Consider the following 72089-nt stretch of genomic DNA (forward strand, 5'->3'; position numbering starts at 1 on the left):
ATTATCCACCCACTCATTTGATTAACCAAATTACCTACAAGAAAGATGGGTATTATAAAACTATCCAAAAAACAATATACTCTCTCACCTACTACGGCCCTGTTTGTTTAGAGCGGACTTTGGTGGGGTGGGAGAATTGGGGTGAAAAAAATGCTTATGTGGCACTTCAAAATCGTACCCTAATCTTGTTTAGTTATCCTGGGGTTGTGAATTTACAAAAACTCAGGGAACATCATTAAATGTTTTGTATGTTGATGTGACTCTTTAAAATCCCATCCGTAGCGTAGTCAAAGTCCCACCAAATTGGTGGAACTTTGGTTATCATTCATGCAAAAAACAATTTTACCTTAACATATCCATCCCAACAAAACCCCACCAACATGTTGGTCTCATCTTCCCAACAATCCCAACCCATCATGGACCTTTGTCTGTTTCGTTTTCTAGCTAGATCCATTTCCCCAAGTTCCTCTAATAGAGGGGGGCAAAAATGACCACCCTACCCCTGCCCTGCTGGGGTACACCCCCCTCTAATAGAGGAACTTGGAGAAATGGAGCGGATAAAAATATCCCTCCCTTCAAATACCTTAACAAACAAGCCCGTACATATTTTTATGTTTTTAGTTCATTTTCCTTTACCTCTCCTCTCTCATCACCACCTACACTCTGGCCACCGCCTTTGGACATTGTTGCGTTGGACACTTCCTCTGTGAAGAATACAGTGCAATGTTATCCAATTACTCCCTCAAATGATTGCTGCAACAGCTTCGGGCCACAAGTACCATCTACAATGTTCTTGTTGTGGCTATGGCGAAATCTTGGCCAGGAAGGAGGAGACACAGTAGAGGTTTGTGTTGGTATAGATAATCACTAATGGGTTTCCACATACTTGGTACATCGCCCCAAAAAATCGTTATAGACTGCTTCGAGTGGAAGAACATGGCCTGTGCTCGCTTGTTCTTCGATCGAATTACCAAATTAGGTGATCTAGAATGCAATGTTCAAAGGGTACGCAGAAAACGAATTCTACAGAGGTTTTGGGCCCTCAAATGAAGAGTAGGACCAACGCTTTCATGTTCCCTTTAGTTCTCAAATCTTACAGGAAGATTTATGTCTTATGAGAAGGTAAGTAATTGCATAGCCTTTAATCTAATCTAGGTTTCAGGGGAACTCATCTACTCGGATGGAGGAGCAGCTGAGCAATTGAAGCTGCTCATCAAGTGTTCCGTGAAATTACTCCTCTCTCTCAAAGTTGTTGTTCGATTAAACCGCCCTCATGGCGATATTGAAAGCAATGTTACATTCAGAGATAAGTCCGTAGATATGAACCTTATAGTCCACGCGCTATGTAGACATGTAGCCATGGCCTGGAGGCTACCATCAATTTCTTGTGCACGGTAGTAGTTTACAAAGATTGCTAACGAGCCACTAGAAAAGAGTGTCATAGATGGTAAAGTTGGTAGAGGAGTGAGCAAAGGTTCCTCCGTAGAAGAAGATTATAACCAGGACAACCTCTGTGCTGAGGGATCGTTTGAGCTCCAAATGGCCGACTGAGGTTCATCGATTGGGGCGAGACAGTAACCCAGCTGACGAGATTGGTGGCTCTATCAACTACGACGTCAAAAGAGAAAACTCCATCAAATGGGGAGGCGTTGGCAGGGACTTTTACTGTTTTGAAACTCGGAGGAGAGGGCCTTCCGGTTGACAAGGAGATTGTAAGCCAACTTGGAGATGAGATCCAACGAAACCAACATCTGTGGGACAGAGGGTTGCAGAGAAACCACCGTTTGTGGGACTGAGGGTTGTAGAGAACCACTTTGTGGGACAAAGAGTGAAGTTAAAGAACCAGAAGGGGACCATTCTGGGATGAAGGTGCTAGAGGAATAGAAAGGGACGATTATGTACACTATCTTGGAGTGGAAAACAAATAACAGGTAGAGGGAAATGAGCCAAAAAATGTCAAGAAAAGGTTAGTGGGCGAGGGAGGGGCTTTCTTTTTAGCTAATTTAGTTAAGGAAAAAATCATTGCTTGGTCGTGCGCCCCTACGTCCAGACACAGGGTGGCGAAATGTCCACCCCACCCCATGTTGGATGTTGGGCACGTGCTCCCATTGGCCTCTCCGATGGTGCAGGGGTCATGTGACCAAGCAACGTTCTCTCTCCCGTTAGTTAATCAAAAGTTTGTGTGAGTAATTTCGTAAATCAAAATCCAATTTTAAATAATCTCATAATTTTCCCAACACAATATGTGCCCTGGCCACACCTTCGTAACTCCAAATATCCGGATTCATTATGGTCCCTCCTGTGATACTCCAATCCCCACCCCTCCACCAAATGGATAGGCTATCCATAAAAGGGTCATAGAAAGTAGGAAAATGCAAAGAAGTGGAACGTCAAAGAAAATGGCGTCACAATACTTATCAAAAATATTTATTCAATCAGAAAAGGCTAGGCACGCCGCTAGGATGCCCAACATATGTCATCATCTCTTTCCCTTTTGGAAAAGACCCCTTACCCTCCTATGTCCAGCCTTTTGATTGGTGTATGCAACTAGCTTAGTTTACTGAAAGCTAGTGGCATGCCCAACCCTCTCCCTTGTTCAAACTTGGTTTTTGTTAATCTTCTTTGCTTAACCCTAAATCAAAATGTGTTTGATTTTGTAGTCGGAAATTGGGGAAAATCAAAGAATCGAGTGTGTTTTCACTAGACTTGTATGAAATTGGGTAAAAGCGAACCTTCCTTGGTTAATTTGCAGGTAAATTCTTAATCATTGGTTAATCTTTCCTCCAAATACCTTTGTAGTTCTTATACACTGAATGTCATTACCTAGAGTTTGATACTGGAAAAATGGGCTTTGAAATATGGTTTCTTGTTAGGTTTATGAGTTCAGCATTTTTAACCCTCTTCCTGATGCCTTACAATTCCAGCCAAATAACCAACTTCAATGACTGAACACCCTGCTACAAGAAGGAACCAATTTTACTTTAATAATTGTGACAAATCTCTCCATACCTAGTACCTGCCCCTCTTTTAGAACCATTAGAATTTATGCAAACATTATACATAGCAGAATGGGGAGAAAATTTTCTTTGAATTATTCTCCAATTTCTTTTAGACCAAACATCATAAATAGTATAGCAGAAGATAATTTCATCACTTGGGCTGCAATTGAGTTCCCTTTAATGGTGTCAAGATCACATTCAATTTCTTCATTTGGGCTACAACCCTTTACTTTGTTTCCTATATTCCTCTACTTATATAAATGGTTGTTGAAGTACTCCATGTTATCCACTGGCCATAGCCACTAGACTATAGTAGTACTATATATTCTTAACAGAAGTACTCCAACTTATTTACCTTAATTCCAACCGTTTTATTCTATTTTTATTGATTATATCCTTCATTTATTTGTTCTCTTTAGCATATTTTCAAAGGACGCGTATTAAATGCTTTGGTTTATATCTTCAATTCTATATGTTTATCTATAAGAACTTTGTTGTGGAAGAAGAATATGTTGTCAAACTCCGTTGAACTGAAATTTGACATCCAAGCCCGAGACCTTAAAAAGGCCATACCCAGTGCACAAGGCTCCCGCGTTTAGCAGGGTCTAGGAGGCCTTAGAGTACACAAATCCATAAAATTTTGCCCCCTTTGATATCGAGTCAAAGTTTCTCCCGTGCTACAACATACACATACAAACACATATATTTTAGATTTTTTATGAATGTACTTGGCCCCATGGCAAGCTTCAATTAAATATAATGGAAAAGGAAACTTTACTAATGCACTACTACAAACTTGATTGTTTTACAAGACACCATGAGTACAACATAAAAGTTCATAGAAAATATGGGTGTGATCAAGATGTTTCTTATGTGATTAGCAAGGTTATGGAATTCAATTAGGTTATTATGCAAGTGATCAATCCACAATCGGACCTAGTTTTGTGATGTAATCTACATTTTAATATGTTATATTATTGGTCAACATGTAATGTATAAAATAGTGATCAATTCCTTGTTTTTTTTTTTTTTTGGGGGGGGGGGGGGGGAGGTGGTTAAATAGTGAAAAAAAATGTCACTTCACAAGATATTAATAAGAATGTAAAGTGGACACAAGCACATATTGACCAATTTGTCTCGATAATGGTGAGTGGAATTAGAAAATGCAATAAAACTACCAACACGTTTAACAAACCAAGATGGAGAAACATGACAATCGAATTCAAAGAGAAGTGCTCAAAGAAGAGTTATATTTTGAGACTCTACCTCTTCCCCTTTATTTAATGTGTTTGGAAAAGTATCTCTAGTATTCCACCAATTCTTATAAACATGATTTGTTATTGGATTGGAGAGGGACTCTAATATCTTGATAGACTTCTTGTTTCCAACCATTCCTCACTTCTATGCCCTAACATGTCTAATACACCACAAAATTGAACTACTGTTGAGAATCCACTTATTGATGTGAGGTGTTCGAACCATTGTTCGAGCAAGCAGAAATGGCAACGGAATCGGTCTCCATGGATTCTGATTCTGATTTATTGTACAAATAAGCCAATCAAAGCATTCAGAATCGGAATCAGGATTGAAGATTACAATCTGATTCGACCGGTATCAGTTATCCGAGTCCTCAACCATGGTTTGAACATCCATCAATACTTCCCTAGGAAATTATAATATCAACTTATCGTCTACACTTGGGAAGATTGTCTTCGGAACATCTTGCTGATGAGGACTCAGTATCTTCCCCATCAACCAAAGCCATCCTCACCCATGTGCAGTGTGTGGTAACAAAGAAGAAACATATATCACATTTAATTTTGTTAATTAACTTTAATCACATACTTCAGAAAAATATTCCCAAATTTGATCCTCAAAAATTTTTAAACCGAGAAATTGTGAAATATAGCTATGGCATCCACCTATTTTCACTCTATTTGGAGAGGGAGGAATAAATTGGTTTTTGAAGAACCAGATCTAAACGTATTTTGCAACAAAGTTTTAGTCCTCAGCCGAGATTAGAACTTCAGAAGAGTTTTTCCCAAAGGAGGAATCAAGCAATTGTTACAATGTAACAAAGGATCATATCATCCACACAGCTTAAGAAACCCCAACATTCTCTATTCCCTTTGATGGAGCTCATGATCCAACATCAAAAAGTTGACATAAAAGAAATTTACAAAAAAAAAAAAAAAAAAAAAATTTCTCTACAAGGATGGATAATACATGATTTTAATTGTAACTTTCTGGGAGGACGGTAGTTCACTTCAGGCAAAACACTATCCCTGGAAATCACTGCCATCAGAGTCGGCAAGAACAAGCGGGCCAGAAAAAATTAAACTAACTGAAAATCCAAATATAGCCAAAGCAGTTGCCAGATCTTCTATATCAAACTGAGTTCATGGCGATTAAAAATCTTCCGCTCCTAGTGTAATCTATGAATTATCCAAATCCAGCAATAGATGATGGTTTGATGGTAGGAATAAAAGCTTGTCAGCCCATTGTTAGGCATCCTGATGTTTAAAGAAACAAAAAGTCAAAAAATAAGGTGGTTTATGCACCAGCATGGTTGGGAATTGGGACATCAATCATGTTGAGTCAAGTTCTGAAGTCTTCTCTGCTTTTGATCCTTCTCATACATTTGATATTTGTACTGTTTGATATTCTGATTTGATATATTACATGTTTCCATAAAAAAATTAAAATAATTGAAAATAGAAGGAAACAATAAATGCTTTTACAATAAAAATAAATAAAAGAAAAGGAAACGAAAAATTGCACACAATACGTATGCATATAATAATATTTAAAAATTTTATTCTACAAAAAATTTACCCCAAGTTCAATCTGAAATCAGAACATAATGTTGGTACCTAATTAGGAGAAGATAAAATAAAATACATCCAATTATGGCTCTGAATAATCGCACTAAATTCAAGACCACAGGAGGTAGGTTTCAGAACAGTCAAATGTGGATTGAAGAGAACAATTGTTTTCAAAATATAGTCCAACTGCACTGCAGTTTGAACCACTGATCTCAGTAAACATAGATCTCCCAAGAGTTATATCACCTTCCGCCAATCCCGCTCACTCCCACCCCCCCCCCCCCCACCCCCAATCCAGACAAAAAACTATTGAGCAAGTGACCAGTAAAACTTGCCACGTTCTCAAGATAAGATCATATAAAAGAATACAATGAGGTCTCAACACATTCTACCTGGATCTCCTTGGATCAGTCAACGTACAAAAGGAACCAGCCACCTCATTTCTGAGCCATTTCCATTTGACAAGTAGTATATCTTCTTCCATTTCTCTTCTGAAAATGCTTCACGCCGTATCAATCTTTGCCTGCAAAAGAAGAAGTCAGCATGTGGACCTATGATCCTCAGAATAACAGTTTGGGGCTGACACCACAGCTGACTAGAAACAGCATGCATCCCACAGGTCATCAGATGTGTGTGTGTGTAAAAGCCCAGAATTTCATTAGACATTTCTCTAGGAAGCCATGCTTGATGCATTCTAGTTATATTTAATCAACCGCTTGGAAGAAACTCCAATTGATTAAAAAGGGGCAAAATCTGTTCGTTAAATATCCTCTGTGATTTATAAAATCTAGCAAGATGAGATTCACCCCTACAGCTAAGTGTATGGTAACCATGGAGGGTAAGCCTGTAATTTCAATGATTTCTCCTTCAACCTCAAGTCAAGACTCAAGAGCCACTTATTTCATCTTCCTCCCTCCTCTCTCCAATGGACTCCTTATTCTTCTTGGATCTTCTCCGACTGGCCTAGCAGTAGTGGCAGTGGCGACAGAGCATGGTTCAAGAAGTTGCCGGTTTCGATCAAAACCGACTGAAATACTTCAGTTTCGACCTGAACCGGCACGAATTGGGATGAATTCTGCAGGCATTCATAATTTCGACTGAAACTTCCAAGTTCCAATCACAATTTCAGTCCGAGTCAGTCATGCCATTTCGTTTCGCCAAAACGTCACAACCGTGTGTTATATTGTCAAGTCAATTGAAACATCACTGTTTGAATGTTTCGATTTACTAATATTGCATTTCAGTTTATGAACCAGAAAGCAAGGGCTGACTGGTTTTCAACCTAAAATCTGAAAATCGACACTCCAATGGATTTCTTTCAAATTTGTGACTTAGGACTTTGAATCAACACTAAAAAGCAATTCAAAACTTCCACAAACTTCTACTTAGATTATTCAACCATAAAAAGATGTTGGATTGAAGGAAAAATGAGCAAAAACAGGTAAGTTTTGAAAACCTTGAATTTTCAGCTCAAATCTTTGTTTTTACTTCTGTTTTTTTGCTATGGTTGAGTAGATTTAGGTAAAACTAACTAAATCGTTCATCAAGCAAAAATTTGTGCATAGATTCTTGAAATTTCTCAGAAAATCAAAAACCTTTTCTCCATGGGATTTTATATATATATTTTTTCTTGCCAAAAAAAAAAAAAGGATATTGAGTTGGAAAAATTATATGTTTGTTACAAAGAGCAGTATCTATGAACAGATATGGTTGCAGTATTTTTCTGTATTTTTTTTATTTTTGCTTACTTCTAGGAATTTAAAGGACTGGAAAATTTTGAAAAAAAAAAAATGAAGGATTTCCTCGTGCAAAACTGCAAATTAGATCAATGTAGTTTTATAATTGCCTGTAATGAATGAAATGCATCATATATTTGAGAAGGGAGAATGTTCCCTGTGCCGCAGCGCAGCCTGTGCAGGGGGGCAGGGTGGTCATTGCGCCCACCCCCATGTGCCTGGGCGCAGGCTGTGCTGCAGCACAGAGAACAGCGCCCCATTTTGAGAATGATGCTTTTTTGTTTTTATAGGCAAAAGATTTCATGCATGGACGTGCATGTGCACGACCTGCATTAAATGCAGTCAGATTGACATAAATGTCAATCCAAAATGACATAAAAGCCCCTGCACCCCTAATTTAATGGAGTTGATGGGCGAATCTCCCATGTCAATACCTTCCCCTTTTTAATATTATTTCAATTTTTAGTTTTTGAAAAAATAAATTATGAAAATAATTGGGAAAAAAAAAAGAATCATTGATGCAAATTGATTCAATATAGTTTGAGAAATACAAGTAATGAATGAAATGCAATATGGAACTTGATTATTTTTATATATATATATATATATATTTTTTTTTTTCCCAAATTTTTTAAAAAAAATGGGATAATAGATGCAAATTGGTTCAATGTAGTTTGACAAATACCTATAATGAATGAAATGCATCATATGCTTGAATCAACCTGAAATTTTTTAGTGTTTATACATGATACATGTTATATATTGCTTATTTATAGCGTTTTTTGCACCAAAAGTGTATTTCCATGTGTATCTTTAGCCTATCTTCCGTCTCTCCGATACGATATCCAATACCGATACTTAGAACCTTGGCTGGAGGAGCGGCTGGTCCTAGTGGTAGTGGTTCTAGACCTGGAGCAACTGCAGGAGAGGCTAAACCTAGTGGTGCTGGAAAGGGTAAGAAGAAACAGAAGCAGCTGGAGTTGCCATTTAGGAGGTCATAGAGTGCGAGGGCAGCCGCACCACCCCCTTCATCCCAGGGGACAGTGGTGATGATAATCCTATTGAGAAGCTTGAGCAGGAACATGCAGTTTACAGACCGAAGAGTAGACAGCGAAAGCTGAAGCAGGTATGGGGTTAGTAGAAAGGTTTGGAGGGGAGATGCAGTTTCAAACTGGTTCTTTTACCACAGCATCCCAACATATGCCATTCAAGGGCCCTACTATCAAAACATGTTAGACACTGGGGGAAAGGCTAGGGAAGGAGTGAGGACTCCACTGCTTATGAGTTGATGAATGTGTATCTGCCAACAAAAGGAGTTAGAGGAGTATATTGAGACCCTCAAGGGTCTATGGTCAGATTATGGGGTCACTGTGATGTGTGATGGTTGGACTAGACCTACTAGACAGTCCATCATCAACTTCATGGTGTATTGTGATGGGAGGACTGTGTTCCTCAAGTGAGTTGATACATCCAAAGAAAAGAAGGATGCAAAAATATATTTATAGAGAACGTTGTCCAAGTGGTGATGGACAACGGTAGTAATTTCAAGGAGGAGGGGGAGAAAGTAATGAACCACAGTAGAATATCACTTTTTTTGGGACCCTTGTGCAGCCCACTACATTTTGACCTTATGCTGAAGGACATGGGGAAGAAGGAATTGGTACAAAATGTGGTCGAGAGAGCAAGACAAGTGATCACATTTGGGTACAACCATGGATATGCCCTACAGCTACTAAGGACCAACTGTGGTGGGGATTTGATCAGGCAAGGCATCATGATATTCGCCACCAACTATATTGCCCTGAAGAGCTTTAAGGCAAGGAAGGTAGGACTCAAATCTATGTTTGCCTCAGCTGAATGGTTTGGTTGGAGGGAGGCAGGTTCCCAGGGGATAGAGCTGCTGCACAGTCAACCATATCTAGTGAGCTATTCTGGTACGACCTGAAGAAGGTCGTCACATTGCTTGAGCATGTGGTAAAAGTGTTGATGGTCGACTCTAAGAAGAAACCTACCCTACCATACTTGTACGCGGCAGTGGAGATGATGAAGGACCACATGGCAGCGGCAATACCACGTGGTGGTAAGAGGCTAGGAGCTACGTCCAGAATGTGCAGATCGTTGGGAGAGGCAACTGATGCATCCATTGAATAAAACTAATAAGTTTGTAATTTACAGATTATTATGTTATTTTCAGTATACTATCTAAATCCGAAGTACCAATACAAGCACAGACTAGGGATGAATCAAGAGTTGATAGATGCAATGGAGGACGTGGTGGCCAAGTTGGAGCCGGACGCAGATATCCAGTCAACCTGCCTTAGTGAGGTATACTTGTAGTTTCTTAAGTTATTACAATCAAGACAATTAGTCCCATTAACACATTTGTGTTGACGTATCAATGCTTGTAATGGAAATAGATGAAGACCTTTAGGGATGCACTAGGGCCTTTCGGCCGTGCTGCCACACAGGCCGGTCAGGAAAAGACTGCTCCTGGTAGGTCTATTAACTTAGTTTCTTTGTTCAATTCACAAAGCACTTACACTTACCAAAATTACTCTAATGCAGGTGAATGGTGGGTGCTATATGGGAGAGATGCACCTAACCTGAAGATGATAGCAATTAAGGTGCTCTCCCAAACATGTTCCGCCTCTGGATGCAAGCGCAACTGGAGTATATTTTCACTCATCCACTCGAAGAGGTGGAACCGATTGGGTTATAAACGTCTTGAGCAGCTGTTGTATGTGCATTACAACATGAGATTGAAAATGTAGCACATATGCATTGGGATAGACAATGACAAAGACCCAATCGAACTAAGCCACATCTTCCAACTAGAGTCAGATGAGGAGGATCCCCTGTACGAGTGGGTTAGGGATCGCAGTGACCCAGTGATGGATTAGGCCGGTGGTAGGCCCAACCCTGAGATTGCCAGTCAGATGGGGAGCTGATGTTAGCAAGCTCATGTCTTCTCGAGAGGGTCAATTCCGCACAGAAACACCCTGACCTTGAGTCCTAGCCTAACAGGAATGATGAGGATGTTGTCTGGTCGCATTCCAGTGGCTGCACTTGCACACTGTCACCCTCTGCTACTAAAGTTGATGGTGATGGAGATAGAAAGGCTAGCCTTCGAGAGAAGTCTGACCAGGTAGAGGAGCCAGAGCCTTTACTTATTCGATTTACAGGGGAGACTCAGTTTGATCATGCTACCCAGGATGCCGACCATGGTGCATGTGCCCTCTCACGTGCAGGTTATACTAGAGGCCCACGCCGTAGGTTTAGACCAGATAAGGAGCATGAAAACGTTGACATGGAGTCATGGAGATCATGGAAACAAATATCGGTTTCGCAGGTAATCAAGACGAGTTGGCTGGGGAGTATAAAATACAAGGTTTCTACCAAGTTTCAGTTGAAACTTGGTTGAACCAGGTCTTTATGATACCAAGTTTTGATGAAATCTTGCTTATTTCGCGTTAAGTTTCGACCGAGAGCAGCAGGTTTTGGTGGTTTCAACACAGGAAGGGTGATTTTGGTCCAAAATTTCGCATTTCTTCGTGCAACTTCGACGTTTTGTCCATCTACAAGCTGTATCAAGCTTCCTAGAAGAGTGTTTGAACCTTCCATCTACAAACTGTATCAAGCTTCCTAGAAGAGTGTTTGAACCTTCAATCTCAAAGTTAATAGTGTTCTCTTTCTAAACATCAAATTTGTTGTACAATACATGGGAATACATGGTAGAATTTTTTTCAAACCATATATTAATAACTACTCCCCCCCCCCCCCCTAAGGTATTTGAACCCAGCTGTAACCTATTATAGTTTCAACCCACTTCTCCTGCAAATACACGTAAGCCATGCATGGTTTACGTAACAAACTATATGGGGAAGCAATCGGTTACCAAGTATTCCTAGTTACAAAAGGTAAGTTGAGCAAAGTTGCTCTAAAGAAAGAAGTTAGAAGAGAGAGATCCCTTGGGAATAAGAAGAAAAAGACCACAGTTTTCAAGCTTCTATGTTGTCACGGCATTTTCCAAGCTAATGGAGTTCCATTTCTGACATAATATAATCAACACGACTGGTGCCAAAGCAAAATACCAGACAAAATATATCGTCAAGTTTAGTTAAGAAACTGCAAACAGATTATTCATCCCTACAACACCATGATGAGAAAGATATTAAAATAAATTAATTTATGTAAAACCAAAAAGTCATACCTAAGATAGTAATGGCAGACAGTTGCAGCTTCATCCAAGCTGTATCGAGGAAAGTTGACACGAGCATCTAGCGGAACATCTGGTAGGTCTTTACGTAGCTTTCCCACTGCAGTCGAATGAGAGAAAGCCCCCACCATCATATCATTATGCATCATCGTTCTAAAAGCATTCACCTACGAAAAAAAAAAAATTTTAAAAATCTGAGCCCATGATTTAATGTTGGGGTTCAACTCTTTTTTTTTGGGGGGGGGGGGTGGGTGGGATGGGGAAGCAGGGAGGTAAGGGGATATGGTTTGGAGAGGGTTGCAGTTCAAAGTTTTTTGCTCAAGGTTTGATTCATATATTATTGGGGAAAAAGAAAGGGTTCCCAGGCTAATCCACAGTAGCTCATCCAAATTCCTATGGTGAATTCACTGCTATCAATTTGTAAGAATCAACTGAAAGGCGGATACCAAAGAAATAGGTTATGTCAGCAATTGGGTGGCAGGATTTAATGTTGGCTTTGGAAGGGGGTAAGAATAGGATTCATAGAAGACGTAGATGATGGAGCAAGTGTTTCAAGAAAATAGCCCTAAAGGTTATGATTTGTGATGGACCTCAAAAGGAGGGTTTCAGGGCCTGATTAGGTGACTGGCTACTAAAAGAACAGATTTCTCTAGGATCACGAAGTGACTAATAGAATAAAGAATGGGTTTCTATTACTTCTTGATTATATCTCACAAGCTTCTTGGCTGTTTCTTGGATCATTTGCGTTTTGAGTTGAGGATAATTTCTTTGGGTCAATAGAATAAAGAAAATGGTTCAGCAGATGACATTTAGAAAATGTAATGGCAAACGTGAAAGTGTGAAACCGTAGTCCTAATTAGGGTTTTGGGCTCAAATTGCTAATAACTCAGAGAGGACAGACTAGGGTTCAAGATCTAGGGTGGAAAACAAAGACAGTAAGGTTCAAAAATTCGTCTCGAGGAGGTGTCTCGACCAGGTTGAGATTCTCGAGATCTCAGCGAGGCAGTGCATTTTTTTTCTTTTCAGTTTGATGTTTCGGTGGGCAAATGGCCATAGTTGGCTCCGAAACTATAAGAGAAGCTTGTTTTAGGCTTAATAAACATATTTAAATCTTCAAATTGTAATTTAAAACAAAAAACACCCAATTTTGTGCTTTGGATTTACACCCTTGGTTGGCAGTAAACATTGAATCCTCATGTAATATTTGCCTACACACATTGTTTGAGTGCTATGAGACATAATGGGCAAATAAAACAAGTAAATTATGCAATAATGGATGAAGACACATAATATTGAATAATTATTTAAGAAATAGTTAAGGACTTAGAGTAAAAACTACAAAGTACAATGAACAATGCATAATAAATAGACACCCAAGTAGACACCCAAGTACAGAGAACAATACATATGTCATAGACACCATAGTCTTCCATGTGCCAACAATACAATATTGTGAGTCTGTAACTATATATTGATGTGAACTATGACATGTTGGATGACTTGGATCAAGTCCACTCATGGTCCAATGGAACCGACGCGCATTGTCTTTCGTCTGGATGACATATGAATGCCACATCATAGTGTTCGAGAAGAAACAAGAGTAGTTTCTTCTCAAGCAGGTTGAGGTATCTGAGATTTTCGAGATTCACCGAAATTCGAAAACACTGCACGTTTTAAGTTTCGTATGTAATCTCGTCTCGAGGAGCTCGAGGTTCTCGAGATATTCGAGATCTTGGCGAGATTTTGAACTATGAAGGAAAGAAACTTAGCAGACTGTAGAGTAAGAAACTGGACAGAGACATAGGAAATTTCAGTTTTCAGAAATTAGATCAGATTAGGAGATCTTGAATATCGAAAGACCCAGAGCTCAGAATCGGGTGAAAGTGTGCAACCAGGGTTGAGTGCTGTTCCTGATAGGGTCCAATTATGGCTAAAATTTGGAGGGAAAACTGCAAGATTAGCAGGGTCCAATGGGGTATGTGTTAGCTTGCATCAAGAACAGGGGATGGAGGTGAAATAAGTATGAGTAGGGATCTGGAATTTGGGTTTTATGGATGGGTATGAGGGAAAGTAAACAGGCATGGTGTGTGAAGTTTGAGGGAAACTGGATTGGTTTGATCGACATATGGCTAGTTGCAGGCTGAGGGAAAGTATTTCAAAAACATGGTAGCCATAGGGTTTGGGAAGTGGTTGGAACTGGCCTGTAGAAAATGAGATTTAGGCTGTAAAACACAGGAAGAGAAATAAGAAGAACTTGCAGGGAACCTGGAGTATTAACAGAAAATAAGGAGGTAGAAATCCCCTTGCATAACATAGGGAATCCACCCAAAGCCAAGGAGGGTTCACTCCTCTCAACACACAGGGAATCCATACTAAAACGCAATCACCAGCAAGTTTTCATTGATCAGAAAATAATGCTTTACAACAGAGGAGTCAATCCCTATTTATAATGCAAGGATCAACCTGGTTCTAGTACAAACTTTCCAACAACTAACTCGGGAGTCAAAAATTGAAACAACTAGACACTAGCCTAACAGCTACACTGACCTGAAATTCAATTTCTAGAGCCTTACAGCAGAAATAAACCCATTTTAAACTACAAAACCAAATTAAGAACTCAAGCTCCTAAGTTGTTGCTGGAATCCTTCCAGAAGACTGCTAGAAAAAGGCTAAAACAGGAGTAGAAATTAGGGATTTTCCCGCTTTCTCATCCTGCCAACTGCATGAAAATAGATGAAAGAAACAATTGAAAAAAGGTTTGCAAGGTTGAGTAAATAATCTGATACAGAGCAAAACTATGGATCATATTAAGCAAGAAGAAAGGATGAATTTAAGATTCGAGACACAAAAGTTAACTAATAAAAAGAGAAGAATGCACAATTTATGGTCTCATTACCTAAGGATTCTCCTATGATTTCCAAACAGAATATCCCACAGCCACCATTCAAGACCATCTCCTTTTATATTGTCTTTTTGAACTCCAAACAAGTGCTATGTTGGGGAAGGGGAGAGGAGGAAGGTACCACCTGAACAAACTCCTTGCCATAACAAAGAATAAAAACAAAAACAGATAGTGCTAGTTCTCCCTTTAAAAATGAAGTAAACAACCAAAAGGCCCTCACAGAATAACTTTGCTGACTTTGATACTCTTCCATAATTAATTACCATAATCCCTACACAATATAAAAGTGTGAACATTCAAAATTTCCTTATAAGACTGACAATTTCAGCAACGTCTAGTTGTGAACACCACAAAAACAAAAAGTGAGCCAAAATGACTCCAAAGTTGGGCAACAAACTCAAAGAAAAAACCTATTTTTTGATTACCTCTTTTGGGTGTCAAAAGACCAATATATTATCTGGCTGTGTAAATAATTTCAGGCTTCCAAATTGTTTGGTATATTTCAGGAATCTTGGCCGAAAGGTCGTTTAGGCTGAAACTTTTTCTGCACCTATTTTCAAGAGTATTGTGTCCTTGGGTGATAAATCCAACCCAATTTAAGCAACTTAACTAGCCCATGTATAAAGATTAATTTGAACCTTCGTTACAAGGGAATTCGAACAAAACCAGGGTTGCATGGGCTTTCTATAACAAGTTCATTGCAAATGCATCACTTACAATGTAACTCTACCTGTGAGGCTGTGACCCATTTGCCAACCCTAACTCCCTCCTCCCAGGCCATACATTATGACCATGAAGGAGCTGAAATTTTGTTTGAAAATTTAAACTTATATAGTGATGATTTTACGCCGATCCCATTTAGTTGGGAAAAGGCTGAGTTGTTGTTATTGTATTACTGATGATTTTACAAAGCAGAGGATAAAATTTAGTAAACATAATAGTAACCTTTAACATACAGTTTTGCCCTTCAACAAGGAGAACATTTCACATTATATCAGATATGGAAATATATACAAAAATTCAACAAGGCAGAAGTATGCAATAGTACAATCATCCAAGCATTGCAGTCATCTTTCCTCGATGATTGCAATCCAGAGTTTAAGGTCACAAAATGTGAAGTCTATTGTAGAAAGGTCAAGTAACAGAATTAAAACATTCCTTCATAATAATGACTCTGCAATATGAATTTAAATATCCTCAACTAACCGTTGCAAGTTCTCTAGCATGAACGGGCCGCCAAGAACGAACAGTTGCAGGCTCCCCATACTCACTGAATGTAAACCAGCTGTTGTACTGGAATTAAATAAATCAAATAAAATAAGTAACTTTTTCACTACATAGAATACTTAAAAAAAAATTAACAACGATTAAAATAAGGCGAATTATTATTGTCACAAAGATCTGCTATTTTCGAAATGTCACAGCGTATTTTCTGCCACGTGAACATAAGATATGTCCATTCCAACTGTTGGATAGAAAGTACATGGTCTAGATTAGCTATGTGTCAAATTTCAGAGTCTAATTCAATCAAATACCCCTTTTGCATTGGCACACATCTCGTGTATGTCTATGCATGTGTACTAGTACTCTATACATTACTGTGCAATCTCTCAACTCTGAGTGGGAACAAACATAGAATTTAAAAAATAAAATAAAAAAAAAAACATAAAAATGGGTGGCTCAGATTTGTCTTCTGATTTTTGGAAACATCGCCCTCCATTGTTACACAGATAATTACCCTTAAAAGAAATATAAACTAAATGATAAATGAATTGTATGGTGGTGGTTCCATGCTTACTTGATCGATTGCTATAAGTACAGGAATATCTTTGATAAGAGATAACTCTTTCCTCAAACGAACTACCACTCCAACAGCTGCATGTGTGTAAGTAAGACCTGTTTGAATCAGGTCATACAATGTAGAACCTTCAGGCATTGCCATGGAATCAACTCCTTTCATCCAGCCAACACCAGCACCCTCTCCCAACGGAATAGGATCAGAAATTTGACAAGGTAATTCTCGTAAGCGAGATTCATTCCATTTCAGAAAATCCTGCAGATAGTCAAAGTCATTGGATTGAAATTGTAAATCATAGTAGCTGTGGCATTGCATCCTTTGTAACATCCTAATTGAACCTACTTATAAGCAAGAATCTATTTAAGCTTCCAAGGCATCATTGTTTAAATTTGTTCGCATCAATACAATGGGAGTCAAGTTGGGGAGAACTGATCCTCTAACTAAAACTCTGTCTGGCTGACTCTGGAATCGTTTCTTTGAAACTTCTGTTTTGCTGTGGCTTCCACAGTTCTTTTCCACAATATTAGGGCTGTTAAGTATGATAAAAAATTTTAATGTCTTTTGGCTTAGTATTTTAGACCCTTTTCCAAAAAAAAAAATTCCTTATGGTTTATTTAGCAAGAATGAATGATAGAAAAGTGGGTGTGGTTTGCCCATAGTTCAAAAACTCATCGGTAGGTCATTTCAGACAGTCAGAGATGAGCGAAATACCAATATTTTGGCGAAATTTCGCTGAAACAGTGTATTTTTTGGCAGACTGTTTCGGTGGGAAAACGGTCATTTTAGGCTCCAATACTTCAGGGAATCCTTGTTTTTAGCCTATATAAACATAAGCAAACCTTCATATTGCAAGAAAAGTCGCACAAAGTGGATTGATGGATTTCCACCCTTGGTTGGCAGTCAAAGTCGAGCCCTATTGTATACCTTATGTAATATTGCCTATTCTACACATTGTTTTAGTACTAAAAGTCAGAATAGGCAAGTAAAACAACTAAATTATGCACCATGAATGAAGAAACATAATATTGATTAGTTATTTATGAAATAGTACAATCTACATAGCATAGTTCTAAAACTAATCTCGACTCGGCGAGATCTCGGCTCTCGTCTCGGTTTTCTGAGAAACCGAAACGAGATGGCATACAGTATATAAAAGTGCAATATCTCGCCGAGATCTCAGGTTGACCCATGGAAAATTGGAAATGACCCTTCTACTATGTATTTACTTACCTAACTCGACATATCTCGGTGAGATCTCAGTTTGACCCATGGAAATGACCCATCTACTATGTATTTACTTACCTAACTCGACAGAACTCTTATATGCTTGCTGTGGAGCGCTATATGCAACATTACAGCAACACTATGTCATGAGAAGACTATGTGACCCTAGCGGGGACTGAATACTTGATTCAAAGTCATTTTATGTGATGATAATTGTAACACTATTAAACAGTTTGATGTATCACTTTAACATTTCTGATTCTTATTTAAGTTGTTTAGCTATTAATTGAATGTTTTGCTTGCTTTCTATTACTAAATTATGTGTAGAGTTACTAGAGTAGGGTATTTTAGTACATCATCGCCTACCAACCTATGGTCTGAATTGAAACTCATATTTGGACTTTGTTTTTGGAAAATCTGATAGTGTCATTGTGTTTAATGACCTAAAATAGACTGAATACCAAGTTTCAGACCCAAACTAGGTAATGTAGTCCTAGATAGGTTGGAGATCTACTAGGAACAAGACAACAGGATCAATCGCAAAAGGGGTTGTTGGTTCGAATGGACAGCACTAGGATTTAGGTTAATTCTAGGGTTTAGGATGGGAATTTGGGAATGGGTCTTATATGGCTTTAATATGCAGGCCTAGGGGGCTATTATGGGATAAAAATAATTGGATTTGGGAAGGTTTTAAAATTCTGCAATTCTAGACAGAATTGAGTTGCAGGTTTTGGGTTTTAATGGAGGGGATAAAGTGGGAGTTATGAGCTGGGTTTAGGATCGAGTGTAGGGAGAAGTGTGGGGGTTGTATGCTGGAAGTTTGGTTTGAAACTGATTGACAGATCTAAAGTCATGAGGGAGTCCTAGTTAAGGTAGGAGTTGCAGGTTTAATGGAGGTTAGGGTTTGATGGATGGAGGGGAAGGATATAGGCAGGAAACTAAAATTACTTATTGGTTTGATCTCCTTCAAAGGCAGCAGCAACAGCTTGAAGAAGCTTGATTGAAGAAGCAGAAGGACCTCCCGATCTACAAGATGCAAGGAGTCGATCGGAGTCCACCAATCCCTTCACCTTGATATTACCCACAAGGTAGTCTTGATATTACTCACAAGGTTCACTCAACAGAGCAAAGCAGCAGCTATGGCAGCAAACAAAAGCTTTTTCATTAATTAAATTCGTATTCAATGCTGGCCTCCCTTACAAACTTATATAACAGACTCAAAAATAGACTTAAACACTAAAAAGGAATGACCTAACCCTATCTCTAACTTATTAGGTAACTTAAACTGACTAGGAAACTAGAATACTAAAGGAAATAGACTCAAAACATGGCTGGACTTAGAGAGTCCTAATCCAGCCCAACTTACATCACATGACCACTTAAGTTGTCACATGACCACTTAACCAAATCACATGATCACTTAAATTGAACCAATTGGATGCAACCAATTTGAACCGGTTCAATTAAAAAAACATAAAAATAAACTAAGTATTGGGCTAATCCCGTATGCAACCTATGTACCCCTAGTTTAGGCTCATTAAAGTGGCCTAATACATAGAAAACCCTTGGGAACAAAGGCCCAACATGTATATAACCCAACCCTAGGCCTATTTCTAAAGAAATAAGCCAATTTCTATGATGAACCTGCATCAACTCTCGCCAACTTGAAAAAATTCATCCTTGAATTTTGCAATGATGGGGAGGAATCAACATGTGATCAGCAGCTTTGACCATCCCCAAACAAAATTCGGATGAGGCAGGAACATTGGGGATAAAGTCTTCAATACGTGGAGTTTGCTCTTCGAAGAACCATGGTGGCATAACAAACTCTATGTGTTCTTTCTTTGAATCAGCAACAACTGCCAATGTCTCGTCCATAGAGCCTTCAATGTTAGCAACCTTCTCATCTAATGCATGAGACACAAGCTCCACCTCTTCAAGAACAGCATCTTGAAGGTCATTGTTTTCCTTTGGAATGCTCTTAATCAACTTTTCATCTTCTACTGTTTCAGCTTTGTCTACTGTGTTCTCTTCAATGTATACCTCTTCAGTAGAATCTTCTATAATTGTGTTCTGGACCTCCACATCAATTTGATGGTCGAGCTTCTCAATTATGATCTCAACTACTGGTGCAGCTTGGTCTACTTGAATTTCTTTAGCTATCGGTTCTGGAATCTCTTCAACACAAACTGCTTTAGTAGAATCTTCTGTTGGTACATCCGCCATTGGTGAAACTTCAAACACAGTCAATGCCACTTGCGTTTGAGTTGACATGTTCGGCAGTCCCTGTGGCTATACAGTCGATGTGGTCACCTTTGGTTGTAATCCTTTTAGAGTAAACAAATGGAATAGACGATGTCGATCAGGTAGGACACAAGAGTTGTTTTCAGGTTCAATCCAACCTTGTCGCTCGTCTAACCAATTACAACCTACTGCAATAACGCTCCTTGGAGATGGTACCGAGTTACACCAAGCACCGTCAAAGTATGAGGAACACTCAAATTCAACAAAGACTTGACCTATAGGCATGATGCAAATCTCTCCTGACTGGGACAACATTTCCACCACGAATTGTGAAATAATGTTGTTACGTCGCCTCTCATCAACAATTAATATGGTTGTGCTCCCATTAGGTAGACAAACTCAGGTCTTAAAAACGAATGGAGGTGCGTCTTTCGAAGCTTGGTTGGAGCTTCCCTCCGCCATAGCTCTAATACCAAATAATGTAGTCCTAGATAGGTAGGAGATCTACTAGGAACCAAACAACAGGATCAATCGCAAAAGGGGTTGCTGGTTCGAATGGACAACACTAGGATTTAGGTTATTTCTAGGGTTTAGGATGGGAATTTGGGAATGGGTCTTATATGGCTTTAATATGCAGGTCTAGGGGGTTATTATGGGATAAAAATAATTGGATTTGGGAAGGTTTTAAAATTCTGCAATTCTGGACAGAATTGAGTTGCAAGTTTTGGGTTTTAATGGAGGGGATAGAGTGGGAGTTATGAGCTGGGTTTAAGATCGAGTGTAGGGAGAAGTGTGGGGGTTGTATGCTGGAAGTTTGATTTGAAACTGATGGACAGATCTGAAGTCATGAGGGAGTCCTAGTTAAGGTAGGAGTTGCAGGTTTAATGGAGGTTAGGGTTTGATGGATGGAGGGGAAGGGTATATGCAGGAAACTAAAATTACTTACTGGTTTGATCTCCTTCAAAGGCAGCAGCAGCAGCTTGAAGAAGAAGAAGGACCTCCCGATCTACAAGATGCAAGGAGTCGATCGGAGTCCACCAATCCCTTCACCTTGATATTACCCAGAAGGTAGCCTTGATATTACTCACAAGGTTCACTCAACAGAGCAGAGCAGCAGCTATGGTAGCAAACAAAAGCTTTTTCATTAATTAAATTCGTATTCAATGCTGGCCTCCCTTACAAACTTATATAGAAGACTCAAAAATAGACTTAGACACTAAAAAGGAATGGCCTAACCCTATCTCTAACCTAATAGATAACTTAAACTGACTAGGAAACTAGAATACTAAAGGAAATAGACTCAAAACATGGCTGGACTTATAAAGTCCTAATCCAGCCCAACTTACATCACATGACCACTTAAGTTGTCACATGACCACTTAACCAAGTCATATAATCACTTAAATTGAACCAATTGGATGCAACCAATTTGAACCGGTTCAATTAAAAAAACATACAAATAAACTAAGTATTGGGCGAATCCCGTATGCAACCTATGTACCCCTAGTTTAGGCTCATTAAAGTGACCTAATACATAGAAAACCCTTGGGAACAAAGGCCCAACATGTATATAACCCAACCCTAGGCCTATTGCTAAAGAAATAAGCCAATTTCTATGATGAACCTGCATCACTAGGTCTAAAACCCACCGAGTTGAGGCTTCGAGTCGGAAAAAAAAAAATGCACCAACTTGGCGAGATCTCGACTCGGTTTTTCCAAGGGCCAAGTTGGTACCGAGACCCGAGTTTTAGGACCTTGCTACATAGTACAGTTAACATAGATACCCAAGTTCCAAGTCTACCAACAGATTGTTGGTGGCAAACGGCTGAAATGATTGAAATTTCGATGAAACAATGCATTTTTGTGACCAAAATTATGCTGCATCTGGGTTTCAACTCTTGTTTCGTCTCGGACATGTCGAAACTAGCGAAATTTCGCCAAGGTTTCAGTCAAATTTTGAACTATGGGTTTGCCACACAAAGGCATGAGTGGAAACTTAATGTGGTTTCAAAGTCTAATTAAATAGGTCCATGGGCAGAAACAACAGATTAATTGGAAAAAATTAAATTGGATTTCCTCAAGCAATAGCTTTTTACCATTTTCAGGAAAATCATGACCACCCTCCAAGACTATAATTTTCAGGAAAATGCTAAATAGTTTACCAATGTGGGAAAAAGATGATGCCTCAAGAGACCTACTGCATTCCATTAAGCTACCAAACCAAGACCAGATGCATTGATCATTGTACAATTTCCATCTTAAAATCAAATTGAATAAATTAATAAAACCACCTCACAAAATTGATGAGGCTCAGGTTCATTAGTGGCGCCACTTGAGTCTCAGACAGCTTCAATTACATTTCTAGATTATTAATTTGGATTAACTACAAATTATTAACTTCGAATTCCAAACAGTACCATGGGACCATAATTCATATCTACTTGAAAGAACCCAAAAGGAAGGTGTCTGTCTTGGTGACAAGAATGAATAATGCAATTTACACTTGCACATAAATCTCATGAACATTAAAATTCTTCTTCTTCAACATAAGGAAATAATTCATTTTCATACCTGGAGGATTTTTGCAGCCTGAACTGGTGTATCCCAAAGACCAGTTTCTGGGTTTTTATAAAAGAACCCACCATGAGTCCACTCTTTTCCTTTTGGAACATAAAAGACCAGCCAACCTTCCTCACGTGCCCAGTGAACAAGCATTGCAAGTGCAGTACTTTTTCCACAGCTAACAGGACCATCTAAAACAATTTGCTTTCGAACTTTTGGACCTAGATGCATAGAACAAAGCTGTAAAGGAACAATCTCAAATATGAACTCAGTGTTTCTTCTTGAAAAACAGATAATCTTTTCAACTTTCATGGCTAAAACAAATTCATATGAGCTATATTCCAAGCCCATAGAAAGCAATCCATTACTCTGATTGATGCATTATCAACTGAAAAGATATACAATAATTCTATAAATTTCCAAAAGTCCGTACATCCGTCTTTTTTTTTTAATTGGGGGTGGGGGGGGGGGGGGTGGGAGTTGTCCTTTTATTTACAAGAGAAGAACAACAGTTACAACTGAGAAGTCTTAAAATAGGAAGAACTTACTTATTCAAAAAACTGCGAACAACTAGAATGTGTAGAATCACCCCAGGCAAGTACCAAAACTGACCAACAAATAGTAATAATTGGCTATTTGTACTTTACGAATTCGGGACGGTTGGAATTATACAAAAGAGCATCCCCGTGCACGAGGCTCCCACAATTGCAGGGTTTGGGAGGGGCAAATGTATGCAGCCTTACCCCCGCTTCGCAGAGAGGCTGTTTCAATGTTTCGAAATTCAAACACGCAACCTGATGGTTGCAATAGCACAACTTAACCGTTGCACCAAGGCTCACCCACTGACTGTTTGATGCAGCACCAAGTGCCCACATCCGTAGAAAGAAGAAGAAAAAGACCTGAAATTAGGGCTTAGTTTGGGAGCCATAGCTTAGGTTTGCATTCTAGTATTTTTCCATTCCATAGTTTATTTTTCTGCTTTTTAATTGAACCGGTTCAAATTGGTTGCATCCAATTGGTTCAATTGGTTCAATTTAAGTTATTTAGTTAAGTGTCTTTTAGTTTAAGTTAGTAAGGTCAATTAGGTCTCTTTACTTTAAGTTTTAAGTTTTTTTATGTTTAGCAACACCCTTCCACGATTTTTGAAGGATGTGTTTAAATTGTAATAGGTTTTGGCCTTTAGTCTATTATTATAAATAAAGCTAAGTCGTGGGAGGCTCCCCCACAGTCGAATATTTGAAAAAAAAAAACAGAATTTGCTGCTGCTCCTTGTGAGTGTTGCCTTGTGGTTCTATCAAGGAAGAAGGGCAGGTGGATCTCCTGTGACTCCTTGCGCCGTGACGGCTGGGAGGATCCCAATTCGAAGGTGGTTCTATCCTTCACTTCTGACCAAGCTGCTGCCGGTGGATTTCTGCTGCAACTTGTTCATTAATTTCTTCTTTTCATCCTCTAATCCAGTCCAGTCAATTTGCCATACCATTCCCTCCATTAACTTCAATCAATCCACAAAACCCTAAGTGTTCTAGTTTCTGCCCAGACCTATCCCACCAACCAAATCCTTTTAAATTTCAAACATAACTCTTTCACAGCCTCCCCTCCATTCGATCCAACTTGCAGCCCCATTCTCCCACTCCAACCCTAGTTTACCTTGTCTCTGTGAAACCCTAAAAAACCCTAAAACCTGTCCAGCATTATTTAACCATCCAAATCACCTCAAACTTCAACCGAATTCCCTTCTTACCATTCCTAACACTAGACCAAAGCCCCAGCCTTAAAAAATCCCATCAAAAACCCTAGTTTCAGCCTAAGTTTTAAAACCCGAAACCCTAACCCTAAAATTCTGAAATTTCAAATCCTTATCTAAACCTAACCAAACCTAGTTTATTAAACTCCCTAAAACCTGCCCATCATTATCATATAAGAGTTACCCCATTCCCCTAACCATAACCCTAGAATTTCCCTACTATACATCAAATCTGCCCCATCGAGTTAGCCATTCAGCAGGTCTTGGATATTTGGCTCCTAGTGGATCTATCCTCCATCTAGGACTACATTACTGTCGGAATTATAAATGACTTTAAAATAGATGATACAAAACATTAGTTTGTTTTCAAAAGGTTTGTTAGAGGGTTATGTCTTTTCCTAATAGGCACTTAAGTTACCAATAGGTGTAGATGGTCAACAAACATGTTTTGTGGGAAACGACTTAATGTTTGGGCATTTTTTTGGAGACAACCCGTGGTGGTGTCTTTTCATTTCCTATATTATTTGATAAGAGATTAAGCCAATTTCTCTAACAATTAAGAGGTAATATCAACTTCAGTTTTCTCTGGGCATTCTTTCCCATTGTTTTGTTATGTCCTGTTGAGTACAACTCTGAAGTGTCCCGACATATCCCGGTAAGCGAGTGCAACGACTACTTGAGGGACCTACGGGGTTGTTTTATCTTGGAGGCTGATTCACGAGAACCCGAGCGTCTATAGTCTTAAGCAGAGTGACCAGTGGCACAACTCAGCCCCAACGATTCCTTGAGTTTCTCAATGTATTTTCAGGTTCGTGATGCTATATTTGGTGTTTGGATTTGCCATCATCAACCTTGGTTTATCTACGGCACAAGATAAGTATTATATCCCCTCATTACATGTCTTGATATGTATGTTTTGGATGATTATTTCCACCAAGGACTACAGCCCACATTGTGAACCTTGAAGGTCATTTACTTTCACAGAGGTTGACCAAACAGACACAGGAGACAGCAGAAATAAATAAGGGCCGCAGAGAAAATCTTACATTTACCCTCAGAGGGCCACATTGGCGGATCAACAGCGCGCCTGAAATTATCCCGAAGGTCCAAGAAACTCTGCCGAACAAGCAAAGCACTCCTCATGGACTCTTCAAACTCTTTTGTCATCCCAGTCGGTAATCCTTCTGGTAAAAATGTATTCAAGCCCTCCATACTATACAACCACCACAATATATCACAAAAAAGTTGACACCCTTTAACAGAAATGATGATAATAGTAATGAACAGAAAAATCTGAGAAACAAACCTGAAGTTCATGTATGTACAGGCATCTTTTCTGGTGAGTTCAGAAATCGATTTTGTATTGGTGAAGAGAGGTCCTCCATTGGGGCCAACATCGAGAGACTTGTCCTTCTCGTCCTCGGCTAGGTGGCGAGCGCGACCATCATCGTCGAGTAGGTCGGAATCAAGATCATCACCTGCAGCAGTCGAGACTTCATCGATCTTTGCAGAAGTTTCTTTCTTCGATTTCGCTTTGGATTTGTTCTTCGATGAAGAGGGGGCTTTAGATTTCGAAGAAAAATAGGAATTGGTGAGCTTTGTGGTGGAAGGGATGACGATGTAATGGTGGTTCAATGAATTTCGTGTTCGAGCTGTGGCAGCTCGAACAATAGCCTGCAACATATCTCCTGAGATGGTTTGCCGTGAGCTGCCACACAATAACGGTGCTTTGAGAGGAGTGAGGACGAAGACCACTGGGGTTTTACCGAGAGTTTTAGAACTCGAAGAATCAACTCGCTCAGAAAATCCGGTTACCGATCCGAGTGCGCATGAGTTAACTGCGAGTCACGAACCAATACCTGTTTTTTTTGTCGAGCGAGCCAATACTTCAATAACAATGAGAAGAGAAAGAACTTGTGTGGCCATGTACATGCGGCCTGACACAGCCTGACGTGAAAAGACTATCACATCCCTTAAAAATGGAACATTAATCGATGTGTGTAGGCGTGTATCTGTGCCCAGACACAGCCCGACGCTAAAAGACTGTCACATCCCCTAAAAATGGAACCCTAACCGATGTTATGTGTAGGCGTGTATCTGTGCCCAGACACAGCCCGACGCGAAAAGACTGCATGTCAAATTAAGATCTCTATTTTCAATCAACTCGAGAGTTGCTTATTAGGTGTGTTGCAAAAAGAAAACGGCGTGGTTTCCCTCTCTGCAACACTCGAATTAAGAATGGAAACAGTAATGGAGAATGATGAATCCTCTTAAAACTCTCTTGATTGCTTTATTTTTCTCCTTATGAAGTGAATACAAGAATGACTACTTGATTGTGAATGAATCTCAACCTGAATACCCCTTGTACATGGGCCATAAGGGCCTCTATTTATACAAATTCTCCCCCCAATCCTATTACAATAGAGCTGGCAGATAGGTTTTCCTGGTTGTCATCCCCTTGAGCCGTTCTCGGTATAGGATTCTTAACGTTGGAGGGATCCTCTCCTATCTTCCAGGGGTTTGGAATATTCTCTTTACACGTGGGTAGTGGTTAATAGTCATAATCTATCAAGGTTCTCTTAAACTGATATTGTTGACGTGTCTATACCAGTTTAACTGCCACGCACGTGGTCTATATCGGTTTAACTGCCACGCACGTGATCTATACCGGTTTAACTGCCACGCACATGACAAACAAGTCTTGGACGAAACTAGTTTCTTGGACTCCAAGCCATTCCACATGTCATCCTAGGATTGGGTAGATAAAATATGGTGTATCAAGCTGGGAGGACTGAACTGAGGATTAATCCATGGGCTTACCAATCTGTTTTTTAGGGCACAAGCCTATGATTCCATGAGCACTTAATTGGGTAGCCCTGCCCATACAATTTCTGGTTGGTGTATGGTAACCCAAATATCAAAAGTGTTGGAGACCAATCTTCCATTTTGGTTAGATTTGCTAAGTCCTGCACAACATTACGGTGGTTTTCCTCTTAGAAATATGGTTAAATTGTTGTTTTATACCCCTCAAAAACAAAACAAAACAAAAAAAAAAGGGGATAGGCATGTCCTTCCCAATTCAAATATCAAATTCAGGCAAAAGGAGTTGCCTTTTGTGATTTTGTGACAAAATGACACCTCTATATTTTTTTTATTTATTTATTTTATTATTATTATTATTTTGGGTTATTTTGACCTAAGAAATCAAGTTTTTAGTGCTTGAAAAAAATCTAAAAAATACTGGGGGAAGAGGCAAATGCATGTCTCTCTCTCTTCAAATGTGAACATGTTCCATTAACCTATTAGGCTTTGTAATTGGTTGAAAAGTCACAAAGCAAACTTTGAATATAAATTTAGGGAGAATGTTCTCTGTGCCGCAGCGCAGCTTGCGCCTAGGCACATGGGCAGCTTATGCAGGGGGCAGGGTGGTCATTGCGCCCACCCCCATGTGCCTGAGCGTAGGCTGCACTGCGACACAGAAAACAGCACCCCATAAATTTATATATAATGACACCTCTATAGGTGTACTTAGAACTTATTACCTTCTTTGGTTTGATTACTCCTTGTCTTATACTAAAAATTCCTTAAGTGAAGAGTTAAAAAAAAATGTTTCCAAAATAATTTGAAAGTGACTTTAGGGGTGCAAGTTTAGCCTTGTCGGCCCAAACTCACCCTGAGTCCGAATAAGTTGAGATACCGAAGCCCTTGAGGGCGGGTTAGGACTGAAAAGTTCTGGCCTTAGGTCAGGAACGTACCGAGCCAGGGTTGAGGCCTTAACTCAGCCCAAGCCTGTCTTCTTCTTCTTCTTCTCTCTGGCTTGCCGCAACCCCTCCTTCTCCCTTCCCCCTTCCCCCTCTCAATGGTTAGGGCCAATCAACGTCAGCCCAACCCAGCCTTGAGGATGGGTCAGGGTTGGGATTTTCAGGCCCTGCGACAGGGCCAGACCTAGGCCTATATAAGGGGATTCAGTTTTAAAAAGCCCAGCCCAACCCAACCTTGTTGCAACCCCAAGGACTTATTATTATGTCATTATTAAAAGTTATTATGTTCTTATTAAAAAATATCATTATTTTGCACATTTTTTGAGTACAATATGTAATTTCCTTTATTGAAAAGAAAAAAAAAATTTATAAAAGGGCAAAAAAAATCACTTCGATTTGTATGTTTTGTTACCTCTTTCTTTTGCACAGCTGTGCTCCCCCCCCCCCCATAGCAATGACACTTTTATATGCCTCATTCCGAAGGTGCCAAGTCTTGAGATGGTAGAGCATTACAGGCCAATTAGCCTTTGTGGTGTAGCAGTCAAGGTTATCACAAAAGTGCTAGCCACAAGGCTACAATCTATTTTACCAAACACCTTCTCATCTGCCCAATTGACTTTTGTTCCAAAAAGACATATACCCGATAATATCTTTAGGGCACATGAACCTTTCATTTTTAAGAGAAAGGGGACAGGTAAGAAGCAGTTGGTAGCGATGAAGTTGGACATGAAATGGGCCTATAACAGAGTCAAATTGTATTTTATTCACCGCCTCCTCCTCCGTATGGGTTTTAGCGTTCAAGTGGCCGCTCTCATCATGGGGTGTGACTTCGGTCAACTACTCTATTTCAGTTAATGGGGGCGATCAAATGTACAATCAATCCCTTGAGGGGAATAAGACAAGGAGATCCCTTGTCTCCAACATTGTTCATTCTTTGCTCCCAGATGCTTAATAGTGTGCTCTCACGGGCGGAGGAAAACGGCCTCATCCATGGTGTTAAAGTGTGAAATAGAACAAAGTCGTTGACCCACCTTCTCTTTGTGGACGACTGCCTTCTCTTCTCCAAGGTGAAGATTCATGAAATTTGCAATCTTAAAGAATGTGTTGAGTTGTATTGTCGGGGTAGTGGTCAGACAATAAATGTTAAAAAATTTAGCATATGCTTTAGACCTAACACTGCTTCTAAATTGAACCATTGGATAAGTAAGAACCTCGAAATCCCTTATGGGGATGGCCCAACAAAGTACATCGGGTTGCCTTCGGTCTTCGGAGTTCACAAATCTAAGGTTTTCCACAAAATCAATGATAGAATGAGCAAGAAGCTACATGGTTGGTCACAATGCTTCCTAACTCATGCAGGTTGGGAAATCCTATCACAGGCATCTATGCTCTCCATCTCAAATTTTGTTGCATCCCACTTTAAGCTTCCAATGTTGATGCATGAACGCCCTCGTAAAGAAGCGAACCATTTCTTTTGGGGGGTTCAAAGGAAGGCCCCAAATTACATTGGCTTTCATGGAAAAAACTAAGACAATCGAAGAATCATGGTGGAATCGGCCTCATAGACCCCGCCTTACAGAATAGAGCTCTTCTTGCAAAGGTGGCGTGGAGACTTACTTCTGAGCCTCTTTACCAATGGGCAGTTTTTATAAAGTCTCTCTATTTCCCCCATTGCAATTTTATGGAAGCCACTCTAGAAAGCAGCCTTTCATGGGCTTTGAGAAGCATAATTGAAGGGAGAAAGGTACCTAAAGAAGGCTTAGTGTGGAGGATTAGTCATGGAAATTAGATTCGTATATGAGAGGATCGGTGGGTTCCTTCTGTCCCAGGTTTCATGATTTGGAATGTCACCCATCAAAATTGCCCTTTCCACCATGTTGAGGATCTTGTTGATCAATACAATTGACAACGGAAGGTTAATATCCTTGATCAACTTTTTTTCTAACTCTGAGAAGGCTGGATTCTCAAGATCTAGCTCCCTCTTTTCCCTTCTTTGGACCAAAGGGTGTGGGGCTGTTCGAAAGATGGGAGGTTCACTGTTAAATTAGCTTACTACATCCAATGCAACTTGCTGAACCAAAAAGAAGTTGAACGTGCATCGTCTTCCAGAATTAGTACATGGGGTGTCTACTCCCTTGACCATATGGAGAGCAATCTGGAATTCTCCTACTTTGTCGAAGATTAGATCTTTTTATGGCGTGTCTGTGAGGACGGCATCACCTCAGGTGAAGGCCTTTCCCAGCGTCAAATTCTTATTGACCCAAGTTGCCTTAGATGTGGTGAATCGGTTGAATCATCAGAGCACATTATCCTCCACTGTTAGTTTTCTAGGGCAATATGGTTTGGCTGCAACCTTTCTCTTTTTGTTTCTCATAATCTAGAATTCCAAGTGACCAATCTAATTCAAAGTTGGACCCAACTACCTCACCTAATGAAGAGTACTTACAAGGAGATTTTGGGAATTAGTAGTTTCATTGTCTGGGGCCTATGGAAGGCAATAAATGATTTGGTTTTTTATCGAAAAAGCTGGAGTCCGGTAGAGGTTATTTTATCTGTTCACAGGGTATTCCCAAGCTCAACATCAGCAAGGCAAAGATAAAGTGAGTAGTTTCCCACCTCGTCAAATACTAGTGAGTGGACTCCCCCCACCATCCCTTTCCTCAAACTGAACTATTATGCATTGAGTCTCGACCAAAGTAAGAGCGGGTTGGGGTTCACAATCTTTGCGGAATTTGAAGCTTCTTAATTCGATATTGTTTCAGTGGGGGAAGCTTTGGCCATTCGCAATGGCCCCCTTGAATCGATCTCATTATGTATTGACGACATCGTGGTGGAATTTGACTGCTTTGAGGTCATTTCCTTGCTACTGTACCCGGAGAAAATAGCTCCTCTTGCCATTGCTCCTATCAATGTCGATATACTACATGTATCCTCTTGCTTTCATTCATGTATTTTTTCAATGTATTCCTAGGGCAGCTAATATATTAGCAGACTCCCTAGCAAGGATGGCCATGTCAATGCCGTGTACAACAGTCTTGCCCTTATCCACTTCATGGTTGATGGAGCTTTGTAGTCCTCCTTCCACGTGCTAATCAATAGATTGATCTTTACCCAAAAAAAAAGGGGGGGGCAAAAAAAATAAAGATACAAATTATTTAACACCTCTCTCTCTCTCTCTCTCTATATATATATATATATATACATATATCATATCATACTATTATATAAAAGCACGTTGTGGCAAATCTTTCAGTTACCTATTCTACCCTTCATTCTTATATAAAATTCCATTCTTCAATTCTTAATCTTTATAATAGGTTGAACAAGTCAAAGAATTTTGGTAAGCCAATCTTTGAAAATACAAAAAGGAAAAATCAACTACAGAATTCCAAAATAATATGAACTTGAGTTATTATTATGTTGTTATTAAAAACAGTCATTGTTTTGCATATTTTCAAATACAATTGTAATTATCTTCATTAAAAAAATATGTTACACTAAAAGGGAAAAAAAAAAGTAGATGTCATATATATATATATATATCATATCATACTATATAAGTGCACGAATGCGTGCTTCGTGGCTACTTTTTCACTTGACTATTTTTCTCTTCTTTCTTCTTTAAATACATTTTCTCTCTTATTATATTTTTTGTCATTCCTTTTTATTTTTCACAAAATTATATTTTTTGTCATTCCTTTTTATTTTTCACAAATTAATGGTACCCTTACCCTCAAATTTTTATAATAATTTTTTTTGGTAACTTTAAATTGAGTCCTCCCATTCCACGAAAGATATCTCCACTTTCCATATCTCTCTCTTTAATCTCCTCTTATCTCTTTGTCCTCTGTACTGAAGTTTTATCCTCTCACTTAGCTACTGTACTTCATGAAAAAAGAATACATGGTTTAAGAATTGTGCCATATTTGGGGAGGCTATTTCTCATATGGCTTCGGCAGATGATCTTATCTTATTTGGTAGAGCCACTTGTCATGAAGTAAGAGCCTCAATTTTTGTCCTTGAAAATATTGCAACTATTTAGGGTAAAGTATCAATATCCCCAAAACTCGGGCTCAATACAAGTCCAAATGTTGACTCTTTTATCAAAAGAGGCTTGTCAAATATATTTCATATTATCCCCACCTCAAGACTTGACAGCTACTTAGGCATTCCATTTGTAGCTGAGAGGATAAGAAAAGTTTATTGCCATGATTTGATTCAAAGAGATAACTCCAAGTTGCAAAATTAGAAATAAAAAATTTTGAGTTCTAAGGCAAACACACTCTTTTCAATCAACACTCTCAACAATGCTAGATTACATTTTTATGTCATGTTTTCACCTCCCTGTTGTGCATAAAGAACTTGACTCTATCAGTTGAGGTTTTTTTGGTCTAATGAGAATCTAAGTTGGTTCCAACTGTTAGTTGGAAAACTATATATCAACCAAAAAATGTGGTGGGTTGAATCTCAACCTCTCTGCTCCTATGAACCAAGCATTCTTAGCCAAGAAAGCATGGAAACTATTAAACCCTAATTCATTTTTATGATGTAGGTTAATGAAACAAAGATATTTCCCCACCATTAATTTCCTTCATGCTGAATGTCCTATGAGTGCCTCCCATTCTTTACTTCTCAGAGGGCTGTTTATTCAGTTGGCACACGGCCGAACAATAAGTCCATTGACTTATCCATGGTGGCAACTTGATATAGTTGATAGAATTATTGTCATTCCTTTACCATTATTCCTTCAAGAAGATCTTACTTGGAAGAGTATCATTACCCGATCTTCTTAATTCAATGGGCTTCATTATTTAAAGTCAACGTCCATATTGTGATTATCCCTTCCAAAATTTGAATTATCTTTTTCAGAATTGTCGATCGGCATAGGAAAATTGGAATAGAACTGGATTCTAATCCACCAGTCGGTATAGAAACTTTTACGAATTAGATTGTCTCTATCTTGCTTCATCCCATGCAAGCTTCTGTTAAAAACCTGAGATTGGCTTTGATGTCCAACATTATTTGGCATATTTGGATTGATTATACAAGCAACATATTTAGACATCAAAGAAGAAATATTCATTCTATCTTACATTTTTCAAAGGTTTTTGCATCAGATTTCATTTCAAATTATTTTAACTCATTTTCTCAGATGACTTTTTATCACATTACTTGGCCCCCTCCTTGCATTGGTTTTGTTAAAGTTAATGTTGATGAAGCATGTTTGGGAAGTCCTGGTCCAGCGGCTATAGGTGGAATATTCATAAATCATTATGGAAATTTCTTTGTTGTTTTACTAGATATGTGGGGCACTCATATGGATATGTGGCAGAAGCATTGGCTATTACACAAGCTCTCGTGGTTGTTGTTATTCATGGCTATCACTATCTATGTGTCGAAAGTGATAATTATCTTGTTATTAGTCTCTTCAATAGGCGATTTCACTCTATTCCATGAAGAATTCAACAATAATGGCTAATTGTTTCTTCCTTTGCAGCCGCATCATATGAGTGATTTTTCGGCACTCTTATCACTAAGGCAATTTTGTGGTTGATTGCCTTGCATCTTATGACATTTCTCATCATCTTTTTTCTATTTGAGATGTAACTCCTCTATATTTTATTTGGGATCGAGTTTTCCTCCACCCACGGTGAATGGGATCCCATTTATCGAGGGACGGGAATTGGTATCAGGAAAGTATTTTGGAACATACTAAAACCCTAGGAGGGGTTTGTGAACCGCTCTCTATGGGTGGAGGAAAACTTTATCCTTTTATTTGTAGATTGTTGTATTTGGATGCTTGTGAGACTTTGTTCCTCCATTCTATTTCTTCTGAAAGATAGTTTAGTATATACCCAAAAAATAAAAAAATCTACCAACAATATTTGAATGTCAATGGAATGATCATATTTTGTTTAAGGAAGATTACATCATTAACCTTTGTCATCATTGAACATACATTTGTTGCATTCATGCCCACACATGGTTCAAGTAAGCAGAATTGGCAACTGAATTGTTCTCAGTCGATTCCTATTCTCATTTTGATTCAATTGGATTGACCTAAACTCTAAAAATCAAGTATGGATCAGTTGATTTGAATCAACCAAAATCAGTTAATTTCATTCCGATTTAACCAGATTCCTCATATTGAAAGCTCATGTCATATTTGTAATGTGTTTTGGCAATGAGGACACTTAGGTCATTACCGTATGTATACGGTTTAAAAAATCAGGAATTTGAACAGTGAATCGGTTGATTCAGACCAGAATCGGTCCTGATCGATCCAACCCATTCCAACTGATTCTATTCGATTTCGGCTAATTCAATTCCTGATTCCATTTCTTGAAACCCTACGTATGAGACACTATGGGACTGCATGATAACATTTATGTTTCTCTATTTCTCTATTTTTTTGTTCTTGGAAACAAAAAAAATAAAAATAAAATAGAAATCCGTTTGTTAACACCGGTTAATGGGAATGAACCGAAACAAAAAAAAGTTGTTGAAAAATAGGAAAAAGAAAATGCTCCAATTTAAAGCTTCTCTGTAGCAATAATTTCATGTTCAAAATAAAACATCACCTCCAATGCAACTTCAACCATCACCATCATTGCCACTGCCACCACCACTGCCACCATCGACCACCACCACCTCCATTGCCACTACCACTACCGCCACCATCGACACCACCTCCACCAAATTTCTGGGTATTCAATAACATTTTATAGAAGTTTTAGAAACAGAAATGATAGTGCATGACAAATAAGTTTTTATTTCTTTTCTCACCCAGAAATAGAAATTACTATACCTTACCAAACCCTTTTTTTTGTCTAGAAATTTAGCCCACTAATAGACATACAAGAATTCATTTCTAGAATAAAAACATGACCCATACACAGAAGTATTAACATGTAAGCCCTATGTTTCTTTATTCCAATCCAATTTAATTCAAAATCGACACAGATCGATTCGATTCCCCATTGCATTTTTTAAAATCCTGCATATGAAACACTATTTCTTTCCTAGTTTCTTATTTATCCCCTCCATATGACGATTCAAAACTTCAAATCAGAGACTGGAGTGGACTCTGTCGGTCCTAGTCCAATCTCGATTTGATTCAAATTTGGTTGGATTGATATGGTAAGATATGGAGTAAGATATGATCCTTGTAATCCATATGATTCTTTACGTTTAGAACAATGCTTAGAAGAAGAAGAAAGAAGAAAGAAGAGTCCAGATCAACGGTTCATTTTCTAGAGGGGCAATGGAGTTGTTGGTTACAAAGTCTACTCTCCTCTATGTCCCTATCAAATCCTTTTCAGTATAAACTTCCATTCCCGGTCGTCTGCCATTTGTTCCATCTGTTAACCTAACCTAACTCTCTCCCCCCCCCCCCAAGTTGTAGATTGTGGGCTTGTCTTAGCCTTCCTTGCTTAGCTTATAATTGGCCTATGGGCCCTTGAGTAGGATAGACCAAAAAAAAAAAGAAAAAAAGAAAGTCATGGTTACACTGGACTGGATTGGATCATCATCCTCCGAGTTAGGAAAGATCATAGTTTTGACTATATATGATTATGATGGGAATATATAGGGCAACCCATCTTTCCCTTTTAAAATATTTTAAAGTTCCTCATAGTACTAAAAAAAATAGAAAAACAAAAAGGTTTTAATAGTGATTATGATAGGAAGATGAAGGTTATCCATATGGTGATAAATGCATTGCAACCACAACTTTTTTCATATGGAAAACGATAAATTTTTTTTTTTTGGTAAAATATGGAAGACGATAAGTGGGAATGGTTGTTTTGATCACGTGTCAAATTTTAGCTTCAAATTCAATTATTTACCCTTTGACGTAATTGTATATCCTCCCAAGTAATGTTCATGTACCCCCTTAGTCTCATGCAACCTTTTCATACTTTCGATTTTATTAATGTTTTGTTTTGTTACATGATCTATTCTGATGGATTGAAACTTAACATGCGGGAGAGGAATTCAAAATTTTAGTATCACATAATCTACTAAGCGGCTGACTAGAGATAGTCATAATTATAATTCATTTTTCGCAAACATGGCGACATGAAATTGTTCCTTAAAAATGTAAATTACATATTTTTTACGATTAGGAGTGGAAGGTGCATTGTTTCTCGATTTTATATCCAACATACCCCAACGAACCATAGTTTATTTCAAAGTTAACTTGACTTTAAATAACTCAATTTTGATAACCCAATTTCTACATTTTTCAAAAGATCCAAATTGAAAAAATATGGTTTGACAGTTACAATTTGGAATTTTAGACTTTTGATTTGGATCATGACGACTCATTTTACATTTTAAATCATAGAAAACATGATGTTACTTATTAGACCCTTAGAAACTTTTAAAATATTCTGTTTGGAAAGATGTGGTCCAACTACTATCATTTAATAAATTTATACCTTTGATTTGTAGTATGACAATTTAATTTGACATGTTAAAGTATGATAAACAGTGATAAATTTTGATACAAAGGGGTATTTTTTTTTTTTTGGTAAAAGATAAATTTATTAATAATAATCATGTTAATAGCCAAAACTTCGGACCTACATTTTGATACAAGGTTAGACCATTAAAAACTTTTAAAATATTAATTAGGATGATACAATGCAACAATTATGCTTAAGCATTTGATTTGGACATGATTGTTACTTTAGCATTTTAAATTATAACAAACAAGATGATAATCCTTGATCTACAATCAAATCATCAAAAGTAATTACTCTAGTTCTCATTGCATAGTTGAAGATTGAATACAAAAATAGATGAAATTTGACACTTTTGATAATCTAATAATAAGTCAAATATTGTCATAATTTTTTGCCACAGTTGAAATTACAAAAATAATAACCATGGTTGATATAAAAAAAATGGCTTAAAAATATTGAAATCTAATGGTTGAATTGTATCTTTTCAATTTAAATATTTTCAAGTGTTTTTGTGGTTTGATATTAAATAAGATAATAACATTACAGTTGTGACGATTTAAATGTTAAATGAGTGGTCATCATACAAATGGAAGATTTAAAAATGTTAAATCACCATAGTTGAACTGCATTTTACTAATTAAAATAGTTCAAAAGCTTATGACAGTTTGTTAGATAAAGCTATACCATCACATTTGTCATAATTTAAAATATTAAATGAATAACTATGATCTAAATCGAAGAATTAAATACTTTCAATCAAAATTGTTAAATCATACCTTTCCCAAGGTGAACCCTGGTGAGGATGAAACTTTGGTGCTTCAAGAAGCCATAGTTTTGAATTTGAAAAAGAATTATTCATAGGTAATTTTTTTTTTCTAGGGTGATACCCAAATGCAAGAGGTTCTCCATCATGGCGTCTTCCTTGTATTTTAGAATTTTACAAGCTTCATTATTCTTTTTTTATGGATGCTAAAATTATTCTTCGTGGACTAGACATGATATTGCATATTAGGTTTTTTTGACCCGTTCCTCCCACCTTAGAGTAAGATTGTTTTCTTTCACCCAAAATGAAAAGGAAGAATCTCTTCACCACTACCATCGATCATGTCTAATTGAACTAAAGAAGGGTATTTTTAATGGTATACAATATCATGTGGCGATTTATGATGACATAAGAATCCAATCACAAGGTCAAATTACAAGAGAAAAATAATCTTCCTTAACTTAAAGTGTAGCAAAATGTTTGCAAAAAAGCAAAAAAACAGAAGTTGACCTAACGGTTAACAACTTCACCCCCACTAACCTAGCGGTTTACTATACTATGACTCACTATCGAGGAAGGTCCCACTTGAAAATGGGGCCCTTAAAGATGCTTCTAACTTTCCCGTGATTGGACAGAAATGATTATTCTCCCATTGGTTTTGAAAATGTTTTTGAATTATTACCTCCCAGCTTCCGGTCCTTCTGTCTCACAAGTCTCATGTTTGAACTTTTCCTTTGTAAAGGCACCTAAAGCCACTGTGACAGTTTCCAAAGTTCTTCCTTAGCCATGGAAATACAGAAGTTACTCTCTTTTTATACCCTAATTCATATTACTTTGAGGACTCCTTTTGAAGTTTGCGCACTCTTGGAATTGAAATCGTGAAGAATTGAAGGAAGAACTTTGAAATCAAAGCATCGTTTGATTGACTAATCCTACATATTCAACTAAACTAGGACTGACGGGGCGATGGAGTCTCTTCTTGTTCAATCCTATCGTAAGCTCCGCCTCTCTAGTTATGTTTCAATGTCTTAATCTTCTGTCTCAGGCCTATGTTTTGGGTTTTAAGTTTCTTGTATCTGGGTCGGTTGGAAGACCTTAATTGTATGTGTTTTGAATTAAATTCCTTGTATGTGTTCATGGTTTAGGTTAAAATTTCAGATGAATCAGTATTGCTATTGAGAATTCTTTTAACAGGTCTACCAAGATTGAATTTTTCGTTCTTGGTGAAGTTGATTCCTTGCGTTTTCAATTGGTTTTTACTCTTTTTGGTTGAAATTTCTGTTGAAAGTAGTATTATATTGTAGTTCTTGAATCTGGGCTTCATGGCTTATTCGATTTCTTAAATTCTTTGGTTTTGGTATATTATATTTGTTCCTCTGTTAGTGGGTTTTGTCAGATTGTGAAATGAAACAATATGAGAGTTGCCCTTTGAAAATAAACTGTCATTTTTGCGGCTTTTGCATAACTCCTCGATTTGTATTGCTGGTATGGTAGTCCTTTGCTCGGTCAGTTGGTTTTGGATAGAATTTGAACTGAAACAAGTATGAGAAAATTTTTCTTTTTCTTTTCTTAATACCAATTTATGCGGCAGTAGAACAATCTGAATTCCTTTTGTTTCTACTTTCATGAACTTTGATCAAATTTTCCTCCTAAAAAGTGGAGACACATACTTCCCATCATGAGAAGAAAAAGTAAAATGAAGCTGTCTGTCTTTCTGTAGTAGATAATACGGACCCATGTGCTCTGAATGGGTTTTGATTATATTAACAGGTTAAATTAGCTAGTGTTATCTGATTTTTCATCCACATTTGGACTCAACAGAATACAGAAACTTCAAATTTTCTTTTTCTTTTTAGCCCTAATTCTTTTTTGACATTTTTTAACTGCCATCATGATAAAAAAAAACTCTGTATTATAGATTGGAAGGTGTTTTTGGAACTAAGGCACTATTTAAGGATCCAGGGATTTTTGTAATTACCTGAATAAGATGATGACATATGGTGATTTAATTTCCAGGTTCTTGTTGCAGTTGATATCCTAGCCTAGTTGACCTTATAAAATAGAAGGAAAGAACAGTGAAGGTTTTTCCCAATTTGAAGCTAGGGTGTTCTATGATCCCTAGCGTTCTATGATAAAGGACCTTGAGAAGGCTCAACCTTGACTGGAGAATGGTTTCAGCTAGTGATGCAAAAGGCACAGAGGAGGGTGGGGAAGATTTAGGGTTAGGGACTCTAAAAAATGAAAAAAAATCTGTGTCTCAAAGAGGGCTGTTACGCCATGAAGACTCTCAAAAGGGTGCTTTGGATTTGCTAGCAGCTAGTCCTAGTAGAGTTGGATTCTTGAAATTTGCTTCATCTACTTTATCATCTCCATCAGCCAAGTTCTTGCAAGTTGCTGAGAAAAGAGATGAAATTTCACGTTCAGTACCTTCTTCAACTTCCCACGGTTTCAGGGATCGTGTTAATATGATCTTAGTTCATAAAATTGATTGGGTTTCTCTGGTGAAAATCTGCAAAAATTGGATCAGAGATCCAATGAACGTGGCCCTACTTATTTGGATTTCCTGTGTTGTTGTTTCGGGTGCAATCCTGTTCCTTGTCTTGACTGGAATGTTGAACCATGCCTTACCGAAGAAATCCCAAAGAGATACCTGGTTCGAAGTCAATAATCAAATCATCAATGCCCTCTTTACTTTGATGTGTCTTTATCAACATCCAAAGCGATGCTACCACCTAGTGCTTTTATGTAAATGGAGACCAAATGACATATCTAAACTCCGAAAGATTTACTGCAAGAATGGAACTTATAAACCCCATGAATGGACCCATATGATGGTTGTTGTGGTTCTACTCCATGTGAACTGTTTTGCTCAGTATGCCTTGTGTGGCCTAAACTTGGGATACAAGAGGTCCAAACGACCAGCTATAGGAGTTGCTCTCTGCCTCTCTATTGCAATCGCAGCACCAGCAGTTGCTGGTGTGTACTGCATTGTAAGCCCCCTCGGGAAGGAGTATGAGTCTGAAAGGGATGAGGAAGCACAGGATCCTTTGGCTGCTGTTGACACTGACAGGTTAAGTTTCCAAAGGGCAAAGTCTTTTCAGAAGAGATTCTCATTTCAATCAAGACATGAGCAGAGGGTTGCGGAGTACAGACCTGAGTGGAGAGGAAGGTTATTTGATTTTTGGGATGATATTTCTCTTGCTTATCTAACATTCTTCTGTAGTTTCTGCGTTTTTGGGTGGAATATGGAGAGACTAGGGTTTGGGAACATGTATGTTCACATTGTGACCTTTCTTTTATTTTGTACTGCTCCCTTTTGGATTTTCGGTCTTGCTGCTGTTAGTATTAACAACGAGGCTGTTAGGGAAGCATTGGGCATCACAGGGATTGTGCTTTGTGTATTTGGTTTGCTATATGGGGGCTTTTGGAGGGTTCAGTTGAGGAAGAAATTCAATTTACCTGCTAATGACTTCTGCTGTGGTAACCCCACAATGACTGATTGCACACAGTGGCTTTGCTGTTGTTCATGCGCTCTTGCTCAAGAAGTGCGAACTGTGGATTTTTATGATATTGTGGAAGATAAATTTTGCAGAAAACAAATGGATGAGAGTACCCAGGGGAAACTGTCTCCTTTGACCCATGAAGATCGATTAGTTCAGTTGCGATCAAACCCAAGTCCTCAACTTTGGAATGGCTCCAGTGCTTCTGAGTTGAGGAATATAAACTCTCCAAGCCCTAGCAGAGTTTCCAATGGACATTCTGATCCAGAAAGGCAGCTGGCTATGGTGGAAGCAGTGTCTGCTCCAAGAGGCAAGGACAACACTATGACACCACCATGTCCATCAGTGATACAAAGACAAGATATACAGCCATGACCCTTTTGAAATAGCACTGTAAATGTGTGGAGACCTATATAGTAGTGAGTAAATTGTTCTTCCCATACATGGCCTCTCTCTTATTAGAATATGTAAGTATCTTTGTCACACCATTTTTTTTGTCAAACAATAAATTTGGTTTTACTATGTAAGATTCTTTAGAATTGTTCTTTAAACAATTCTTTGCAGAAGTGCTTTTGTTTCAAAAGCTTTGGATAGTTACATTCACTCAGCAGGGTTGTGTTGTCGATTAATGGTAGTTTCTTTTAGATTTGGTCCGAAATGTCTTTATATTTGTTAATTGATCCACTTGTGCTTCTTCGAAAGAAACCATAAGCTTAGCCATTAAAGTCCTGGATGACTCGTTTTCAATCCTGTTTGTGATTGCCAAAGTAGAGAAAAGAAGCATACCAAACTACACCATTCTATGAATCTTCAGCTACTGTATCAATTCTTATTGTCAAAAATGGAATAAATTTTGTACATCAGTGGCATTTGACAATGTATTTCAAGAAGTTTATCCTTGGAATAGTGCACATTTTAATTGAACTTGCCCTTCAATCTGCTACAGTCATGACAATTTGTTAATGACTGTCAAAATAGTGTAGTAATATATTATGTACTTTCTTGTTACTTTGTTGTACAATTTTGCTAGTTATATCCCAGAATAATATGGATGAGAGAACTATCCTAAAATAAATGATCTGATTTTGGAAGAAAAATATACATTTGCTCCTTATAAATTGGTGAAACATAAAGATTAAGGAAATACATAACAAATATGAAGAGAGTTTTGAAAGGTAATACATGAATAATTGTTTTTAAACTTAATTCATAGTTTTACGATTTGGCATGCAAGATGCATTGTTTCTCGATTTTGCATCCAACATATCCCAACTAACCATAGTTTATATCAAAGCTAACTTTACTTTAAATCACTCAAATTTGAAAATTTTATATTTTGATATCCCAATTTCTACATTTCTCAAAAGATTCAAAATGAAAATATATGGTTTGACAATTACAATTTAGCACTTTTGGACTTTTGATTTGGATCATGACCATTCGTTTATAATTTTAAATTATAGAAAATATGATGGTATTAATCAAACCCTTAGAAATTTTTAAAAGATATGGTTCAACTATTATGATTTAATAATTTTAAACATTTGCTTTGGAGTATGACGGTTTATTTAGCATGTTAAATTATGACAAACAGTGATACATTTTGATACAAGATTAGGCAATTAAAAACTTTTAAAGATTTTAATTGAGATGATACAATGTAATAATCATTCTTAAACATTTGATTTGGATCATGATTGGTACTTTAGCATTTTAATTATAAAAAACAATATGATAATGCTTGATGTACAATCAAATCATCAGAAGTAATTGCTCTAGTTGTTATTGCATGATTGAAGGTTGAAAATTGAATACAAGAGTAGATGAGATTTGACACTTTTGATAATCTGATAATAGGTCAAGCATTGCCACCATCTTTGCCATAGTTTAAATTGCTAAACAAATAACCATGATTCACATAAAAAAGCCCTAAAAATATTGAAATCTCATGGTTGAATTGCATCTCTTCAATTGAATTATTTTCAAGTTTTTGATGATTTGACATTAAATAAAATAATAACATTACATTTGTGATGGTTTAAATCCTAAATGAATAATCATGATCCAAATTGAACGTTTCAAAGTATTAAATCATGATTTTTTTTATAATGAAAACGTAATCACGCAAACCACACACCAATCCCAAAAGGTTAACCGGGCTGTTAGAACCGTGGAATGGTGGATAGAGTATTAAATCATGATGGTTGAACAACATTAATCAATTAGAATAGTTCAAAAGCTTATGATGGCTGGACATTAGATCAAGCTATACCATCATGTTTGTTATAATTTAAAATATTAAATGAACAACTATGATCTAAATCGAATAATTAAATATTTTGAATCGTAGTTTTTCCCAAGGTGATGAGGGCAAAACTTTGGCCTTTCGAGAAGCTATAGTTTTGACTTTGGAAAGGAATTATTCAAAGGTAATTTTTTTTCCCAAGGGGATACAGAAATGCAAGAGATTCTCCATCATGACGTATTCCTCATATTTTGGAATTTTGCAAGCGTCATTGTTATTTTCTTATTCAAGCTAAAGCTACTCTTCGTGGCCTTGAAATGACGTTGCATATTAATTTTTTTGTCTTTGTCCCACTCGATTAATATAGATGCCTTTATGGCTATTTACCAGAAGGGGGAAAAAAAAAATTAATCCAATATGATTGTTCCCCCCCACCCTAGAATAATACTGTTTTCTTTCACCCAAAGTGAAAAGGAGGAATCTCTTCACCACTACCATCGTCATGTCTACTTGGATAGGGAAAAGCGTTTCAATCGTGTATAATAACAAGTGGCAATTTATGAAGACATAAGAATCCAGTTGCAATGTCAAATCGTCGGAGAAGAAAGAACCCGAATCCTCTCGCACCAGCCCCTCTAGTGCTCCTCAGGGTATGTGCCCAATTGGAGGTAGCCGTTGGATGAGTGCTAGAGGGGCTGGCACACTAGAGACTAGAGAGGATCTCTATCCAGCGAATCATCCTTATCTTGGATATGGATCCTCTCTAGCACCGCGGGGGGGGGGGGAGGGTGGCTGGGTACTCTCTCTTCAATTCCTTCCCATTTTTTATTCAAAAGCTATCAATTTTTGTTGTCTTTTTTTATTTATTTATTAGTTCTTATAATTATAATTATTTTTAAATTTTGTAATCAAATTTCCATTATTTTCTTCCTCTTATTGCAACTGAAACCACTTTCAATACATATTGACCGACTCATTATCGATCTAATACGAGATTAACCCATATCGTATTGATATCAATATGATACCATATGCGATATATAGCGTCATATCGCGAGGTCGCGATATCGATTTTTTGTCGACCATTCTTTTCTTTTTCGTGCAACCAAAACCACTTTAATAACGATCCGATATGAGACTGACCCATATCATATTGATATCAATATGATACCATATGCGATATATTGCGCCATATTACGATCTGATCGCGTTATCGATTTTTTGCCGACCATTCTTTTCTTCCTCTTCGTGCTACAGAATCCACTTTCAATATTGTTCCGATACCAACTCATTATCGATTCAATAAGAGACCGACCCATATCATATCGATATTGATACGATACCATACACAATATATTGCTATGATGATCACGCCACATCGCAACATAAAGGCATCTCGCGACATGGCACAGTGATATGATATGATCATCATAGTGATATGACACAATTTTTTCTGTCGATATTGATTTTTTGTCTATATCAAAAAATAATAAGAATTAATAAAGAATAAAAAAAAGACAATTATTAGTTTTTGAATAAAAATGGAGAAGGACTTGAGGGAGAAAATGGAGAGCACATGAGACTGAACAGCTCTTGAATCTTCTCCATGACACATGTCAGATGGAGAGACCTCATTGGAAGATCCCCAACCACCCCTTTTGCCTCTCCAGTGCAGTTGGATCCTCTCCAATGAGCATCCCGCCCAATGAGACGTGTGATGATTGGGTTGATCGCACATATCCGATCCAAACCGAGTCGGATGCCTTTTTGGGCTTTCCACTCAGTAGAGAGATTGACAATCCGACAGCATCTGGTTCCCCTTATTCTTGATTGAAGCAAAATGTTTGCACAAAGGGGCAAAAAAAAAAACATAAGGATTAACCTAGCGATTAAGTACTGCATCTCCACTAAAGTTTTTTTTTTGGTAGAACATCCCCACTAAAGTTGCAGTCAACTGTTAACTACTACACCCACGCACAAGATCTCATCTTAAAAATGGGCCCTTTAAAGATGCTTTTAACTTTACCGTGAATAGACAAAAATGATTAATCTCCCATTGGTTTTGAAAATGTTTTTGATTTTTCATCTTCCGGTCCTTCTGTTCTGTCACACAAGTCTCAAGTTTGAAGTTTTCTTCTGTAAAGGCGACTAAAGCTGACAGTTTCCAGTGTTCTTCCTTTAACCATGGAAATATCTTTATCTTCTACAATGAAGTTATTCTCTTTTTATTAATTAATATTACGCAGGGACAGCGCAGCGCACTTCTCGCGCCGTCTCGCCCAGGTAGCGTTCTTTCACCCTTGCCTTAATTATTATTCCATTCTCCTTTTGAAGTGTGCGCACTCTTGGTATTGAAATCGTCAAGAAGTGAAGGAAGACCTTTGAAATCAACTCATCGTTTGATTGACTAATCCTACATATTCAACTAAATCATGACAGACGCGGCGATGGAGTCTCTTCTTCTTCAATCCTATCGTAAGCCTCTCTAGTTTTGTTTCAACGTCTTAATCTTCTGTATCAGGTCTATGTTTAGGGTTTTAAGTTTCTCGTATCTGGGTCGATTGGAAGACCTCAATTGTATGTATTTTGAATAGCATTTGAATTAGATTCCTTGTATGTGTTCGTGGTTTAGGTTAAAATTTCAGATGAATCAGTATTGATATTGATAATTCTTTTGACAGCTCTACCAGGATTGAACTTTCCGTTCTTGTTGAGCTCGATTCCTTGCGTTTTGAAGTGGTTTTTTACTTTTTTTGGTTAAAAATATTAGTTGGAGGAAGCATTATATTGTTTGTTCTTGAATCTGGGGCTTCATGGCTTATTCGAGTTCTTAAATTCTTTGGTAGTAGTATATTATATTCGTTCCTCTGTTAGTGGGTTTTGTCAGATTGTGAAATGAAACATTATGAGAGCTGCCCTTTGAAAATAAACCGTCATTTTTGCGGCTTTTGCATTACTCCTGTGGTATATGCTATTAGTTCCTCTGCTGATGGGTCTTATAATATTGTGAACTGAAACGATTTTGAGAGCTGCCCTTTGAAAAGAAACTGTCATTTTAGCGGCTTTTGCATAACTCCTCGATTTGTATTGCTGGTATGGTAGTCCTTTGCTCAGTCAGGTTGGTTTTGGATGGAATTCAAACTGAAACGAGTATGAGAATTTTTGTTCTTTTCCTTTTCTTAATGTTTGTAGAACAATCTGAATTCCTTTTGTTCTACTTTCATGATCTTTGATCAAATTTTCCTCCTATGAAAGTGGAGGTAGGTACTACCCATCATGAGAACAAAACGTAAAAGGAAGCTGTTTGTCTTTCTGTAGTAGATACAAAGCTCAAGTACGTATATATGGATCCATTTGCTCTGAATGGGTTTTGATCATATTAGCAGTTTAAATTAGCTGAAGTTATCTGATTTTTCATCCATATTTGGACTCATCAGAATTCAGAAACTTAAGTTCCCTTTCCTTTTAGCGTAATTAATTTCTTCTCTTCTTTTATGACAATTTAACTACCATCATGGTAAAAAACTGACTTTGTATTATAGATTGGAAAGTGTATTCAGAAATCAGAACTAAGGCACTAATTAAGAATCCAGGGATTTTTGTAATTATCTGAATAAAGTGATGATATATGGTGATTTCATTTCCAGGTTATTGTTGCAGTTGAAATCTTAGCCTAGTTGACCTCATAAAAGAGAAGGAAAGAACAACCAAGGTTTTTCCAATTTGAAGCTAGGGTGTTCTTTGACCAAAGACCTCGAGAAGACTCAACCTTGACTGGAGAATGGTTTCAGCTAGTGATGCTAGAGGCACAGAGGATGGTGGGGAAGATTTAGGGTCAGGGACTGTTCAAACTGAAATCAAGTCTCATGTTGGCATTAACGTATCTTCATCTCAAAGGGGGCTGTTAGGCCATGAAGAGACTCAAAAAGGTGCTTTGGATTTGCTAACACCTCTTCCTAGTAGAGTTGGTTTCCTGAAATTTGCTTCAGCTACTCTATCATCTCCATCAGCCAAGTTCTTGCAAGTTGCTGAGGGAAGGGATCAAATTTCACGTTCAGTTCCTTCTTCATCTTCTCACGGTTTCAGGGATCGTGTTAATTTGATCTTAGTTCGTAAAATTGATTGGGTTTCTCTGGGGAAAATCTGCAAAAAATGGATTAGAGACCCAATGAACGTGGCCCTACTTGTTTGGATTTCCTGTGTTGCTATTTCAGGTGCAATTCTGTTCCTTGTCATGACAGGAATGTTGAACCGTGTTTTACCGAAGAAATCCCAAAGAGATACCTGGTACGAAGTCAATAATCAAATCATCAATGCCCTCTTTACTCTGATGTGTCTTTATCAACACCCAAAGCGATTCTACCACCTCGTGCTTTTATGTAAATGGAGGCGAGAAGACATATCTAAGCTCCGAAAGATTTACTGCAAGAATGGCACTTATAAACCCCATGAATGGGCCCACATGATGGTTGTTGTGGTTCTACTACATGTGAACTGTTTTGCTCAGTATGCCTTGTGTGGCCTAAACTTGGGATACAAGAGGTCAGAACGACCAGCTATAGGAGTTGCTCTCTGCCTCTCTATTGCAATCGCAGCACCAGCATTTGCTGGTGTGTACTGCATTGTAAGCCCCCTCGGGAAGGAGTATGAGTCCGAAAGGGATGAGGAAGCACAGGATCCTTTGGCCGCTGTCGACGCTGACAGGTCAAGTCATCAAAGGGCAAAGTCTTTTCAGAAGAGATTCTCATTTCAATCAAGACAAGAGCAGAGGGTTCCGGAGAACAGACCTGAGTGGAGAGGAGGGTTACTTGATTTTTGGGATGATATTTCTCTTGCTTATCTAACATTCTTCTGTAGTTTCTGCGTTTTTGGGTGGAATATGGAGAGACTAGGGTTTGGGAACATGTATGTTCACATTGCGACTTTTCTTTTATTTTGTACTGCTCCCTTTTGGGTTTTCAATCTTGCCGCTGTTAATATTAACAATGAGGCTGTTAGGGAAGCATTGAGCCTCACAGGGATTGCGCTTTGTATATTTGGTTTGCTATATGGGGGCTTTTGGAGGATTCAGTTGAGGAAGAAATTCAATTTACCAGCTAATGAATTCTGCTGTGGAAACTCCACAATGACTGATTGCGCACAGTGGCTTTGCTGTTGTTCATGCGCTCTTGCTCAAGAAGTGCGAACTGTTGATTTCTATGATATTGTGGAAGATAAATTTTGCAGAAAACAAATGGATGAGAGTACCCTGGGGGCACCGTCTCCTTTGACCCACGAAGATGGATTAGTTCAGTTACGATCAAGCCCAAGTCCTCAACTTTGGAATGGCTCCAGTGCTTCCGAGCTGATGAATCTAAACTCTCCAAGCCCTAGCAGAGTTTCCAATGGATATTCTGATCCAGAAAGGCAGCTGGCTATGGTGGAGGAAGATTCTGCCCCAAGAGGCAAGGACAACACTATGACACCACCGTGTCCATCAGTGATACAAAGACAAGATATACAGCCATGACCCTTTTGAAATGGCACTGTAAACTACGAAATGCATGGTGGTGTGTGACTGTGTGGAGACCTATTTAGTAGTGAGTAAATTATTTTTCCCATACATGTCCTCTCTCTTATTAGCATATGTAAGTATCTTTGTGACACCATTTTTTTTGTCAGATAATAAATTTGGTTTTACCATATAAGATTGTTAGAAATTTTCTTTAAACAATTCTTTGCAGAAGTGCTTTTGTTTCAAAAGCTTTGGGTACTTACATTCACGCAGCAGGTTTGTGTTGTTGATTAATTGTAGCTTCTTTTAGATTTGGTCCGCAATGTCCTTATATGTGTTAATTGATCCACTTGTGCTTTTCCGAAAGAACCCATAAGCTTAGCCATTAAAGTCCTGGATGACTCGTTTTCAATCCTTTTTTATGATTGCCAACGTCGAGAAAAGAAACTCTATTAATCTTCAGCTACTGTTATCAATCCTTATTGTCAAGAATGGCATAAATTTTGTACACCAGTGGCATTTGACAATGTATTTCAAGAATTTTATCCTTGGAATAGTGCACATTTTAATTGATCTTGCCCTTGAAACTGCTACAATCATGACAATTTGTTAATGACTGTCAAATAGTGAAATAGTAATAGATTACATGCTTTCTTTTTTGCTTTGTTGTACAAATTTGCTAGTTATATACCAGAATAATATGGGAGGGAGAATTATCCTAAAATAAATGATCTCATTCTGGAAGAAAAAAATTGATATGGTTGTCTTTTTTACAAAGGATAACATTTCTATAATCAGTTTCTGTGCTAAAACTAGGAGTGTATACTTCGTATCAGTGAGAAGCACCATTGTCGAATGTTAAGGCATAAGCCTAGAGGCATGGAGCATAAGCTTCACATGCATGGTCTTATGATAAAATTATACGTATGTAAAATATACGGTTTGTCCTTATAAATAGGTGGAACATAAAGATAGAGGAAATGCATAACAAATATGAAGACACAGTTTTGAAAGGCAATACATGAAATATAATTGTTTTTAAACTTAAATTCATATTTTTTCTCTAAAAATTCAGTCTCGATGTCACAGCTGAAACATTATTTTAAATTTACTACAGATGTATTCTCCAATTTTGATGGCATGGCATGAGCTCATTGTTCTGAAAACTAAACCAGTCAATCATTTGAAACAGAACTGCCATTTGGTCTGTTTCAAAAGAAATAAATAAGTAAATACAAGAGATGTATCCTCCAACTTTGACAGTGAGGCATGAGCTCATTGTTTTGAAAACTAGCCAGCCAACCATTTGAACCAGAACTTCCCTGTGGTCTGATTCAAAAGGAATAAATATGTAAATAAATACTTTTTGAACCAATAAAATTTGGTAAAAACTGGGGAAAATTTTGGCCAGCCACATTGTAAACCGGGTTGAACTATGGTTGAACTCAACCAGTCCCTTGGAGGTTTTGTTCCAATGTTCCCTTGTTTACTGTATCAGATTAGGTCATAACATGTACCTAGGGTGAAAGATGAGTCGGTGATAAGGTATCCTATATATATGGTTGTAAAGCTAGAGAGCCAGATTGAATAAACCTAAAACTCTTCTTGGTTCTATCGTGGATGTAGGCCTTCGGCCGAACTATGTAACCCCCTGATGTGGATAAGTCACCTAAAGGGCTATTTTATTGGAAATAAGCTTAGGGTTGGGTTACGTATGTGTTGGGCCTTTGATCCCATTTGTTTTCATTGTAATGAACCACTTTAATAGGCCTAAAATATGGGTAAAAGGTAGGCATGCGGGATTAGGCTTAGTTGGTAGTTCTTTTTAATTCTAAGTTGTTTAATAGGCTTTGAATTCCCTCACCTTGCATGAGAAGATTTCCTTTTATTATTATACTTCATTTATGTTGCTTAGCAATAGGATTTTACTTTCCTGTTCAGATTAGGATTATGCTTTAATTTTTATAAATAGCTTGTTAAGAGCCTAGGCTCATAGAAGATTTAGATGAATGGAAGTTTAAAATTTTCTTCAATGGAATGCTGTGTGATTCAGTAGGGGGTGAGATATCCTTGGAGGGCTGTGAGATTCTATTCCTTGTTCTTTGTGGGAAGCCATAGTTATCAATCCTTTTTCTATGCTCTCTTTTCTTCTCATTCCAGTAAATGTGTTGTATCTGTTTTATTCAAACTTGCTGGAGACTGTTTTAAGCTGAGTTTGGGTAGGTTTATCATCCTTTTGTATTGCTGAATACATACTGTTCTTGCTGAGACCAAATCACAACAAGAAGCATTTCAATTTGGGTTGGTGGATACCCTGTTTTTGACTCCTTTTCAGCAAAAACATGATTCACCACCAACAACAACTCAGCCTTATCCCAACTAAATGGAGTTGGCTAAAAACGAGATTCACCATTACGAGGAATCTACCCATCAGATCAGGGAGATCTTTTAGGGAATTCAAGTACTGCCCTTAAGGGACCATGAACCAGGGTTTGGAGTGGATCAGACTTGTTGATATGCTTTTATTAAAAATCTCCTGTTTCAGCCTATTTTCTGTTTCAGACGTGAAGTGTCTTTAATACTTTGAATCCAGCCCTTAGTTTTAAATCCTATTTTGGGGATTGATTGATCCAGCCAAGAAGGGAACTCGTTTTGAATCTTGGGCTGATCTTACATTCTGATTGTGATTAATTAGAAATCTCTTATTTTCTGAATTTCAGTTTCAGATTTGATTCTTTTCTAATTACTCTTAATCCAACCATTAGATCTCTGTTATCTTCTGAAGATCATCTATCCTATTTATTTGAGTGATTGTTAGAGTTTGACCTTCATTTGGGAAGGTTGACCTTTGTTGACTTTTTCTGATTTGGGTGATTGGGATCCTGTCCGAGGGGTGTTTAGCCTGAACCTAGGGTTCATCCTACTCCTACCACCTCCTCTTCTTCCTTTTTATTCCTTTATGTTTGATTGCTGTGCTTAACATGGTATCAGAGCCATAGATTGCTCTTTTTTTGGGGGGATGGGGGGGTTAACTCTTGCCTGAATCTCTTCCGCATTGCTGCTACTGCTGCTCTCCACCACTGCATCTATGTGTCTTTTTGTGTTCCGCTGCAACTTCAATTCTCTGAGACCGTTGATGCCACTGTTCTCTGTTGTTTCTGTCATTCTCAGACATTCAGTCTTGCTAGACCCATCTACACATGTGACTGCTGCATCTGCAACCATTTGCTCTCTGCCTGTTTTTGTATCCGCTCTCTGCCAGTTTCCGCATCCACGACATCTCCATGCGCTCTCAGCATCCAACGATCTGACGCTGAAATCGCTGATTGTTGCATTGGTTCATTCAACTCCTCCAAGTTCTGTGCATAGGTCTTCCGAGTTGTGGAATCATGGCACGTATTCTCTTGTTGGGTTTCCGTGCTCACACACGTAGTACCTAGTACTGAGTTGTATCTTGTTGGGTTGCTGTAGTCACGCACTAGCACCCAATTGTTTAACTTCCTTCTTCTTTTGTTTTAAAAAAAGCCAAAGAAGTAGGTTTTCATTTCATACTTCTCTATGGCTTCGAGTTTTGATCCTCCTTTACAGAACATCATTGGAGGTTTCACATCAAAGCTAAATATGTTCTTGAAGCCTACCAACCGCATCGCCAAGAAGAGCATAACATCGAAACACCCGTCTCGGATAAACCAATAGAAAAAAAAAGCTTCCCGGAAATAGGAAGCTTAAGGAGTCACTTAAATCCTCACTAGTGATAATTATCAGACTTGGCAACGTGTTGTCAGAATGGCCCTCTCTGACTCTAAGAACAAACTTGGTTTTATCACTTGCAGTTTATCTGTGGGCCTCTTTGGTATCAATTTTCATTTTGTTTTTGGGCTATTTAAAAAAAATCATCACTGAAAACAATTTTTGATCAAAACATAAAAACTGTTTGGTAGCTTCTAAACATAATTGATTGTAGAATGATGATTTTTATAACAATTTTTTAAGAAAGGGCCCAAAGCCCATATGTACTAGTAGTTTAAGAGGGCATCTCTTCACCCATCTTCCTCCCCAATCTGAAACTGTCTTTATCCTTTTCACTTCTTTACCTGATTTCTTCTTCATCTTTCTTCATGTTCTTTTTCTTTTCTTCTTGAATCGAAACCCAGTCGAACTTTACTCTCCCTCTACAACCAGAGTCATCAAAACCTTCTCAAACCAATCATTCTTGAAAGTAAAAAGTGAAAAACGCATTCACATCCTCATCTCTGCTTTTCTCCAATTACTTTCAGACAATCATTCTTCAAAGTGAAAAGTGAAACCTTCTCAAACCAATCATTCCTGTGAATCTGCAGCTTTCGTCAAATCTCCAAATGCTCGAGGAAATAATGAGAAGGTAGAACAGTCGAGTAGCGGATCGACCAGATCGGAACCCTGAAGCTCCTCCACCATCGTCCGACTGATATTTATACGAATCGATGGATATGGTTGATCTGTTACCGATTCCTAAATCCGTGGAAGAGATAGGTTCAACCACTACCACCACCATAGGTGGGGTCTTTCTGCCAGATACTAAAAATAATAAAATTTGACGTGGTTGTCAGTTGCAGAGGTCTTTCTACCGTTTATGTTTGGGGCTTTCAAATTTCAAGTACATTGAATAATGGATTCGTTTTCTATTTCTATTGATTGAGGGAGTGAGAAACTGTGAAACTGAGAAGAGTAGGGAGGGACTAGGGAACAACAGGGTTGTAGGGAAGGGATGGGCGAGGTGGCTGGGGTTTCGAAGAAGAAGAAGAGAGGCTGGTGGAGGAGGAGGAAGCAGAAGAAGAATGCAAGGGGTGGGAAAGGGTGGTTGCAAGAGGAGGAAGAAGAAAGAGGAGGTCGGGAGACTTGGGACTTGCCTTTCTAAATTCTAATTAAAGGAGGAAATGACTCCTCTATCCTCGACTTTGGGACTTCATAAGCACATGCTCATTAAAGTTCCGAAAAAATGACTGAAAATGATTTTTGGCCAAAATCCATAATAAGGTCTCAACTATTATGGTTTTTCTGTTATTTTGATGTTTTGTAAATAGAAGTAGGGTCCATAAATTGTACCAAACACTTGTAAAAACGTTTGTGTCAGAAAATGAAAATGAAAAGTGATACCAAAGAGGCCCTAAACTATCATCCCCATCATCAGAGGCCGATGCTTGGACTCGGTGCAATGACATGGTTTTGTCTTGGTTTCTTAATGCTATGTCACCAGACTTGTTATCATCTGTGGCCTTTACCAACATTGTCTGTGAACTTTGGGCCGATCATGAGGAGTGTTTCACCATAGTTATCAAGGCGTCGCCAAGGCATCTAGGCTCCTTGGTCGCCTAGGCAGGCGCCTTGCCGCCTTGTTGGTATCGCCTTGGTTTTAAACCCTCTCCAACGCCATGGTCACCTTGCCGCCTTGATAACTATGTGTTTCACTGAAGGGAATGCCACTCGTATATATCATCTCAAATGGACGATCGGTAATCACTATCAAGGTCAGGCTTCGATTTCGGTATACTTTATCAAATTAAAGGCACTTTGGGATGAATTGAGTTCTATGTCTGTCATTCCTCAATGTTCATGTGGAGCTTTAAAAGAATTAACGAAGCTACACCAAAAGGCGAAGGTATTTCAGTTTTTAATGGGACTTAATGATAGTTACTCTATCATTAGCAGAGTCAGATTTTAGCTATTAAGCCTCTTCCGAATATCATCAAAATGTATTCTATTTCTCTTCAAGAGGAAAAACAACCAGAAATTCGAACTGTTTATTCTGCACCTAATCAAACCGATGTTGCGACCCTTGCGCTGCTACTAGCAATAATTCTGGTCGCACATCTTGCTCTTTTGGTACTCATCGATCACGACTTAAAATAGGTTTGATTGTACATCATTTTGATATATATATATATATATATATATGTGTGTGTGTGTGTGTGTGTGTGTGTGTGTGTGTGTGTGTGTGTGTGTGTTGTAATCAAGGTACTAAAACTCAGAACTCGACCCCAACTCGACCCTGGGAAAACCTAGATCTTGAGATCTCGGTCGAGTTGATGCATTTTTTCTTTTTTCAACTTGAATCCTGGTTTCAGTGGGTTTTAGACCTAGTTTGGGTCTAAAACTTGGTACTCTGCCTATTTTCGGCCTTTTAAACACAATGACACTATCAGATTTTGCCAAAAAAAAGTCCATATAGGAGTTTCAGTTAGTGGGAAACCAGGACAAACACTTATTTATGCCAGAAATCAGGACAGAAACTAGGACAAACACTTATTTATGCCTAATATCATTTAAGTAACTTAAGATATTATTCATAAATAAGCAAATAACCCTTATTTGAATCCAATAAAAATAGTTAAAAAAAATCAAATTCCAAAAGGAAAAAAAGTCAACCCCTCAGTTCAAGAACAAAAACTAGATTTTCGATGGTAGATGCAATTTTCAACTTTCTAATGCTGGGGTTTTTCTCAAATATAAAAATTTCATAAATCTTAATATGGTAAAACATTGCTAAAAACCAAAAGTGCGGTAAAATATTCATTTGTTTTGATGTCCAAAAAAATATTTTCATTCAGAGTGATTTTGACAGCATTTGCGCACACCAAATTAAGTTTGACCGGTACATAACTCTTTCAATATAAATTAGATTTAAGCAATCTTCGACTTTTATAGGTGACAACATTCGCGCAATCTTGGATTTTGACAAAAACATTTACTTAAATGATATTAGGCATAAATAAGTGTCTGCCCTGCTTTCTGGCATGGAAAAGTGTCTGTATACCAAGATTTCCCACCGAGATCTCGCCTGCCCAAATCTCGAGATCTGGCACTCATATAAAAGACTTTGGGTTGAGATTGGCGAGATCTCGACCGAGCTTTTGCACTTTTTTAACTCGTACGACAACTCGACTCGACCTCCCAAAAAAAGGAGATCTTGGTCAAGATTTAGAGAGATCTTGCGAGTTCTCGAACTATGGATGTAATATATGTATAAGGGTATTGATGTCATTAGGGTTTCTATTTTGTTGCCCTAGGGGCATTACTGTACTTGTACCATCTATCACAAGGTGGCTAGTGTCTAAGAGACACAAATCAGTTTTCTCCCAATTCTCAATATGGTATCAGAGCTGAGATCCACATTGGGACCTGTGCTCTAATGCAAAAACCCTAGCCGTCTCCACCTCTCTCTCTCTCCCCTCTCGCGCCTTCTTCCTGCGACCCCTTTAAGGTTGCGTTAACTTTTTCCACCCTTGGTGGAGTTTTTCCCACCGAGGGGTCTTCTCTTGGTTGTTCCCATGTTCTAAACCAGTTCTCTATTTTTCAGATCTGGGTTGTTTGTTTGCTGTAGCTGGCGTAGCATGTGTTGGTGAGTTTCTTGAGATTGATTCGTGAGCATTTTGAGTTCAACAGTTATGGCTGATACAGAGACTTCGGCTACATCCATTGTTTCGGAAAGGGGGAGTCGTGGATCCCATGGTGATTTTCCCTCGTTCTTTATTAGCTCCATTAAGTTGGATGGTAGCAATTACTTCATGTGGTTGAGATCCTGCTTTCTCTCCATCGATCGAGGTTTTCCCGAGTATCTTACAGGTTAATCTGAGAAGCCTACAACTGCTGGTGCAACTTAGAAGAAATGGAGTTATGACAACTCCCTAGTTATGTCATTTCTTCTGAATTCAATGACTCTTACTATTGCTCGGGGATATCTCCTGATGGACATGACAGCCAAGATCTGGAATGCAGCCAAGGATACATATTCCCAGGAGGGAATGATGCCCAAGTCTTTGAATTGAGAAAGAAGATCCATGAGATAAAGCAGCAGGAGTTGTCCCTTTCTCAATATTATTCTGAATCATAGTTGTCAAAGTGTAGCCAAGGCGCCACCAGGCGTCCAGGCGGATTTCTTGGGGTCTAGGCGACTATTGCCTTAGTACAGGTGCCTTGCACTGGTTTAATTGGTATCGAACCAGGTTCAAGCACTTATTTATGTATCATTTAAGTAAATGTTTTTATAAATAAGCTATTATTCATAAATAAGCAAATACCCCCATATTTGAATCCAATAAAAATAGTTAAAAAATCAAATCCAAAAGGATAAAAAATCAACCCTCAGTTCAAGAACAAAAATTGGATTTTTGGCGGTATGTGAAATTTTCAACTTTCTAATGCTGGGGTTTTTCTCAAATCTAAAAATTCCATAAATCTTTAAATGGTAAAGCATTGTTAAAAACCAGAAGTGCGGTAAAATATTATTTGTTTTGATATCTAAATTTTGTTTTCTTTGTTCAGAGCAATTTTGACAGAATTCGTGCACACCAAATATGGTTTGATTGGAACATAGCTCATTCAATATAAATCAGATTTAAGCAAAATCTTGGAATTATTGGAAAGCTGGTTTTGTGTTTTGCCTAATACAAAAACTCTTATGTAAAAATAAAATCATTTGATCAACCAAACTTCTAAGAGAACAAGAACATTTCTCTAAATCGAGAGCAGTTTAATTACTTATTGATAAGATCATATTTTCTAATAACAGTATAAACCAAATGTGAGACTAGGTATACCTGGACAATAACCAATTCCAAGAACAATGTATACCAAATGTATGTTTTGATTGTTTCAAACTTCCAATAACTTGCTTCTTCAGTTCTGCTATCTTTTAGTTTTATGTTAATTTTTGATGACTTGATGTGGCTTAATATTGATTTTTGATGACTTGATGTCACTTAATGTTGACTTTTTGATGACTTTTTGATGACTTGATGTTGTTTAATGTTAATTTTTTTTTATGACTTGATGTGGCTTGATGTTGATTTTTGATGATATACGTTACATATTGTAGCATACTAGATAATGTTAGAAAAAAGAGGAAATAAAATATAACACTTGGGCGCCTTGGTCGCCTAAGCGCTTAGTCACCCCTCCACTGCCTTAGGTCGCCTTGCCGCCTTGACAACTATGTTCTGAATTGAGAAGTATGTGGCAAGAACTAGACTTTTATGATGACTTTCAAGCTGTTTGTTCTACTGATGCTGATGCTTTCAAGAAGCATGAGGACAAGCTCTGGGTCTATGATTTCTTGGCTGGTACTCTGCCCCGTGGTAGCTCTACACGTTTCAGTGACCGTTCTAACACTGATAAGGAACTTGTGAAGTGTGAATACTGTGGGAAGGAGCATCACGCTAAGGAGTTTTGCTGGAAACTTCATGGGAGGCCGAACAATCCTCGTGGGCGAGGTCGTGGTAAGCATAGTTGTCAAGGCGTCGCTTAGGCGTCCAGGCGCCTTGGTTGCCTAATTGGTGCCGCCTTGATTTTGGACCCTCTCCAACGCCTTGGGTCACCTAGACGCCGTGACAATTATGGTGGTAAGCTATCAATCCCATGCCGATCACACTAAGTCGTCTAATGTTACTACCTCTATTGGTGCCTCTTTATCCTAGGATGAGTTATTGATGCTACATCGTCTGATGACCAAGTTACAACTCTCATCTTTTGCTGCCATAGCTGTTTCTATGCCAGTTCCCTCTAACCTTCATTATACTAATTCAGCTATTTTCTTTGGTGACCACTGTGCACCTGTAGACTCCATCCCTTGGATAATTGACTCAGGGGCGACAGATCACATGACTGGTTCTTTCACCCATTTTCCCCAGTATTTTCCATCTTCAGGTAAAGATAAAATTAGGGTTGCTGATGGTTCCCTCTCCTCTATTTCAGGAAAGGGCACCATTCAGTGTTCCCCATTTTATCTCTTTCATCAGTTTTACATGTTCCCAACTTTTCTACTAACCTCTTATTTTATTAGTAGCATTACTAGGGATTTGAATTGCAAAGTAACTTTTTCCCCTTCATACCGTGTTTTTTCAGGACTTGGTGACGGGGGCAACGATTGGTGGTGGTAAAGTGAGTGGTGGTCTTTATCTGCTTAACAGTGGTTCCTCTTCTGAAGTCTCTCTTAAAGCACATCACACTGATTCCACCTCTGGATTGCCTGAGATATACCAGTGGCATAGGTGTTTGGGACATCCTCCTTTGGGAACATTAGCTAGAGTTTTTCTTGCTTTATTTAAACTGTGTAATTCAAACACTTTATCTTGTGATGCTTGTGTCTTTGCCAAGCAAACTAGGAGTGTTTATCCTACTTCAGATAATAGAAGTTTAGTTCCGTTTGCTTTGATTCACTCTGATGTGTGGGGCCTTGCCCGTTGTGTCTATTACTGGGTATCAATGGTTTGTTACATTTATTAACTGTCGTTCTAGGTTTACTTGGATATATTTGATGAAACAGAAAAGTGAAGTTTTTCAATGTTTTCAACTATTCCATCATTTGGTTCAGACACAATATGAGGTCAGGATAAAGATTCTTAGAACTGATAATGGGAAGTAGTATGTTGATGGTACCTTTCAGTCCTATCTTGCTGGCTATGGGATTATCCATCAGACAAGTTGTGTGGATACCCCTGTACAGAATGGAGATGCCGAACGCAAGAATAGGCATTCGTTTGAAGTGGTCAGATCACTTATGTTTGAGAGGCATGTATCGGCTCAGTATTCAGTCCTTACGGTAGTATACCTTATCAACAAAATGCCATCAAGAGTATTGGAGTCCTGCTGCCCTATTGAGATGCTTACTGGATCTTACTCCTTTGTTCTTCCCCCAAATGTTTTTGTTGTGTGTGTTTTGCTCGCAATCATCAACTTCAAGGGAAATTTGATCCTTGAGGCCTTTGGTGCATTTTTATTGGGTACTTTGCTACATAGAAGGGTTACAAGTATTACCATCCATCATCCCGTCGTGTGCTGGTAACCATGGATGTTGTCTTTCGTGAAACTGAAGCTTATTACCCAATGGTTGCACCTCTTTAAGAGGAGTCTGCAGCTTTACGGGAAGATGTGCCTTTGGTGGGTTCTCTTGATAGTGGCCCACTATTCCAAAAGGAGGAAAGTTTGGTTGATAAAGGGATGGCAGACACAGTTGGAACCGATTCTTTGGTTTAGGGGGATGTAGAAAACCTAGGACCTGTAACCAGTAACCTTAGAGAGAGCAGAGAAGAGAGAAAAGAGAGAATGAGAGAATAATTGCTTATATTAATTGATAGGTAAGCCCCTCTATTTATAATTGAGGGAAAAGTTACAAGAGACTAAAATAGGCGATGTGGGACTAAAACCCACATAGCCGACTTACACTTAATAACATAAAAAATAAACTAACCCCAAAGGGACCAGAATACCCCCACGGTATTCTGGATTACATATTCCAACACTCCCCCTCAAGCTGGATTGTACAAATAAGAGAAGAAGGAAAATCCAGCTTGAACTAAATAAAAAAGAACTCCATAATAATGCTAACACTCCCCCTCAAGTTGGCGCATACAAAGTACTAATGCCCAACTTGAACAAAATGGGAAAAAAACTAAGTTGCAGCAGAATCCAATTTGACATATGAATGCAGCTCCCAAATAAACCTTCAAGAACTTGAAAAAATAGATCTTCAAAACTTGGACAGACATGATTAGCAAACCGGGACTGGAATGTCTTCCAAAAAAAGGCAGCTTTCAACGATCTTTAATAGCTATCCAGTGATGAATCTCAGATTGTCATAATGACATAGAATCTTAAAGTGAAATAACTAGAGCAGCAAGCACCGGAGACAAACTGAATCAAGCAGCGGAAAAAAACTGTATCAATCCAACTGAAAGTCCTCAAATAGGCAACAACCAAATATCTTCAATACTCTTCAATACTTCAATCTCCCCCTTACGGCAAACTCAATCCAATAACAAAGGATACCCAATAGCAATGGTGGAAAACACTGATCTTCTATGTTTTGCACCAATGTTCCTGCAAGTTCTGCGTTCTGCAATGTTTGCAGGTGTACTGTACATAATCCCCCCCTCACGTGTAGTACACGTGGACATAACAGAGATGATGCAAGACATAGGGCAAAAACATAATATTCCAGATTTTTCCAAGAGGTGCTAAGGGTAATGGAAAAGGAAGAAATGGCAATTTAGAAAATACCATGAACTTCCAAACTTCCAAAGGGGTTATGGTTATATGCCAAAGGTATGTTTTGGGATATGAAGGGAATTAGAATTATTGAAAGGGAACGGTGTTGGAAAAAAGGATGGCATGACTGTAATTTGGTGGAAATCCACTTTTAAATACAATCCAAGCCAAAGGGCAAATTAGTAATAAACCAGAATTTTCAAGGGTCAATTGGGCAGTCAAATAGGAGAATGTATTAAAAAGGTAATGGCAGTTCCGTAAATAACCAGAATTTTGTAAGGGATAAATGGTAAATAAAGAAGTAATGGGACATGAAAGGAAATAAAAAAAATTAAGGGACGATTGTGAAAGTTGGAAGAAAAATATCAACCCAACTGAAAGTCCTCAAATAGGCAACAACCAAATATCTTCAATACTCTTCAATACTTCAATCTCCCCCTTACGGCAAACTCAACCCAATAACAAAGGATACCCAATAGCAATGGTGGAAAACATTGATCTTCTATGTTTTGCACCAATGTTCCTGCAAGTTCTGCGTTCTGCAATGTCTGCAGGTGTATAGTACATAATTTTTTATTTTTTTTTTAGAGAGAGCAGAGAAGAGAGAAAAGAGAGAATGAGAGAATAATTGCTTTTTTTTAATGTCTGTACACCTGCAGACATTGCAGAACGCAGAATCAACCACGATACCAGGTTCCAAAAATCAGAATAAACACTTCAGAGAAGCGGAATCAATTCCAGAACTCTCCAGCATGAACCAGAGCCCTATCAGTAAAATCGAAGGAAATACCAAGTAACCTGGAATTTCAGCAGCAAATTCATGGCCATTCAAAAGAACCAAGCTGTGATTTCCAGAAGAAGAAGAGACTTGATCGATCTTCAAAAAGGAAGAACCAGTAGAAACTCCATTCTACAATCTCCCAGTTGCTGGACAGAACTGATTCAAAAATCTGGGCAGAATCGATGCAGCCATCGACCAATCCTTCGATCCGGTTAATACCAAAACCATAGCAGCGGCAGTCAGAGGCGGAAAGGAGGTGGATTCGAAGAATCGACAGCGGCAAAAGCATCGACTTGAGGTAGCAATCAGCAAATCGAAGAGATAACTCCAATCTTTGATTCGATAAACTCGAGCAGCAGTTTGCAATACCCATGGAGAATCCGAACATAGCAGAGCAGCAGTAAAACGATAGCAGATTCAAGCTCCAAAAAAACTAGTTCAATAACCTGGTTCAATCGACAATATTCCCTAATAGCATGTCGATAGCAGTAGCAATAGATGCAGACCAAGAATGATAGCCTACGGTGCTAAAACAACCAGAAGAAGAAACCAATATGAAACCGAAACGAAACCCTAGTTCTCATGTTATTTTTTTATTTTTATGAACTAGGGTTTCTCCATAAATCGGAGAACCTTGAAACGACTCTCAAACCGGCAATCTTGGAGAGAATCAATTACTAGTTGCCTAGCTTTGATACCATGTAGAAAACCTAGGACCTGTAACCAGTAACCTTAGAGAGAGCAGAGAAGAGAGAAAAGAGAGAATGAGAGAATAATTGCTTATATTAATTGATAGGTAAGCCCCTCTATTTATAATTGAGGGAAAAGTTACAAGAGACTAAAATAGGCGATGTGGGACTAAAACCCACATAGCCGACTTACACTTAATAACATAAAAAATAAACTAACACTAAAGGGACCAGAATACCCCCACGGTATTCTAGATTACATATTCCAACAGGGGAGCTAAAGCCTCTCCAAGTATTTTCTCGGTCTCGTTCGGCAGCAAGGTGATGGTAATGATGATACCACTGCTCCATCTATGCAAGTTGAGACCACCACTACTACTATGCTTGGCCAATCGTCTACTCCTGATACATGATCCAACACTCAGTCAGGTAATCCCCTTCGCCAAGTGATAGCATTCCTTCTCTTGACCCTACTCTAGAGTTACCCATTGCTACTCACTCACAAGGGACGTAGAACTTGTACTCAGCATCCCATCTCCCATATTATGTCATATAATTCTTTATCTCCTTCCTATCTTGCTCTTGTCTTCTTTGTCCTCTGTTTTTGTTCCTCATAACTGGCAAAAAGCTTTATCAAACTTTAAGTGGAAGAAGACAATGAATGAAGAAATGAAGGCTCTTAAAAAAAAATGACACATGGGATTTGGTTACTCTTCCACTCCATAAGAGACCAGTTGGGTGCAAATGGGTATTAACAGTCAAACAAAAGGCCGTTGGCACTGTGGACAAATACAAAGCTAGGTTGGTGGCCAAGGGATTGACTTCCAGGAGACCCTTTCCCTAGTTGCAAAAATAAACACCATCAAAGTTCTCATTTCTTGTGCAGTTAACTTGGGATGTGAACTACAACAACTGGATGTTAAGAATGCCTTCCTCTAGGGTGAGCTTGAGGAGGAGGTATATATGGACATTCCTCCTGGTTACTCTAGTAATGCAACTCAAGGAAAAGTCTGCAAGCTGAAATGTGCGTTATATGGGCTGAAGCAATCTCCCAGGGCCTGGTTTGGCCGGTTTCACAGCGCAACGGTGTTAGTGGAATACAAACAGAGCAAATCTAATATCACATCACTATTCTCATTGTATATTTCGACGACATTGTGGTCACAGGGAGTGATCCAACTGAAATAGCTAGACTGAAAACATACCTCGGCAAGGAATTTGAGATCAAGGATCTGGGCAAGCTACGATATTTTCTTGGCATTGAAGTGGCTTGATTTACTAGGGGTGTATTTCTCTCTCAACGAAAATACACTTTGGACCTTCTTTCAAAAACCGGCATGTTGGGGTGCAAGCCTGTTGACACTCCTCTTGAGGCCAATGCTCATCTCAAGAACAAGGATGGTGAACCAGTTTATAGGGGCAGATATCAGAAGTTGGTTGGTTGTCTAATTTATCTCTCCCATACTGGCCCAAACATTGCTTATGCAATCAGTTTGGTTAGTCAGTATATGCATGATCCCTATTCCTCTCATATGGAAGCTGTATATCGTATTTTATGATAAAGGATATCCTATTTTTGCCTCATAGTCACAGGCGTGTGAAGGCAATTATTGACTGGGCTGGATCACCAGATGATCGACGCTCCACATCAGGGTACTGTACTTTTGTTGGTGGCAACCTTGTTACCTGGCCTGGCGGAGCAAGAAATAGACAGTGGTTGTAAGATCAAGTGCTGAAGTTGAATTCAGGTCCATGGCACATGGGATTTGTGAGTTATTTTGGCTTCAGGGTCTTCTCCAAGATTTGGGTGTTCGTGTTCCAATGTCGATGATGTTGCATTGTAACAATAAATCTGCTATCAGCATTGCCCATAATGCAGTTCAACATGATCAGACGAAACATGTAGAGATTGACAGATATTTCATCAAGGAGAAATTGGAGCAAGGACTTATTTGTATACCTTTTGTTAAGACCGTGATCAATTAGCAGATGTTTTCACTAAAGGTCTTTGTAGTAAGTTTATTCATCCTATTTTATGCAAGTTGGGCATGTGTGATATTCATGCACCAACTTGAGGGGGGTATAAGGGTATTTATGTCATTAGGGTTTCTATTTTCTTGCTCTAGGGCATTATTGTACTTGTACCTTCTATCACTTTATTATAAATAAAGGTGGCTAGTGTCTAAGAGACACAAGTCAGTTTTATCTTAATTCTCAACAATATGGTATGAAAAAGTGCGTCCCAATGCACGAGGCTCCCGCTACTTCAGGGTCTGGGAGGGGCAAATGTATCCAGCATTATCCCCTGCTTAGCAGAAGAGGCTGTTTCCAAGTTTTGAACCCGCAACCATCAGGTTGCAATAGCGCAGCTTAACCGTCGCACCAAGGCTTGCCCACTTTTTGATATATGTAAGGTATCCTCCGAATAATTCTAATCGAAGCAATTGGATGTCTGACTCGAGCCTGTATGACATGAACGATCAATAGAAATATGTGATTATTGTGGACGTGAGGATCACACCAAGGCTCACTGTTTTAAACTTCATGGATATCCTCCTAAGTCAACGGGTTCTAGTTCTTCTGGTTCGAGTTCTTCTACTTCAGCTACTAGCAGTCTTCTTCCTAGGCCAACAAGTTCGAATTCATCCTCTTCTGCTCCTACGACATATTCTGCTACTAGCTCCATCTTACCCCTAACAACTGAACAATACCAACAATTCATGCAGTTTCTCAATTTTGGAAATCATTAGCCTGCTGCCAACCTTTCTGGTGAGCCCACTTGTTGTTCTGCAACCTTTTCATCTCATTGGATCTCTAGCAGTCAACTATTTCTCAATCTTTTGCTGAATACTATATCTAGAGCCTACGGATTTATATTGTGACAATGGGGCAGCCATACACATTGCAGTGAATCCAGTCTTCCATGAATGAACGAAACATATTGAGATTGACTGTCATTTGCTTCGTTAAGCTCAACGAATTCAGACAGTTTATGTTTCATCCAACCAACAAGTGGCTGGTATTTTTACTAAAGCCCTTAGTCAAGAGCAATATTATTTTCTTCTTAGCAAGTTGGGCATTCATGACGTTCATGCTCCAACTTGAAGGGGAGTGTTGAGTGTATTGGTGGTGAGGTATCCTATATATATGTTTGTAAAACGAGAAACAGATAGAATAAACCCAAAATCTCTTCTTTGTTCTCCTGTGGACATAGTAAGCCTTTGGCCGAACCACGTAACCTCCTCTAATTCTTTTTTTTTTTTTGCCCTTTTATGTTTGATTGCCATGCTTAACATTCCCAATCTAGTTTCTAGAACTATGTTTAAGCCTGAAAGAATAGAGGTGAGTGATGCAGATTTCCAGCAGAATGAAGAGGAAGAAAGATTTGTTTTTTTCCCCTGTCATTTGGTTTGGTCTGGATTGAGTTGGGTTGGTTCATCATTGAACCAGTTTTCTGGTTTGGACTGACCCTTTTGGTTCAGTTTCTGGTTCAGACCCAAGCCTGTGGCCTAAGGAATGTTCAAACCTGGTCCTTCTAGAAACTAGGATGCGTGGAGAGCTGATTGAAGACTTTTATGGCTTGTGGTTAGTGGTTTTCTGATTTTCAGTACCCTTATCTACAGCAGGTCATGGGTCAAGTTAAGAGTCTTTTCTTTATTACTTTAATGTAAGTAATTAGGCTAATCCAATGCTGTTTTATTACCAATTCTTTCTTGTTTTAGTTATTTAGTTGGTTTAGGACACTCCAAATGGCCTACAGTGAGAGGAATAATTTCAGTTTTATTTTAAAGCTTGTTTTACATTTTAGATTCATGAGTCATAGGATACTTCCATTAAGGCTTGTGTATGGAGAGTTTCTTAAGGTCCAGTCCTTTAAGAAAGACAGTTTCCTTGCATTTAGGAGAGTTCGAGTCAGGACTCTGCAACACAGCTTGCAGCTGGATAGTCCTAAGTTAAATTGTTGTCTTTTTTTGTATTTTTATTTTTATTAAATCTCTATTTAAAAGCATGTAAGAGGCATATCCTACTATATGATTTTAGTGAAGGAGTAGAAGCTTTTGCTCAATCGTCTCTGTGGATTTTAGGCTACTCAGTGGATTTCTGAGTGAATTCTTGTGGATTCAAGAGTGTTGCTGTGGAATCAGCAAAGAAATTCTTGTGGATTTCTGTTCTTTCTTCACTGTTTCTAATTCCAGATCCGAGATACTTATTAACTGCACATGCTTTAAATCTTCAGTTTCTGGTTTGTTCTCTGAGATCTAATTTGAATTTTATATACTGGTTTTTTACTGATCATTCCTCCTGATAGATCCTATTCGGATTTCTGTTTTATGATCAGTATTTTACTGTTATTGCTTTCTGTGCTGTCTGAGTTTCCTTGCTCAAGTGGGACAGTTAAATATCTCTCAAATTAGCCATCAGAAACTGTTGAAATTTCTCTGACATCTTCTCCTAATCGAAAAGGTCACTAAACCTGCTTTTGGCCCTATTATGACTTGTGGTTAAATGAGTTACCTGGTTTCTTCGAAATGCTGGTTCTGCTGTGTTCTTGGAATTCCTTAACCAGGTAGGATTTTCTCAAATAAAAGAATTAGTCCATTGGATTGAAATGAAAATTTCTGTTCCCCCTATATTAATTGAGCCTTTGACCATAGTTTTACCCAAATCTGAATTGCTGATTTGTTTATATTGAATCTCTCTTAAATCTGGAATTTAACCTTGATGTATAAGTTGGTTCTGCCCTTCCCTAAAAGTTCGAGCTTTTAGGTGAAACGGTGTCGAACATGGTATCAGAGCAGGGAGGTCAAGTGTTCGAATCCTGGGAAGTGCATCGGAAAAGTTTTCTCGACATTTCTTCTACCTCAGTGCCGCATGTAGGAAATGCTCTGTGAGCTCCACGTGCAAGGACCATGGATCTTGGCTGCACATTCGGGGGATACCGTCTAGACGGTCCAAGGCGGTGGAGACTGGAGAGAGTCCAAAATCAAGGTGACACCAACTAGGTGCCTGGACGCCTAGGCGTCGCCTTGACAACTATGTGATTTACACATTGACGCTGCCCTTCCCTAATAGTTCAAGCTTTTAGATGAAATGGTAGCAAAGAAACCTCTTCACTGTTATCTGGTTTACTGGGAATTCTAATCCCAAGCCTTTTGGTGATTTAGAATCGCATCAGAGCGTCTACTGAGAAGGCTTCTCAACCGTAAAATTTCACTACCTTATAGCATATAATTTGTCCTGTTTGCAAGTTTATCCAGAGCTAATTAAGTGAAATGAATGATGAGAAGATCGATTGTTGTAGTGTTATACATAACTGTCTGAGAATTAGAACAAATCCTTCCTTCTTGAGCAATACAATTGCAAGTCATATCAGGTAAATTTTGAAACCCAACCTTGAGTTGTTTATGGTTCTGTCGACTCACCATTCCTCGCTATTGAATGTGGCAGAAATGCTTTAATTTGTGGTTGAAGAGCTAAGAAACTAAAGGAAATTTCCAAAGATAGTTGTGATCCAAAGCATTTAAAAGATGGTGAGTATTTCATAAGAAATTTATTGTGCATGCTTTTTGTAATTTTGATTTTTTCAAATCTAGGAAAGATGATTGAAAGTGAGGTTTCAGTAAATTAAATAACCTGAAATTTAGAAAGTATTAATAAATTTAAGATAAGATCAGATTTAAGAAGTTTTAATTCTGCATACTGGACTTGAAACAAGAGAAAGTTCTTACAAGAGAATAAAAAGTATGACCAAGAAAAATTTGAAGGATTAAGCAAATAGGATGACCTAAGGACGTTTGCCTACCTAACTGAAAGAAAAACAAGTAATTTTGTTTCAATTGGATTAGATAAGACAAGACCATGAACCTTTATGTTTGGAGAAAATCTAGAAAAGAAGGAATTCAGAAAAGAGTTGTCGAGACCTAAAATTTTGAAAACCACAAAAACACATTTGGAAGATAATAAGTATGAAGTAAATTCATTAAGAAACATTTAACTAACTGTCAAGGCCTATGATTGAACATATAAATCCATACTTTTTTGGATTTAGAATCTCTAAATACACTACATACTTGGAAATTATCTCAGGCCTATGTTTTAGTTTCGAGATGTTCAATTATTGAGAATTACTGCTATAGATTGATAAAAAATTTGTCAACAATGAAGCATAAGTTGGTAAACATACAAGAATGGAAGATTGAGAAGCTAGAGAATGAATTAGTTTGTGAACAGATAAAATTTGAAGGCCTACAGCTTTAAGTGTAAAGAAATTGGTAATGGATGAGGGAGGACCAGAAGCTTCCATATTTTTGTAGTGGTTTTGTTTGAGGGAGAGGGTGTTTCCTCTTATGTCATTGTCTGGAAGAAGTGAGATGATTGTGGACCATGAAGATTTTCTCATCTCATTAGACAGGCATGGCATGAACATTTTCTTCTAATGTAAGACCAACTGGCTTATGAACTGGTGAATGATTTAGTAGAACAAGGGGGGTTAGTGAGTCCTAGGATTTATCGGCTCTTCATTCTGCTGTGGCTTGTGTGTTCCTTAATAAGTTTCCTTGTTTTGGGTGGCAATTCTTTGTTAAGCTTTCGTTTATGTCTTTTTGACCTTGATCTTTCTAGAACATGTGCCATCATAAAAAAATTAGTGATGGAAAGGTGTTGAATACTTGCTTGGAAAAGAAAAGAGAGAATACGAGCTTCCTGGAAAACAGGTTTAAAAATATAAATGTTAGAAATAGAGGCCTTGGGAAATTTGATGAGTCTTTACAATGTTGGGCTTTGGGAAACTAAAGGTGGAGTGACAAAAGGGTGCATCTGGCTGCCTATCCTGTTTTCTTCCATATTGAATAGATGGGGAAATCCATTGGGTAGGCTACATGTTAAATTTGATGGTCTATTTTAACTATATGGCTGATCATATATAGGGTTTTTTTCCCGTGCTATTTAATGGTCTCTTTTCTTCAAAATGGGTTCATTGTTTCAAACAATTTTCAAAACATTACTTTTGACACATGGCCTTGGGGATTACATTGCAATTAAACATATTAGATGATGAATGGACAACATATCCACAAAGTTTCAATGCCATTAGAAACTGCCACGTGGTTGGATTCCTGCACTCGACATTTTTATTTGCAATCGAGATGAGCCAAACATCCAAATGTGAATCATAATGTTTTTTTTTTTCATCTTGAAATTTGGAGAATCAAAAGACTGGAGAGTGAATTTCAGAAACGGTTGGTGAATATTTACAACATTGTGTCTTTGGAAACTAAAGAATAATAGTGACAAATAGTGAAAATCTGAAATACATATTCATTTGGGAAAGATAAACCTAATTTGAAGAAGTATGGTGAAGACAAGTCCAGAATCAAAACAGTGGAGTAGATTGGGGATGATGAACCTTCAAAAACATATTTTGGAGCAAAGACTTGGGAAGAAGGGAGAATTAGGAATTAAAAGAAGGGCTAGAAAATGGATAAATAATTATACCCTAAAAGAAAAATATGTATATTGAATAAAATAGGAAGAAAGTGTTGTAAAATCTCATTTGAGGAAGAAATAGTACATTGATACCATAGTTTTCAAAACTAGACTGGAGGGCCTACTGACAAGCTGCCTAATTCAAGTTTGGTCCACTTTGGACTGACAAACCACAGTTTTGACAAAGGATACAAATAATAATTGTCATTTAAAAAAGAGAAATAACCCGGCAAATTGAACGGAGTGGTTCTCGAAAACTTGATTGTTTTAAAACTGTCTATTTTTTACCTAGTTTTTGCACAGGGTGGTTAATGCAGGGGCATTGAGACGGCTTGATCTTAGACTTTTTGTTAAACCAGCCTCAGGAAGCCACATGACCCAAATGGAGTAGTTTTTACTTAGAACATGTTAGAATTTCACTTGTAAAAGAGTTGTAAAAAATCTAATTTAAATTTCAACCTGAACCGCAACCGGTTGTTCAACCGGTTTTCCGGTTGATAACCGGCTGATCTCTTCCCTAGAGCTCTATAGGAGTAACTGGATCATCAACCGGCTCGCAGGTACCATCCGGATCTAATACTTCCGAGAGCTCATTTAAGCAACCAGCTTGTGTACCGGTCGCTGGACAACAACCGGCTGGTCATCGGATGATACACTGGCTCACGAGTGAGTGACTAGTTCATTGTTCAACGGCTATAAAATGGATAGAACAGTAACGGTCGGTCGGTCACTGACTATTGGCTCACCGATTGGGCAAAAAAATGAGCCTGTTGGAGTTGTCCTTCAACCAAGGTTTTGGGACACTAATGAGCATTATAAATAGCCCACATTGAATGCAATTCAGCCAACATTGTGCCATAAATTGAATATCATTTATTGTGTCCTAAGTGCCCCTTAGTTGAGAATCACTAAGTGCTTTTGCAAATCTCCTTCTCTTAGAGGTATTATTTTTAGCTTTAGCTTTGCATATTCAAGTTTCGAGTCTTGTATTTCTCATCTCAACTTTGTGAAGTTGTAAAGGTTTGTTAGTGGTGAACCTAGAAAAACTACTTGGTTTAAGTGTGAGCCAAAACGCTTGGGTTGTTATTACAACAACCATAACCTTATCCCAGCTAAATAGGGTCGGCTACATGGATCCGAAGAAGCCATAACAGAAAAGGAAATAAGAGAAGTAGAAAAAAGTAATACGTAAAAAGGAGTAAAGAAAAAAAATTAAAATTACTAAAGGAAAAAGTCTAAGCAGTGGTCAAAGCAGCGTCCCAGGAACATCCCCTTACAAGGGGTCGGTTACACAGGTCCTTGTCCTCCAAATAACTCTATCTACTCATACTAGGATTGAGCCCTACCATATGCATATCCTTTCTTACCACTTCTCTAATAGTCATTTTAGATCTGCCCCTACCTCTTTTAGCTTCTCCAAGCTGAATCTGATCACTCTTTCTTACTGGTGCATCCATGGGTCTCCGTTGGACATGATCAAACCACCTCAAGCGGCTCTGACGGAGCTTGTCCTGGATTGGTGCAAATTCCAATTCGGTTCTAATACAAACATTTCTTAATCTATCTCTCCTGGTCTTGTTGCACATCCTCCTCAACATCCTCATCTCCGCTACACTCTTCTTATCTATATTACTCTTCTTAACTGCCCAACATTCTGCCCCATATGTCATTGCTGGTCTTATTACTGTCCTGTATAATTTCCCCTTAAGCTTAATAGGCATGTGTTTGTCACATAATACTCTTGAAGCACCTCTCCACTTCATCCATCTTACTTTAATTCTATGGGAAATATCATCCTCTATATCACCCTCTTTGTTAATATTCGACCCTAGGTATCTAAAGCATTCACTTTGTGGTATCTCTCGCTCCTCAAGTTTCACCACTTCTTTACTTGTCCTAGTTTGACTAAAGTTACACATCATATATTTTGTCTTTGTTCTGCTTAACTTAAAACCTTTTGATTCCAAGCATGATCTCCATAACTCCAGCTTCGCGTTAATCCCTTCTACTGTCTCATCTATCAAAACAATATCATCAACGAATAACATACACCAAGAGACTTCATCTTGAATGTGCCTGGTTAAATCATCCATGATGAGTGCAAACAAGTAGGGGCTTAGAGCTAATCCTTGGTGTAACCCAATTGTAATTGGGAATTCACTACTTTGTCCCTTTGCAGTTTTGACACTTGTCACCGCACCCTTATACATGTCTTTAATTATATCCACAGTTACTTGAGCTCCTTCTCTTCTCTAGGACATGCCAAATGAGCTCTCTAGGAACTCTATCATAGGCCTTTTCTAGGTTAATAAAGACCATATAACGATTCCTTTTGTAAGCTGTAAAAATATCCATAAGTCTCCTTAGAAGATAAATAACTTCTGTCATGAATCTCCCTAGCATAAAACCAAATTGGTTCTCCGATATATTAGTTTCTCTTCTTAGGTGGGCTTCAATGATTTTCTCCCAAAGTTTCATGGTATGACTCACTAATTTAATGCCTCTATAGTTATTGCAGTTTTGGATATCACATTTGTTCTTATAAATCGGAACTACGTGCTTCTCCTCCACTCATCTGACATTTTCTTTGTGCTCAAAATCCTATCAAACAACTTGGTTAGCCAAGATACCC

At 38.2% G+C, this 72089-nt stretch overlaps 3 protein-coding genes across 5 annotated transcripts; 2 read left to right on the forward strand and 1 right to left on the reverse strand.

Moving 5' to 3' along the window:
* Positions 1-6162: 6162 nt before the first annotated feature.
* LOC122671044 (28S ribosomal protein S29, mitochondrial) lies at positions 6163-25980 on the reverse strand. Its single transcript, XM_043868136.1, has 7 exons — positions 25557-25980; positions 25297-25463; positions 22516-22727; positions 16477-16731; positions 15885-15971; positions 11771-11943; positions 6163-6347 (listed from the first exon to the last, which is right to left on the reverse strand). The coding sequence occupies exons 1-7, from the start codon at positions 25931-25933 to the stop codon at positions 6236-6238; spliced, it is 1383 nt and encodes a 460-aa protein (XP_043724071.1). The 5' UTR covers positions 25934-25980; the 3' UTR covers positions 6163-6235.
* A 12213-nt stretch (positions 25981-38193) lies between these two features.
* Positions 38194-48665, forward strand: LOC122671583. 3 transcript variants are annotated; one of them, XM_043868885.1, is made up of 2 exons: positions 38194-38236; positions 46635-48665. In XM_043868885.1, exon 2 carries the CDS (start codon positions 46769-46771, stop codon positions 48494-48496), a length of 1728 nt encoding a protein of 575 aa, XP_043724820.1. In that variant the 5' UTR covers positions 38194-38236; positions 46635-46768; the 3' UTR covers positions 48497-48665. The 3 variants fall into 3 exon arrangements, with proteins under 3 accessions (XP_043724820.1, XP_043724819.1, XP_043724821.1); XM_043868884.1 differs by lacking the exon at positions 38194-38236 and adding an exon at positions 45336-45462; XM_043868886.1 differs by lacking the exon at positions 38194-38236 and adding an exon at positions 45336-45462 and having other exon boundaries at positions 46648-48665.
* Positions 39352-41159, forward strand: LOC122671585. Its single transcript, XM_043868887.1, has one exon. The coding sequence runs from the start codon at positions 39411-39413 to the stop codon at positions 41115-41117; it is 1707 nt and encodes a 568-aa protein (XP_043724822.1). The 5' UTR covers positions 39352-39410; the 3' UTR covers positions 41118-41159.
* Positions 48666-72089: the final 23424 nt, after the last annotated feature.

Source organism: Telopea speciosissima, chromosome 8 (assembly GCF_018873765.1).
Source record: "Telopea speciosissima isolate NSW1024214 ecotype Mountain lineage chromosome 8, Tspe_v1, whole genome shotgun sequence".
Taxonomy (NCBI): domain Eukaryota; kingdom Viridiplantae; phylum Streptophyta; class Magnoliopsida; order Proteales; family Proteaceae; genus Telopea; species Telopea speciosissima.

Excerpts from the sequence above, each read along its gene's own strand:
- LOC122671044 (XM_043868136.1), bottom strand. The coding sequence starts at position 25,933 with ATGTTGCAGGCTATTGTTCGAGCTGCCACAGCTCGAACACGAAATTCA. Across the intron at positions 25,464-25,556 it reads TGTACATACATGAACTTCAG|TATGGAGGGCTTGAATACAT; the intron begins GTTTGTTTCTCA and ends GTGGTTGTATAG. Across the intron at positions 16,732-22,515 it reads AGGCTGCAAAAATCCTCCAG|GATTTTCTGAAATGGAATGA; the intron begins GTATGAAAATGA and ends GACTATCTGCAG.
- LOC122671585 (XM_043868887.1), top strand. The coding sequence starts at position 39,411 with ATGGTTTCAGCTAGTGATGCAAAAGGCACAGAGGAGGGTGGGGAAGAT.
- LOC122671583 (XM_043868885.1), top strand. The coding sequence starts at position 46,769 with ATGGTTTCAGCTAGTGATGCTAGAGGCACAGAGGATGGTGGGGAAGAT.